This window comes from Gorilla gorilla, chromosome 9 (genome assembly GCF_029281585.2).
Source record: "Gorilla gorilla gorilla isolate KB3781 chromosome 9, NHGRI_mGorGor1-v2.1_pri, whole genome shotgun sequence".
NCBI classification, from domain to species: domain Eukaryota; kingdom Metazoa; phylum Chordata; class Mammalia; order Primates; family Hominidae; genus Gorilla; species Gorilla gorilla.
This window is the reverse complement of record NC_073233.2, coordinates 67637546-67706592: the sequence shown is the minus strand read 5'-3', so window position 1 is coordinate 67706592 and position 69047 is coordinate 67637546. Positions and strand designations below refer to the sequence as shown.

At 39.3% G+C, this 69047-nt stretch overlaps 1 protein-coding gene and 1 pseudogene across 1 annotated transcript; both read right to left on the bottom strand.

Annotated features, from left to right (window-relative positions):
* Positions 1-37729: 37729 nt before the first annotated feature.
* On the bottom strand, positions 37730-38682 carry LOC134756502 (polyprenol reductase-like; annotated as a pseudogene).
* Positions 38683-40586: 1904 nt separating this feature from the next.
* OOSP3 (oocyte secreted protein family member 3) lies at positions 40587-58275 on the bottom strand. The gene is made up of 5 exons (XM_063710797.1): positions 58203-58275; positions 56650-56828; positions 42987-43084; positions 41481-41661; positions 40587-40751 (listed from the first exon to the last, which is right to left on the bottom strand). The coding sequence occupies exons 1-5, from the start codon at positions 58273-58275 to the stop codon at positions 40671-40673; spliced, it is 612 nt and encodes a 203-aa protein (XP_063566867.1). The 3' UTR covers positions 40587-40670.
* Between the last annotated feature and the right edge of the window lie 10772 nt (positions 58276-69047).

Here is a 69047-nt window from a genome sequence, read left to right as displayed (position 1 = left end):
CCTGCCACCACGCTTGGCTAATTTTTTGTATTTTTAGTAGAGATGGGCTTTCACCATGTTAGACAGGATGGTCTTGATCTCCTAACCTCATGATCCACCCGCCTCAGCCTCCCAAAGTGCTGGGATTACAGGCGTGAGCCACCATGCCAGGACGCTAAGTAAGTTCTTGATCTTACGGGGGGGTGTTTATGTAAGATTGGTATATGTTATTATTATAGAGATAGATACAATATAATTCAGAGACTGTGAAAAATGGCTCTAGCAGTGGGTAGTGAAGTACAAGTACATCATCAGGTCAAAGTTTTGTTGCATCTCTAAATGAGCTTATATAGTATTAAAAATTGGCCAGCAAATGACATCTATTTAAGCATTTCAAAAGTGCTTAAATAACAGTTATATGGGCACTACATAACACTTTGTTGTGTCCCCTTATTATAACACTATGGTTTCCTATACCAAAGTGATCAAGAAAAGGCTAGGGGGTGGAGTTGACAATATGTGAAAGATTTTCTCTCTTGTCTCTGAAAATTAGATTAATTGAATACATCTGAGTGTGGCACTGGCTCTAAAAACACTTCAGGCTTCCTAGCACCTTCCAACTGCTGTTGCCTCAGGAGGTCTTAGTCCATGATCCAGCATAATGAAGACCCTGGAGGTATTAGGAGGACTGCTATTTCTACTTGTTTCCTTGACTTGGATGTGTTCTCGGCAGGGTATAAGAGTGGACCTTGACTTATGGTGCCTTGAAGGGGTAGTTTCTCAGTGACCATGAGTCATGGGGCTTGTAGTTGCTAGAACCTGATGGCTCCATCCTAAAGGTTTGGAACTCAATAATTCTTCTTAGTCCCATGCTTTTTTTCCCCTCGGGTCCAGCTAATACCATTGAGTGAAAGAGAGTGTTCCACTCAAGTTTCTCTTATTTTCTCTGAGGTTTCTCAGAATTAGTATTTCCTCTTCTTCTCCTCCTTTGTCCTACTTGTCAGCTACTAGAATTTCCTACCAAGTCATCCTTGGACTATCTGCTCTTCCACATGACACTCTCTTACCATTGCTGGTATCTCAACCACACATCCTTAACTGGCCTCCTTTATCCAATTGCCTCTCTTTCCCTCCAAAACATCATTGCATATTTTTTTAAGATACAACTCTGAGCAAATCGTATCTTGACACCAATTTCCATCACTGCTTAAGGATTATGCATCAGACGAGCTACTTAGTCGTTTTCAGGAAGTTGGGACTAATTATTGCATAGGCTGCCTTCCACTTGAGAAAATAATTTACTTTTAAATGAAATGGCCAGGTGCCGAGACCAGCTCAGTCAGGGAGACCCTAACCCAGTGGTTCTAGAGGAATTAAAGCCACACACACAGAAATATAGAGGTGTGAAGTGGGAAATCAGGGGTCTCACAGCCTTTAGAGCTGAGAGCCCTGGACAGAGATTTACACACATATTTATTAACAGCAAACCAGCCATTAGCATTGTTCCTATAGATATTAAATTAACCAAAAGTTCCCTTACAGGAAATGAAGGGATGGGCTGAATTACTTGCAGCAGGAACATGCCCTTAAGACACAGATCACTCATGATTTTGTTTGTGGCTTAAAAATGCCTTTAAGTGGTTTTCTGCCCTGGGCAGGCCAGGTGTTCCTTGCCCTCATTTCCGTAAACCCACAACCTTCCAGCTTGAGTGTTAGGGCCATTATGGACATGTTACAGTGCTGCAGAGATTTTATTTATGGTCAGCTTTGGGGCCAGTTTATGGCCAGATTTTGAGAGGCTTCCTCCCAACATGTCTCCCTTCTTTGATTTGCAAAGAGATAAAAGCAACGGCAGCTTTGTCACGGTGAGCTAATTCTCGCAGGAGTCGGGATCTGCATCTGCAGACCATATAAAGACAAACAACATAGATTAAAAGCACCATTATCATTGTAATCAGAGAGCTTTTAAGTGTTTTTATCCATTTTATTGGGTTAACTAGCTGCTAATTTGTCTGCAGCTCCTTTAAGCACTGCAGTTCCTGGCATTAAGGTCAGGTGTGCCTGGGATGCTTTAAATATTTGTGTTTTTTTAATTCTGTTATACCCAAAAACAAGTTTATAGAGTGTCCTTCTAGATGCTTTTTTATTCTTTCCCAAATTTTGATCTTATTAAGAGCATTTAATAGTTTCCACAAATCCTTATGTTTTGCTCCTAGAGCAGGCCATATCATTTGAGGTTGAGATGCCACTATATCGCCATGGTTCCAGATAATAGGAACTTTGGCTGTACTTTTTATTATAGCTATCATCTGACCATTTTGTTCAGATCATCTGAACATAGTGTGACCGTGGCATGCAGACTGAGAGGTGCAATTCAAGCTAAACATCCCCTTAGGGGACCAATTAATAATGATTCCATAGGAATCACTGTGCAGCACCTCTGCCTGTTCTGCAAAGCAATCTTCCTAAACGAGTACGTTCATTTTTTTTTAACTGGGTCCAATCCTGTTTACAAATAGGTTTTTGAGGGTGGTATGCCTCAATTATAGGAGCAGATTTATTATGGTAAATACTGAGATCAGAAAGCATGTGTAACTGTGTCATAGAGTGACTGCATCCAGGCATTATTGCCAGCCCTTAATGAAGGAATATTTAATGGCAGTGGTGATAACCGCTATCATAGCTACCATTAAATTATTCATCATGACTGGTTGTCCTGCTTTCCTCAGGTTTTCTTCTGTCATCTGTACAGCTTCTTGATCTGTGCCCAGGTGGGTGGCTATGTTTGACGGCGTTGCTCATGACAGCTGGGGTCCTCCTCAGCGTCAGTCTCAACATGGCTGCAACCGGGAGGTCCTCGGGAACCTCCTGGAATCTCTTCTTTGGCATCTGGCTCATGATAAGGTTTTAGGTGTCCTGATGGTATCAAAATCGGCTGTTGATTTTGGCCTGGAGAAATACAAGCATAACCTTTATTCCAAGTTATTATTTTACCTATTTCCCAACTTTTTGTTATTGGATCTTTTCACCAAATAATGCTGATTCAATTGTGTATGGGCTGTCCTGTAATCCCTGTTTTTCCTCCTTTTTTATTTTTGTCATTAGTTGTTTATCTGTATGAAATCGTAACTGAGCATTTTCAATTAACTGTGTGGAATGAACCACATATGAAGAATCAGAAATCACATTAATAGGCATATCAAAAGCAGTCAATATCTCAATTACAGCTACAAGCTCCACTTTTTGAGCTGAAGTATAGGATGTCTGAAAAACTTTACTTTTTGAGCCAGAATAAGAAGCTTTACCATTACTAGACCTATCTGTAAAAACATTCTCAGCTCCTTCAATTTGGTTAAATTTAGTTATTTTAGGGAGAATCCAATTAGTTAATTTCAAAAACAGAAATAGCTTCATTTTAGGAAAATGGTTATCAAGAATACCCACAAAGTCAGCTACTTTTTGCCAAGTAAGACTATTTATAAAAGTTTGCTGTATTTGTGCTTTCATGAGAGGGACAATAATTTTTCTAAGATCATATCCATGTAATTTAACAATCCGAGTTCTCCCAATCCCTATCATAGTAGTGATTTGATCTAAATAAGGAGTTAGAGTATATGAATTAGTATGTGGAAGAAAAAGCCACTCAGTATACTAAGTCCTGTTCTTGGACAGTAACACCAGTAGTCCAGTAGGTGAATGCTGAGTTGAAAAGATTAGCAAATCTAGAGTCTTCTCTGGATCTATTCTATTTATCTGAGCTTTATAGACTTGCTTCTCAATCAGTTGTTTAACTCTGCCTCCGCCTCCTCTGTTAATTGCCGAGGGCTAGTGAGACTAGGATTTCCTCTAAGGATAGAAAACAGATTACTCATGGCATAGGTACGAATGCCTAGAGCAGGTTGTATCCAATTAATATTCCCTAGTAATTTCTGAAAGTCATTTAATGTTTTTAGTTGATCTCTATGTATGGTACTTTATGTGGCACAATGGTAGTGTCATTTACTAAGGTCCTCAAGTAGGAGTAAGGAGTAGTAGTCTGAATTTTGTCAGGAGCTATAATTAAACCAGCATGAGAAATCAAATTTTGCAAGTGATCATAACATTGGAGTAATATTTCTCGAGTGGGGGTAGCACAAATTATATCATCCATATAGTGAATAATGTAACACTGTGAAAATTTTTTACAAGTAGGTTCAATTGCTTGCCCCATATATGTCTGGCAAATTGTTGGGCTGTTTGACATGCCCTGTGGCAACACTTTCCAATGATAACACTTAACAGGCTGCAGGTTGTTTACTGCAGGATTGTAAATGCAAACCATTCACAGTCTTGCTCAGCCAAGGGGATAGTAAAGAAACAGTCTTTTAAATCTATGACTATTAAAGGTCAATTTTTTGGAATTATAGCAGGAGAAGACAATCCTGGCTGTAATGCTCCCATAGGTTGTATAACTGAATTGATGGCTCTTAAGTCAGTTAACATTTTCCATTTACCTGATTTTTTTCTTAATTACAAAAACTGGAGAATTCCAAGGGGAAAATGTTGGAGCTCTGTGCCCATTTTCTAATTGTTCAGCAACTAATTTCTCTAAAGCCTCCAATTTCTCTTTACTTAGCAGCCATTATTCTATCCAAATTGGCTTATCTGTTAACCATTTTAAAGGTATAGGTTCTGGAGGCTTAACAATGGCCACCATCAAAAATTATTTCCTAATCTTTGGTGGGAACTTTGTTTTTCCACTTGAAGCGGTTCTTTCAAACCTTGCAAATTTTTTTCTAGTCCCGTAGCAGGGACATACCTCATTTCATGCATTGTATTTTGACTTTAAGGGCTATATAATTGTTCTGGAATTAGAACTTGTGCTCCCCATTGTTGTAATAAATCTCTTCCCCATAAATTTATAGGTACAGAAGTTATAATTGGTTGAATAGTTCCAGGTTGTCTGTTGGGCCCTACACAATGCAAAATATAACCACTTTGATATACTTAGCAGCTTTACCAACTCCAACTATGTTAAATTGAGTGGGCTGAATTGGCCACATGGACGGCCTGTGCTGTAGAGAAATGATTGAAATGTCCACTCCTGTATCTACCAAACCTTTAAATTTCTTTCCTTGAATAGTTATTTCCCAGGTAGGACATTTATCAGTAATTTGATTTACCCAATAAGCTGCTTTGCCTTGTTTATTTGTGCTTCCAAATCTTCCTGTTCATTTAATTTCACTTTTTCCCATTCCCACATACAGCACAATCAGGAGCTATGCTATGCACTCTCCTGGCTCTGCTTTCCAGGGAACAGAAGTAGATACAACAATTTGAATTTCCCCATTGCAATCTGAATCAATGACTCCTGTATGTATTCGTACACCTTTTAAACTTAAACTAGACCTTCCTAAAAGTAATCCTATAGTCCCTGCTGGCAAGGGTCCACAGACTCCTGTTGGGACCTTTTGCAGGGGTTCCCCAGGCAGAAGGCTCACAGCTTTTGTGCAGCATAAATCTATTGTGGCACTACTGGCTGTGGCAGGGGACAGACATTTTATGGGGTGAGGGAATGGCCTGAGCTGGAAATGCCCTGCTTTAGAATGGGGCCCGGGATGGGCCCCTCATGGCGTTTCCTGAAATTGGGTTCCTTCTTTATCAAACTTAGAGTGATACTGACTAGCCCAATGTTTTCCTTTTTTACATTTTGGACATATCTCAGGCTCAACAGTTTTCTTTTTTCACCTATCTGGCGGCCTGACTTGCTGATTTTTTCTACATTCTTTTTTAGTATGAACATGCTTCCCACAATTAAAACAAGCTCCAGGAAATGGAGTATTTCCTTTATCCACTCTCAGTCCTGCCATTGCCTGTGCCAACAAAGTAGCTTTATGCAGATTACCTCCGATACCATCACAGGCCTTGATATAATTAACTAAATGTGCTTTCCCTCTAATAGGTCACAGAGCAGCCTGGCAATCGGGATTAGCATTGTCAATAGCCAATAACTGCAACACTATATCCTGAGCAGCCAAATCTGCAATCATCTTTTCAAGAGACTCCTGTAACCAAGCTATAAAATCTACATGTGGTTCCCTAGGTCCCTGTTTTATAGCACTAAAGGAAGGGTATTGTTCCCCACCTGAAGTGATTTTTTCCCAAGCTCTAATGCACACTCCTCTAAGCTGTTCTATGGCATCATCCTGCATGATGAGTTGTGCATCTAGACCAGCCCAGCTGCCAACCCCCAAAAGTTGGTCTGCAGTTATATTAATTTGAGGTTGGTCCTGGGCATTGCAAGCAGCCTGAATGGAAGCTTCATCTGTCCTCCAAGTTTTAAATTGTAAGAATTGAGCAGGAGTTAGACAAGCTTGAGTAAGAGCATCCTAGTCAGTAGGAATCATCCGACTGGAAACAGTAACATTCTTTAACAGTCCCATTACAAAAGGAGAACCTGGTCCATACTCATTTATAGCTTGTTTTAATTCTTTGAGTAATTTAAAAGAAAAAGGCTCAAATGCAGCTGTAATATTTCCCTCTTGATCTGGGGGGGGGGGGGGTGTATTCTAACAGGGAACTGTGAAGCCTCTAAGTCACCCTCTTGTCTAGCTTGCTGAATTCCTGCCTGAATAGAACTAAGAGCTGTTGCTCGAGGCACTGCTGAAACCGTCACTGGGGCAACTACTTTTTGCCCAGTGTCCTCCAGAAAAGAAAGATCTCAGGGGTCATTTTCTTCAAAATAATAATGAGGGGGTGCAGAAGGGTAGGGATTAACCTCTCCTTCCTTTGCCACTTTAGCTTTAGCTGGCAAATAAACATGCTCTGTAACCTCTTCTGTTACTTCGCTATACTCTTGTTCTTTCTCCTCATCACTGTGAAAAAGTTCCAAGGTGGAACAAACCAGACCCCAAACCTGTCCCATTGTTACCCTGATACTTCCGAGCTCCCCTTCTTACTCACCATGGGGATTGCTTTAAGAGTACTTGGGTGCCTTCTGTTCCAACCACCACTCCAGCGACCCTTCGACCTGGATTTGAGCCCCATGTTAGGCGCCACTTGCTGAGACCAGCTTAGTCAGGGAGACCCTAACCCAGTGGTGCTAGAGGAATTAAAGACACTCACAAAGAAATATAGATGTGTGAAGTGGGAAATCAGGGGTCTCACAGCCTTCATAGCTGAGAGCCCTGAACAGAGATTTACCCACATATTTATTAACAGCAAACCAGTCATTAGCATTGTTTCTATAGCTTTAAATTAACTAAAAGTATCCCATATGGGAAATGAAGGGATGGGCTGAATTAATTGCAGCTGGAACATGCCCTTAAGACACAGATCACTCATGCTTTTGTTTGTGGCTTAAAAATGCCTTTAAGCAGTTTTCCACCCTGGGCAGGCCAGGTGTTCCTTGCCCTCATTCCCGTAAACCCACAACCTTCCAGCTTGTGCGTTAGGGTCACTATGGACATGTTACAGTGCTGCAGAAATTTTATTTATGGCCAGTTTTGGGGCCGGTTTATGGCCAGATTTTGGGGGTTTGCTCCCAATAGCCAGGTACCTTTTCACAATCCCTTTTTAGTAGGAACTGTCTTCATTTTTAACTTTATATAAGACAATGTTTATGAATAAAGTTTATTTTATCTCATTAGATGTCTATCATTACAGTCTATAATTTAGTAAAAGTTGGATTAAGTGTTAAAGGCTGAGCTCTGGGGCCTTCTAATGTTAGGGGTCAGGGAGATGAAGAGGAACCAGCAAACACTAAGAAGAAGTCCATGAGGTTATACTGGAGGAAATGAAGAAAGTGTGGCAGCCTGGAAGTCAAGATAGAATACTAGTAGTGAAAATAGACAAGTGCTACTGATAGATAAAGCAAGATGAGAACTGCAAAGCAATCCCTGGACTTAGCAAATGTGGAGAGTAATTGCTGAATCAATGTGGAGAGCAATTGGTGATTTTAATAAAAAGCAGTTTGTGTGCAGGGTGGGAGTGAAAGTCCAACTGAAATGAGTTTAAGAGAGAAGGGGAAGAAAGGAATTGGAAAGAGCATTGGCAACATTCAGAGTAGTGTAGCTATAACAGGAGGAAAGAAAGAGAGTGAGCCCAAGTAAAAGCTCACTCTCTCTCTCTACCCACTCTCCCTCCTCTTCCTCTGCCTCTCCAAACAAATCTGCCTGGTGGAAACTTTTAGGTTGGGATGTTGGTATGAAATAGAAATTTGCATGCTCATAAAAAACATTTGTCAGTTTAGTTACTGTCCCTGATTCTAATCGAGTGATACTTTGGTTACCCATTTTCTCAGTTCCCAGTGCTGAGGCAAGAACCAAACCTTTCTGGAGCCATAGCTCTAACACTCACAAGTTCCCACCTGAAACCTGCAGTCCTTCTTAAATGCTCTGTGCCAAGGGTAGTATTTCTGCTAGAGATGATACCCCAAACTCAAGGACATAGTATGCAGCTGCTGCCTGGATCTGGTCAATCAGAAACTGTTTGCATTTACTTGGAACAGACAACACTATACATGTATAGTGTTATCTCAAAGATATATTAACACTCCTACCCCCTCCCATAATATATTCCAAAGATTCCTGGGCCATGTGAACATATCAAGGAATATCACAGTGGCACACTATACTGACAACATTGTACTAACTGAGCTGGATAAGCAAGAAGTAGCTGGTACATTGGGAGAATTGGTAAGACACCTGAGTTCCAAAGAGAGGAGATAAACCCTATAAAATTTCAGAGGGCCAAACAGATTGAAATTTTTGTGTCCAGTGGTCTGGGACATCCTGGGACATTTCCTGTAAAGGACAAATAATTGTGTCTTGCATCTCCCACCATGAAGATGAAAGCATAACCCTTGTTAATATCCACCAAGGAGCATCCACCATGGAAGAATTTCTGTACAAATAGGTGGACAAAATGACTTGGCCAGTTGACATTGGCCAGTTTCTGTCATTAGCCATGCCACTGTTAGCACAAGAGAACTCAAACAGAATAGCTGTGGTGGCAAGGATGGAGAATATATCTGGCTTAATAGCATGGGTTCTGACTTAACAAAACTAATCGAGTTACTGCTGTTACCAAATGTCCAACCTGACAATAACCGTAAGTCCCTGAGATCACATATCACTGGAAGAGACCAATCAGCAACTTGGTGACAATCTGACCACATCATACGCCTACCAGGTATAGGTTTGCCTGCAGGGCCTTAGTCAACACTACTATCCAAGGGCTTAGAGTATTTAATTCACCACCAGCATGATACCAGATAACATCATGCCAGACCAATGGACTCATTTATAACAAGAAGTGCAGGGCAGGACACATGATCAAGAGTTCCACAGGTCATATCATAAACCAGACCATCCAGAAGCTGCCCACCTGATGGAGAAATGCAATGCCTACACAAGGTGCAACTAAAGTGCCAGTACAAAGACGATTTTCCTGCTGCAAACAAGAAATATAAAAAGATTCCCAAGCTTTTTTTAAAAAGACACTGATATGGCTTGGATTTGTGGCCCCTCCCAAACTCATGTCAAATTGTAATCCCCAGTGCTGGAGGAGGGGCCTGGTGGGGAGGTGATTCAATCATGGTAATGTATTTCCCCCTTGCTGCTTTCATGATAGTGAGTGAGTTCTCACAAGATCTGGTTGTTTAAAGGTATGTAGCACCTCCCCCTTCACTCTTTCTTTCTCCTGCTCCCACCACGTAAGGCATGCTTGCTTCCCCTTCGCCTTCTGCCATGATTGTAAATTTCCTGAGGCCTCCCAGCCATATTTCCTGTACTGCCTGCAGAACTTCTTTTCTTTATAAGTAACCAGTTTCAGATATGTATTTATAGTAGTGTGAGAACAGACTAATATAGACACATTACAACTGGAGAGTAATAAGAATGAAGGCTGATGTATCAGAAGGAAATAAGGAGAACAGTAGATAAAAATTCACGTTCAAAATGCTGACTTAAAAAATAACAATCTAGGCTTCAATATCCAGTGAAAATTACAATTTCTAGTGAATATAAACAGAATAAAAAAGAATAATCATAGGACCACCTCAGTAGATGCCTTTTCCCAAAGGCATCATAAGATACCCAGTCATTTTTGGAGAAGGTGTTCCTAGCTATCAATGTCCTGTTTCCATACTCAGGATGTATTAATCCTTTATTCCTTCATGAAGCTATTACCTTTTAGACAAACATTTTCTCCAAGATAGCACAGGCTTGTTAAGAAACTGCAGTTTCCCAGAGCACATATTTCTATGGAACTAAATTTTAAGTATGTGATATTTGTTACTGACATTTTACTATCTTAAAGGCCGTTCTGTGCATGAAAATTTTAATTTTATTTTGTTCTAATAAGTATTATTTTGATTAAACATATGTAAAACTTTTTAAAGTATCTCAACATATAAATCCTATTTTTTCAAGTATTAAAATCCTTACTTTTTTTACTTTTTCTTTGATTAATGTACAATTAATCCAAGTTTACAAATGATGTCTTCCCTACTCATTTGATGCAATTTAATGTCAATATCCTCAGATATTTTAAGTATAGTTACATATTTAATATATCTGATTCTCTCAAATGTTTCAAATTTCTAACAAAGCAGACTTACTAATTAGAATAAACTGTCCCAATGACTTAAATCACGCTCATAAATACAAACCGAAACTTAGATATTTAGTAGCTCAAATCCCCTTACGCATCTTAAGTCACAGCACCCATAAAGCAGCATAATGATTGGAAAATGTTTCACCACATCCCTATAAACACAACATGCACACTTTATACCTATTTTTTTCCACATGTTCCTGGGGTTACAAGTTTCCTCAACCAAACAAGGAAAGCAAAATCATCACCTAAGTTCCAGCCGAGGTTATATTGTCAGAAACCAGGACTGGCAGTCAAAGAAGGAAGAATGCAGCAGAGGGCACCGGGGGAAGGAAGAAAGTCCATGAGAGGCACAAAAGAGAGAGATGCAATTCCTTTATTGCATGTAGAGATTATTAAACAAAGCTCTTGAAAAGAGATGCACTGCAGGAATCTAGGCATCACTTTAATTGTAAAACTGATTTTATGGTCACAAAAGCACCTACATGGAAATGAAAAAAAAAATACCTTTTCAACACCCTCACCATCTAAAAGGTAAAGTACAGTATCTACAACCACTGCATGAGCATTCAGACAGCATGTAGGCCTGAGATTCCATCAGTAGTAAAATCAGCATCTCTGATGCCCAAATTCACTCTTGTTCCATTATGACGGGGGGCATATAAAATGCCATTAATATGGAACTAAAAATTAAAATTACAAATAAGCATTATATGGGTTTTAGGCTAGTTGAGATGCTAGTGACCTGGAACTGAAGCAGAGACCAAAATGTAATTATAGGGCTGGATTTAGCGGCAGCAGCCTTTTCCATTTATTAACCCCTAATACTCATATGGAGCTGTCATGCCATCCCCCATCTCCAACACCCACGTGCTAATTTAGGATAATGGATTGTGGCAGAGACCTTGTTCTCTGCTAAACTGCTGTGGTTAATGGAGAGTCCAGGCCTCAAAAATAGCTTTGCCATCATACCATATCATTATAATTTCTTACTAGATAGAAACAGTTCGTTTAAACAGGAGAGTCTTAGGCTTTGCCTAAAAGTTTAGTTACTAGAACACAAGAAAGTTAATGTAGGTCTTTCTCAATCCAGCTTTTCCTAGTGGCTGTTAGCCAGAAAAATATAGGCTGGACAAATATTTTAACTCTTTCTCTCTCTTTCCTTTATCTATGTGATGTGCCGACTCAGTCTTGCCTAAAGATAATAACTGCTCATCTTAGATCTGACTCATGGATGGGTCAGAATAAACTTCTAGTTTTAAGAGATACTCACAGAGAGCTGAATGGTGGCATTGCAAATTTTTTTACCTTGTTATTGTTCTTCTAATATTTAAACATGATGTCATGAGCTGCCTTCCCTGCAGATGGCACTGTTTAATGGGTTTAGAGGAAGGAAGCCACAGGGCCCTTTGGAAGGAAAAAAAAGTCTGGGGTGAATTTTTATTCACTCATCTAACAAATATTTGAGCATCTCCTCCCATTTTTCATTGAATCCAAGCTTTAACTATACCACTATTTTTCATACGAAGATTAAGGAAACTTTATATCTTTAGGATTAAAGAAACTACCAATGAATCAGGCACATTTTACTACTTAGTCTTTGAATTTTATAAAAATTGAAAGAGCTCTTATGGACATCTTTAATTATATCACTCGTGTGCTGTATACAAAAGCAAGTATAAACAAAATTAATTGGTTGAAGTAACCCTAAAATATTTTTACAGTGAGTCTCACTCTTCTAAATCACTTCTTGGATCGCAGTCATCAATGTTCCTGTTTCCCCACAAATATATCTCTCTTTGAGCCATCACCACCATTGGTGATGCAATATCTCTTAAAAGAATGCTTCATTCTTCTCTCCAGATTGTATGCCAATTGGTGGTACTTATTTCTCAAATTTTTATGCCAGCACTCTCTGACCTTACCAAGAGGTGCCAACAGAAAGTTTCAGACCAAGTTCTCCATGTGCAAATGATGACAGCTACAGCATTCCTGTCCACTGACCAATCATTATATATAGCTGATTATAAACTTTCTAGAATTCTGATTTTTTTTTACTGTGTAAAAAACTGTCCATGTCAGAATAAATGAAATATATCATGTGCCAGTTCTGTTCTACGCACTGCAAACCTCATGTAGGTGACATTATAAGGAAAGAATACAGAAAATAAAAAATAAGCAAATTATATACCACATTAGATGGTGATAAATACTATGAAAGAATAAGGCAGGTAAACAGTTTAATGTAGGACAGAGGATAGGATTTTAAGTAATTTTTTGAGTCAGGGAAGGCCTCATTTAAGCAGAGTTCTTTAGTTGTCAAAGGAACTGATCACAGAGGAAAAGGGGTGACATGGGTTGGCTGTGTGCCCACCCAAATCTCATCTTGAACTGTAATTCCCACAATTCCCACATGTTGTGGGAGGAACCTGGCGAGAGGTAAGTGAATCATGGGGGCAGGTCTTTCCTGTGCTGTTCTTGTGATAGTGAATAAGTCTTATGCGATTTGATGGTTTTAAAAATGGGTGTTTCCCCACACAAGATCTCTTCTCTTGCCTGCCACCATGTGAGACCTGCCTTTCACCTTCCACAATGATTGTGAGGCCTCCCCAGCCATGTGGAACTGTAAGTCTATTAAACTTCTTTCTTTTGTACATTGCCCAGTCTTGGGGCATGTCTTTATCAGCAGCATGAAATGGGCTAATACAGTTAATTGGTACCAGTAGAGTGGGGCACTGCTGAAAAGATACCCGAAAATGTGGAAGCAACTTTGGAACTGGGCAACAGGCAGAGGTTGGAACAGTTTGGAGGGCTCAGAAGAAGACAGGAAAATGTGGGAACGTTTGGAACTCCCTAGAGTCTTGCTGAATGGCTTTGACCAAAATACTGATAATGATATGGGCAAGGAATTCCAGGCTGAGGTGATCTTGATGGAGATGAGGAACTTGTTGAGAACTGGAGCAAAGGTGACTCTTAACATTTTAGCAAGAGACTGGCAGCATTTTGCCCCTGCTCTAGAGATTCGTGGAACTTTGAACTTGAAAGAGATGATTTAGGGTATCTGGCAGAAGAAATGTCTAGCAGCAAAACATTCAACAGATGACTTGCATACTGTTAAAGGCATTCAGTTTTATAACAGAAGCACAGCATAAAAGTTTGGAAAATTTGCAGCCTTACAATGTGATAGAAAAGAAAATCCCATTTTCTGAGGAGAAATTCAAGCCGGCTGCAGAAGTATGCATAATTAATGAGGAGCCAAACGTTAATCCCCAAGACAATGGGGGAAATGTCTCTAGTGTATATCAGAGGTTTTCACCACAGCCCCTGCCATAACAGGCCCAGTGGCCTAGGAGGAAAAAGTGGTTTTGTGGGCTGGGGGCCCAGGGTCTCCATGCTGTGTGCAGTGTAGGGACTTGGTGCCCTGCATCCCAGCCACTCCAGCCATGGCTGAATGCAGAGTTTGGGCATGGCTTCAGAGGATGCAAGCCCCAAGCCTTGGCAGCTTCCATGTGGTGTTGAGCCTGTGAGTGCACAGAAGTCAAGGACTGGGATTTGGAAACTTCCACCTACATTTCAGAAGATGTGTGGAAACATCTGGTTACCCAGGCAAAAATTTGCTGCAGAGGCAGGGTCTTCATAGAGAACATCTGCTAGGGCAGTGCAGAAGGGAAATGTGGGGTCAGAGCCCCCACACAGAGTCCCTACTGGGGCACCACCTAGTGGAGCTGTGAGAAGAAGGCCACCATCCTCCAGATCCCAGAATGTTAGATCCACCAACAGCTTGCACTGTGTACCTGGAAAAGCCACAGACACTCAACGCCAGCCCATGAAAGCAGCCAGGAGGGAGGCTGTACCCTGCAAAGCCACAGAGGCAGAGCTGCCCAACACTGTGGGAGCCCACCTCTTACATCAGTGTGACCTGGATTTGAGACATAGAGTCAAAGGAGATCATTTTGGAGCTTTAAGATTTGACTGCCCTGCTGGATTTGGGACTTGCGTGGGGCCTATATCTCCTTTGTCTTGGCCAATTTCTCCCATTTGGAATGACTGTATTTACCCAATGCCTGTACCCCCATTGTATCTAGGAAGTAACTAACTTGCTTTAGCTTTTACAGGATCATAGGCAGAAGGGGCTTGCCTTGTCTCAAATGAGACTTTGGACTGTGGACTTTTGAGTTAATACTGAAATGAGATAAGACTTTGGGGGACTGTAGGGAAGGCATGATTGGTTTTGAAATGTGAGGACATGAGATTTGGGAGGGCCCAGGGGTGGAATGATATGGTTTGGCTGTGTCCCCACCCAAATCTCATCTTGAATTGTAACTCCCAGAATTTCCAAGTGTCATGGGAGGAACCTGGTGGGAGGTAAGTGAATCATGGGGGAGGGTCTTTCTCATGCTGTTCTTATTATAGTAAATAAGACTCACGCGATCTGATGGTTTTAGAAACGGGAGTTTCCTGCACAAACTCTCTTGTCTGCTGCCATGTTAGATGTGCCTTTCACATTCTGCCATGATTGTGAGGCCTCCCCACACACATGGAACTGTAAGTCTATTAAACCTCTTTCTTTTGTAAATTGCCCAGTCTCAGGTATGTATTTATCAGCAGCATGAAAACAGACTAATACAGAGGGTCAAGGAGAATTCCAGGCAGAAGGAACATCAGATGCAAAGGTTCTAAGGCAGGAGCATGCATTCAATGAATGGCAAGGACATCGGGTAATTAAAGTTGAGTTAGGAGGATGGGGCAGCAAGGTAGATAAGGGATGGCACTTTCTAGCCCTCTTCTCTGGGAGACAATACAGAGTGCTAGGGCTTTGTGGGCCATAATAAAGACCATATGACTTTTACTGTGAGCTGGATAGATATAGAATGAGGGGTCTTCTGCAGAGGATGCCACGATCTAACTTGGTGTTATAGATTGAATTGTGTCTCCCAAAAAGATATATTGAAGTCCTAACCCCTAGTACTTTAGAATATGACCTTGTTTGGAAATAGGGTCATTGCCTATGTGATTAGTTAAGATGAGGTCATGCAGGAGTAGGGTGGGCACTTAATCCAATGTAACTGATGCCCTTATAAGAAGAAGGAGCACAGCCTCGTGAAGACACAGACACACAAAGGAAAGCACTATGTGATAAGTGGCAGAGATTGCAGTGATATGGCTGGAGGGTAAGGAAGCCAAGGATTGGAGGAACCATCAGAAATTAGGAAGAAGCAAGAAAGGACTCTACTAAGATTCTCAGGGGAATCATGGCCCTGCTGACACCTTTATTTTGGACTTCTAGCCTTCAGAACTGTGAAAGAATAAGCCCCCCAGTTTTTTTAAGCACCCTGTGTTGTTTTAAGCCCCCCAGTTTGTGGTGCTTTGTTACAGCAGTTTTGGAAAATAAATACACTGGGTATTAACAGAATGGCTCTGGCTGCTGTCTTGAGAATATTTAATAGATTCTCAAGGACCAAGGAAAAAATACCAGTTAGGCGACAGCTGCAATTATCTGAGAAATACAGCAGCCTGTCGCAAGTTAGTAGTGGTAGAAGTCACAGAACTTTCTGCCAGACTGAATATGGTGTAGAGATGAACACAGCTGCCGTGTACTGAGATACAGGAGGGGAGCCAGGAGGGGATCCAGGAGGGGAGCAGGCTGGGGCTGGGGACAAAATTATAAATTCAGTCAGTTCTGAACTTTTTTTTTTTTTTGAGACAGAGTCTTGCTCTGACGCCAGGCTGAAGTGCAGTGGCATGATCTCGGTTCACTGCAACCTCCGCCTCCTGGGTTCAAGCGATTCTGCTGCCTCAGCCTCCTGAGTAGCTGGGACTACAGGTGTGTGCCACCACATCCAGTTAATTTTTGCATTATTAGTAGAGACAGGGTTTCATCATGTTGGCCAGGATTGTCTCGATCTTTTGACCTTGAGTGATCTGACCGCCGTGGCCTCCCAAAGGCTGGGATTACAGGCATGAGCCACCATGCCCAGCCTCAGCTCTCAAATTCTTAAGATGCCTGCTACTTCTCAGTGGAGATGCCGATTAGGCAATTCTTTTAGATTTTACCCTGTTATTTCTCCTGGTTCTACAACCTGAGTTGTTTGTTTCTTTATTTGTTTTCTCCTTTTTATGGCCTGTAAGTATTCTCTGCCACCACTCAAACTAGATGCTCCACTGACCACACTTTGAGGAACACTAGCAATAGGACCACAAAATCACCATTAGTGGGCCAGGCACTAGGCAAATGTGTCATTGCTATTGACAAGGTGCACCATTGTCAAAAGCTAAAGGTGCCTGGCAAGGTGGCTCACGCTTGTAATCCCAGCATTTTGGGAGGCCGAGGCGGGCAGATCACCTGAGGCAGGAGTTCGAGACCAGCCTGGCCAACATGGTGAAACCCCGTCTCTAATAAAAGTACAAAAAATTTAGCCAGGTGTGGTGACAGGCACCTGTAATCCCAGCCACTCAGGAGGCTGAGATGGAAGAATCGCTTGAACCCAGGAGGCGGAGGTTGCAGTGAGCCGAGATCACACCACTGCACTCCAGCCTGGGCATGACAGAGCAAGACTCTATCTCAAAAAAAGGAAAAAAGAAAAGTAAGTTAAAGGAGAATGGCCTGTCTTTGTGCCACTGTCACGTCCAGCCCTCTCTGCACTGCCTACTAAGCCAGTCTCATCTCGTGGCAGCTCCCCTTTCTCTCCATGATCCCACCATACTCTTTATCTTGCACCACCTCACATACATCCCCACCTCAGGGCTCCTGTGCCTTCTGTTCCCACTGCCTAGCACTTGCCTCCCATCCACTCCCCTGCACATCATCCAACTCAACTCCCACTTTTGCCAAAGATCTTAACTCATCATTTCCCAAGAAGAATGGTCCTTCTAGAGTGGGTCAAGCCTCCTGTTGAAGTGTCCACATTTCCCTGTACTCTGATCCTTAGCAGTTTACATATGGAGGATTTAATTAATGTCTGTCTTCCCAACTAGACTACAAACTCCCCTAAGACAGGAGTCACACGCTTTTGAATTCCAAGCACTGAGCACGGTACCTGACATGTCATGAGTATTCAAGTATTTTCTGAATGAGTGTGAGAGTGAAAAAAGGAAGTAAGTAATGAATCCTCCAATTAGTCCATGGCAGCCTCCCAAAAAAATAATTCTCCAGGTTCAAAGGAAGGGTTGAAAACATGCTGATGGCACCTGAGTTCTCTCTTTAGCCAGAGTTTCTTTAGCTACCTGAGAGAGATCGCTCACACCTCACCAGATCACAAAATATTGTGATAGCCTTAGAGGAACAGTCAGACCTTTACTGTCAAAGGGAGGAAGATTTAAAGTAGAAGTTTGATCATAGCATTAAAATGGAAAACCAAGGAAAGGAGATGGGCTAAGAAGATAGTTCAAAAGAATTCAGGAAGGTGTTAAAAAGGAGGATGAGGCATAAACCAAATAGAGTGATGAACTTGAAAAAAACACCATTTTCCAAAGACATTAACCAGTTAACTGGTCAGAGTGAGACCCTCTGGTCTTGGATATTAGCAACAAATGATCCTGTCAATAACACCAGACTAGAAACCCCATCCCTTGGCAGTCATGCAATCAAACCACCATAAACCCAAGTTTCTCACCTACCTGACAATAGCCCAGAAGTAGTAAAAACCAAGGAAAGAAAAAGAATCCACCCTTTTAACCACATGGAGGTCTTCATCTTGCTAAAGCTCACAGCGAGGACTGTTCAGGAAACAGAAGGAAGTTAAGGTTTGGGACGCCTCAAGTTATTTTATGCCTGTCACATTGTTCAAGTATAAGAAATTACCTCCTACAGCAAGCACGCACCAAAAGAAAACTTTTACACCACTATCACTTAGCCTCTAGAAAAATAACATTTTATGACAACTTTGGTACTAAAAAGTAAATGTGCATCCCATACAATTAAATAGTTGCTTTCGGTGCCCATGAACCTCAAGCCTTCTTGGGGACTTTTGAAATACCTGAGAGGATGTCATGCACAGGTCAACTGACTCACAGGGCCCTTTGTGGGATCAGTTTAGGGATGCAATAGAGCTTTGTCTTCACTGATGGAGTTCTCTGATAATGCACTTGACGTCATTATTTCAAATTTAAGGTGAGCCCTCCAGAAAGGTCAGTATGCCAACTCATAGAAACAGAATAGTGGTTACCAGACTTGTGGGGAGGGACACAGGGAAAGGGGAGATATATTAGCCAAGCGGTACAAAATTCAGCTAGGAAGAGTAAGTTCAGGTGTTCTTTTGCACAGCATAGTGACTGTAGTTAATAATAATGTATTCTATATTTCTTTTTTTCCTTTTTTTAAATTTTTTTGTTTTTTATTTATTATTATTATACTTTAAGGTTTAGGGTACATGTGCACAATGTGCAGGTTAGTTACATATGTATACATGTGCCATGCTGGTGCGCTGCACCCACTAACTCGTCATCTAGCATTAGGTATATCTCCCAATGCTAACCCTCCCCTCTCCCCCCAACCCACGACAGTCCCCAGAGTGTGATGTTCCCCTTCCTGTGTCCATGTGTTCTCATTGTTCAACTCCCACCTATGAGTGAGAATATGTGGTGTTTGGTTTTTTGTTCTTGTGATAGTTTACTGAGAATGATGATTTCCAATTTCATCCATGTCCCTACAAAGGACATGAACTCATCATTTTTTATGGCTGCATAGTATTCCATGGTGTATATGTGCCACATTTTCTTAATCCAGTCTATCATTGTTGGACATTTGGGTTGGTTCCAAGTCTTTGCTATTGTGAATAATGCTGCAATAAACATATGTGTGCATGTGCCTTTATAGCAGCATGATTTATAGTCCTTTGGGTATATACCCAGTAATGGGATGGCTGGGTCAAATGGTATTTCTAGTTCTAGATCCCTGAGGAATCGCCACACTGACTTCCACAATGGTTGAACTAGTTTACAGTCCCACCAACAGTGTAAAAGTGTTCCTATTTCTCCACATCCTCTCCAGCACCTGTTATTTCCTAACTTTTTAATGATTGCCATTCTAACTGGTGTGAGATGGTATCTCATTGTGGTTTTGATTTGCATTTCTCTGATGGTCAGTGATGGTGAGCATTTTTTCATGTGTTTTTTGGCTGCATAAATGTCTTCTTTTGAGAAGTGTCTGTTCAAGTCCTTCGCCCACTTTTTGATGGGGTTGTTTTTTTCTTGTAAATTTGTTTGAGTTCATTGTAGATTCTGGATATTAGCCCTTTGTCAGATGAGTAGGTTGTGAAAATTTTCTCCCATTTTGTGGACTGCCTGTTCACTCTGATGGTAGTTTCTTTTGCTGTGCAGAAGCTCTTTAGTTTAATTAGATCCCATTTGTCAATTTTGGCTTTTGTTGCCATTGCTTTTGGTGTTTTAGACATGAAGTCCTTGCCCATGCCTATGTCCTGAATGGTAATGCCTAGGTTTTCTTCTAGGGTTTTTATGGTTTTAGGTCGAATGTTTCAGTCATTAATCCATCTTGAATTGATTTTTGTATAAGGTGTAAGGAAGGGATCCAGTTTCAGCTTTCTACATATGGCTAGCCAGTTTTCCCAGCACCATTTATTAAATAGGGAACCCTTCCCCATTGCTTGTTTTTCTCAGGTTTGTCAAAGATCAGATAGTTGTAGATACTGGTGTTATTTCTGAGGGCTCTATTCTGTTCCATTGATCTATATCTCTGTTTTGGTACCAGTACCATGCTGTTTTGGTTACTGTAGACTTGTAGTATAGTTTGAAGTCAGGTAGTGTGATGCCTCCAGCTTTGTTCTTTCGGCTTAGGATTGACTTGGTGATGAAGGCTCTTTTTTGGTTCCATATGAACTTTAAAGTAGTTTTTTCCAATTCTGTGAAGAAAGTCATTGGTAGCTTGATGGGGATGGCATTGAATCTGTAAATTACCTTGGGCAGTATGGCCATTTTCACGATGTTGATTCTTCCTACCCATGAGCATGGAATGTTCTTCCATTTGTTTGTATCCTCTTTTATTTCATTGAGCAGTGGTTTGTAGTTCTCCTTGAAGAGGTCCTTCACATCCCTTGTAAGTTGGATTCCTAGGTATTTTATTGTCTTTGAAGCAATTGTGAATGGGAGTTCACTCATGATTTGGCTCTCTGTTTGTCTGTTGTTGGTGTATAAGAATGCTTGTGATTTTTATACATGGATTTTGTATCCTGAGACTTTGCTGAAGTTGCTGATCAGCTTAAGGAGATTTTGGGCTGAGACAATGGGGTTTTCTAGACATACAAGCATGTTGTCTGCAAACAGGGACAATTTGACTTCCTCTTTTCCTAATTGAATACCCTTTATTTCCTTCTCCTGCCTAATTGCCCTGGCCAGAACTTCCAACACTATGTTGAATAGGAGTGGTGAGAGAGGGCATCACTGTCTTGTGCCAGTTTTCAAAGGGAATGCTTCCAGTTTTTGCCCATTCAGTATGATATTGGCTGTGGGTTTGTCATAGATAGCTCTTATTATTTTGAAATATGTCCCATCAATACCTAATTTATTGAGAGTTTTTAGCATGAAGGGTTGTTGAATTTTGTCAAAGGCCTTTTCTGCATCTATTGAGATAATCATGTGGTTTTTGTCTTTGGTTCTGTTTATATGCTGGATTACATTTATTGATTTGGGTATATTGAACCAGCCTTGCATCCCAGGGATGAAGCCCACTTGATCATGGTGGATAAGCTTTTTGATGTGCTGCTGGATTTGGTTTGCCAGTATTTTATTGAGGATTTTTGCATCAATGTTCATCAAGGATATTGGTCTAAAATTCTCTTTTTTGGTTGTGCCTCTGCCCGGCTTTGGTATCAGGATGATGCTGGCCTCATAAAATGAGTTAGGGAGGATTCCCTCTTTTTCTATTGATTGGAATAGTTTCAGAAGGAATGGTACCAGTTCCTCCTTGTACCTCTGGTAGAATTCGGCTGTGAATCCATCTGGTCCTGGACTCTTTTTGGTTGGTAAGATATTGATTATTGCCACAATTTCAGATCCTGTTATTGGTCTATTCAGAGATTCAACTTCTTCCTGGTTTAGTCTTGGGAGAGTGTATGTGTCGAGGAATTTATCCATTTCTTCTAGATTTTCTAGTTTCTTTTCGTAGAGGTGTTTGTAGTATTCTCTGATGGTAGTTTGTATTTCTGTGGGATCGGTGATGATATCCCCTTTATCATTTTTTATTGAGTCTATTTGATTCTTCTCTCTTTTTTTCTTTATTAGTCTTGCTAGCGGTCTATCAATTTTGTTGATCCTTTCAAAAAACCAGCTCCTGGATTCATTAATTTTTTGAAGAGTTTTTTGTGTCTCTATTTCCTTCAGTTCTGCTCTGATTTTAGTTATTTCTTGCCTTCTGCTAGCTTTTGAATGTGTTTGCTCTTGCTTTTCTAGTTCTTTGAATTGTGATGTTAGGGTGTCAATTTTGGATCTTTCCTGCTTTCTCTTGTGGGCATTTAGTGCTATAAATTTCCCTCTACACACTGCTTTGAATGCATCCCAGAGATTCTGGTATGTTGTGTCTTTGTTCTCGTTGGTTTCAAAGAACGTCTTTATTTCTGCCTTCATTTCGTTATGTACCCAGTAGTCATTCAGGAGCAGGTTGTTCAGTTTCCATGTAGTTGAGCAGTTTTGAGTGAGATTCTTAATCCTGAGTTCTAGTTCGATTGCACTGTGGTCTGAGAGATAGTTTGTTATAATTTCTGTTCTTTTACATTTGCTGAGGAGAGCTTTACTTCCAACTATGTGGTCAGTTTTGGAATAGGTGTGGTGTGGTGCTGAAAAAAATGTATATTCTGTTTATTTGGGGTGAAGAGTTCTGTAGATGTCTATTAGGTCCGCTTGGTGCAGAGCTGAGTTCAGTTCCTGGGTATCCTTGTTGACTTTCTGTCTCATTGATCTGTCTAATGTTGACAGTGGGGTATTAAAGTCTCCCATTATTAATGTGTGGGAGTCTAAGTCTCTTTGTAGGTCACTCAGGACTTGCTTTATGAATCTTGGTGCTCCTGTATTGGGTGCATATATATTTAGGGTAGTTAGCTCTTCTTGTTGAATTGATCCCTTTACTGTCATGTAATGGCCTTCTTTGTCTCTTTTGATCTTTGTTGATTTAAAGTCTGTTTTATCAGAGACTAGGATTGCAACCCCTGCCTTTTTATGTTTTCCATTGGCTTGGTAGATCTTCCTCCATCCTTTTATTTTGAGCCTATGTGTGTCTCTGCACGTGAGATGGGTTTCCTGAATACAGCACACTGATGGGTCTTGACTCTTTATCCAATTTGCCAGTCTGTGTCTTTTAATTGGATCATTTAGTCCATTTACATTTAAAGTTAATATTGTTATGTGTGAATTTGATCCTGTCATTATGATGTTAGCTGGTGATTTTGCTCATTAGTTGATGCAGTTTCTTACTAGTCTCGATGGTCTTTACATTTTGGCATGATTTTGCAGCAGCTGGTACTGGTTTTTCCTTTCCATGTTTAGCGCTTCCTTCAGGAGCTCTTTTAGGGCAGGCCTGGTGGTGACAAAATCTCTCAGCATTTGCTTGTCTGTAAAGTATTTTATTTCTCCTTCACTTATAAAGCTTAGTTTGGCTGGATATGAAATTCTGGGTTGAAAATTCTTTTCTTTAAGAATGTTGAATATTGGCCCCCACTCTCTTCTGGCTTGTTAGAGTTTCTGCCAAGAGATCAGCTGTTAGTCTGATGGGCTTCCCTTTGAGGGTAACCCAACCTTTATCTCTGGCTGCCCTTAACATTTTTTCCTTCATTTCAACTTTGGTGAATCTGACAATTATGTGTCTTGGAGTTGCTCTTCTCGAGGAGTATCTTTGTGGCATTCTCTGTATTTCCTGAATCTGAATGTTGGCCTGCCTTGCTAGATTGGGGAAGTTCTCCTGGATAATATCGTGCAGAGTGTTTTCCAACTTGGTTCCATTCTCCCGTCACTTTCAGGTACACCAATCAGACGTAGATTTGGTCTTTTCACATAGTCCCATATTTTTTGGAGGCTTTGCTCATTTCTTTTGATTCTTTTTTCTCTAAACTTTCCTTCTCACTTCATTTCATTCATTTCATCTTCCATCGCTGATACCCTTTCTTCCAGTTGATCACATCGGCTCCTGAGGCTTCTGCATTCTTCACGTAGTTCTTGAGCCTTGGTTTTCAGCTCCATCAGCTCCTTTAAGCACTTCTCTGTATTGGTTATTCTAGTTATACATTCTTCTAAATTTTTTTCAAAGTTTTCAACTTCTTTGCCTTTGGTTTGAATGTCCTCCCACAGCTCAGAGTAATTTGATCGTCTGAAGCCTTCTTCTCTCAGCTTGTCAAAGTCATTCTCCATCCAGCTTTGTTCCGTTGCCGGTGAGGAACTGCGTTTCTTTGGAGGAGGAGAGGCGCTCTGCTTTTTAGAGTTTCCAGTTTTTCTGCTCTGTTTTTTCCCCATCTTTGTGGTTTTATCTACTTTTGGTCTTTGATGATGGTGATGTACAGCTGGGTTTTTGGTGTGGATGTCCTTTCTGTTTGTTAGTTTTCCTTCTAACAGACAGGACCCTCAGCTGCAGGTCTGTTGGAGTACCCGGCCGTGTGAGGTGTCAGTCTGCCCCTGCTAGGGGGTACCTCCAGTTAGGCTGCTCGGGGCTCAGGGTTCAGGGACCCACTTGAGGAGGCAGTCTGCCCATTCTCAGATCTCCAGCTGCGTGCTGGGAGAACCACTGCTCTCTTCAAAGCTGTCAGACAGCGACACTTAAGTCTGCAGCGGTTACTGCTGTCTTTTTGTTTGTCTGTGCCCTGCCCCCCAGAGGTGGAGCCTACAGAGGCAGGCAGGCCTCCTTGAGCTATGGTGGGCTCCACCCAGTTCGAGCTTCCTGGCTGCTTTGTTTACCTAAGCAAGCCTGAGCAATGGTGGGTGCCCCTCCCCCAGCCTCGCTGCCACCTTGCAGTTTGATCTCAGACTGCTGTGCTAGCAATCAGAGAGACTCCGTGGGCGTAGGACCCTCCGAGCCAGGTGCGGGACACAATCTCCTGGTGTGCTGTTTTTTAAGCCTGTCGGAAAAGTGCAGTATTCGGGTGGGAGTGACCTGATCTTCCAGGTGCCGTCTGTCACCCCTTTCTTTGACTAGGAAAGGGAACTCCCTGACCCCGTGTGCTTCCGAGTGAGGCAATGCCTCGCCCTGCTTCGGCTGGTGCACGGTGCACGCACCCACTGACCTGCACCCACTGTCTGGCACTCCCTAGTGAGATGAACCCGGTACCTCAGATGGAAATGCAGAAATCACCCGTCTTCTGCGTCACTCACGCTGGGAGCTGTAGACCGGAGCTGTTCCTATTCGGCCATCTTGGCTCCTCTCCCTCTCTATATTTCAAAGTTACTAAAATATCAGATTTTAAATGTTCTCACCACAAAGAAATGATAAGTATGTGATAGATATGTTTATTAGCCTGATTATATCATTCCATAATGTATACAGGTATCAAAACATCACATTGTACCCCACAAATATATATAATTATTTACCAATTAAAAGTAAAATTAAAAAAGACAAAAACTGCATGATTTCATTTATATATAGAATCTTAAAAAGTCAAACTCATAGAAACAAAGTGTAGAGTAATGGTTTCCATGGGGCGAGGGTGAGAGGAAAGGGACTGGGGAGATGTTGGTCAAAGGATACAAAATTTCAGTTTGACAAGAGGAAAAAGTTCAGGAGATCTATTGTACAATGTGGTGACTATAACAATGTCACAATGTACTGTGTACTTGAAAATTGTATACAATTATATAATTATTAATAACAAGGTATTGTATACTTGAAAATTGCTGAGCATTTTACTATATTTTCTTTTTTGACAACTAAATATTGTACATGTTTACTATATACAACATGATGTTTTAAAACATATATGTAGTCTGTGGCCATACCACCCCAAACGTGCCTAAAATATGTATTAGTTTGGTGCAAAAGTAATTGCAGTGTTTTGCCATTACTTTCAATGGCAAAGAAAAAAAAACGCAATTACTTATGCATCAACCTAAAATACGGAATGACTAGATTGAGCTAATTAACATGCCTCATACACATTTCCTTATACACTTATGCTTTGCAGCAAAAACCATTTAAAATCTACTCTCAGTGATTTTCAAAATACAATACATTGTTCTTAACTGTAGTCACCATGTTGTACAATATATCTCTTGAAATTATTCCTCCTATCTACTTGAAATTTAAGAAAGAAGATTTTAAATTTTATGACTACAATAAAGGTTAGTATGTGGAACTAAGAATATGTTAATTAACTCAATTTAGCCATTCTACAATGTATACATATATCAAAACATCACTTTGTATACCACAAATATATACAATTTTTGTCCATTAAAAATAAATAGGAGGCAGGACTAGATTGCAGCTCCAGATAGAGCAGCGTGCGGAGGCTCACATTGTGAATTTAAGCTCCAGATCAACAGCAAGGACAAACCAGCAACCTTGAGAGGACCCACAGACCCTCTGAAAGAAGCAACTGCTCCTGCAGGACCCAGGAGACACTCCAAATACTGCACTGGTATCCACAGCTGAGAGCCCATAGATGGTTCACCTCACAGGACTCTGCGCAGACAACCCCCAGTACCAGCCCAGGGTAGATTTGCTGGGTGGCTAGACCCAGAAGAGAGACAACAATCATTCAGCGGTTCAGCTCACAGGAAGCCACATTCATAGGAAAAGGGGGAGAGTATACATCAAGGGAACACCCGGTGGGCAAAAGAATCTGAACAACAGCCTTCAGCCCTAGACCTTCCTTCTGACACAGCCTACACAAATGAGAAGGAACCACAACCCTGGTAATATGACAAAATAAGGCTCTTTAACGCCCCCCAAAAATCGTACCATTTTACTAGCAATGGATTCAAACCAAGAAATCCCTGATTCACTTGAAAAAGAATTCAGAAGGTTAGTTATTAAGCTATTCAGGGAGGCACCAGAGAACGGTGAAGCCCAGTGCAAGGAAACCAAAAAAAAATACACAAGTGAAGGGAGAAATATTCAAGGAAATAGATAGCTTAAAGAAAACACAATCAAATATTCAGGAAAGTTTGGACACACTTTTAGAAATGCAAAACACTCTGGAAAGTCTCAGCAATAGAATTGAACAAGTAGAAGAAAGCAATTCCGAGCTCAAAAACAATGTCTTCAAATTAATCCAATCCAACAAAGACAAAGAAAAAAGAGTAAGAAAATATGAACAAAGCCTCCAAGAAGTCTAGGACTACATTAAACGACCAAACCTAAGAATAATCAGCATTCCTAAGGAAGAAAAGAATTCTAAAAGCTTAGAAAACAGATTTGGGGGAATAATTGAGGAAAACTTCCCCAGCCTTGCTAGAGACCTAGATATCCAAATACAAGAAGCACAAAGAACACCGGGGAAATTCATCTCAAAAAGATAATTGCCTGGACACATTGTCATCAGGTTATCCAAAGTTGAGATAAAGAAAAGAATTTTAAGAGCTGTGAGACAGAAGCACCAGGTAACCTATAAAGGAAAACATATACGATTAAGAGCAGATTTGTGAGAGGAAACCCCACAGGCTAGAAGGGATTGAGGCCCTATCTTCAGCCTTCTCAAACAAAACAATCATCAGCCAAGAATTTTGTATCCACTGAAACTAAGCATCATATATGAAGGCAAGATATGGTTCTCAGACAAACAAATGCTGAGAGAATTTGCCACTACCAAGCCACCACTACAAGAATTGCTAAAAAGAGCTCTAAATCTTGAAACAAATCCTAGAAACACATCAAAACAGAATCTCTTTAAAGCATAAATCACACAGGACCTATAAAACAAAAATACAAGTTAAAAAACACAAACAAACAAAAACAAGGTACACAGGCAACGAATAGCATGATGAATGCAAGGGTACCTCACATTTCAATACTAACATTGAATGTAAATGGCCTAAATACTCCACATAAAAGAAACAGAACTGCAGAATGGATAAGAATTCACCAATAAACTATCTCCTGCCTTCAGGAGACTCACCTAACACATAAGGACTTGCAAAAACTTAAAGGGGTGGAAAAAGGCATTTCATGCAAATGGACACCAAAGGCGAAGCAGGAGTAGCTATTCTTATATCAGATAAAACAAAATTTAAAGCAACAGCTGTTAAAAGAGACAAACAGGGACATTATATAATGGTAAGAGGCCTTGTCCAACAGGAAAATACCACAATCCTAAACATATATGCACCTAACACTGGAGCTCCCAAATTTATAAAACAATTGCTAAAAGACCTAAAAAATGACACAGACAGTAACACAATAATAGTGGGGGAACTTCAATACTCCACTGACAGCATTAGACAGATCATCAAGATAGAAAGTGAACAAAGAAACAATGGATTTATACTATACCTTGGAACAAATAGACTTAACAGATATACACAGAACATTTCATTCAACAACTAAAGAATACACATTCTATCCAACAGTGCATGGACCTTTCTCCAAAATAGACCATGTGATAGTCCATAAAACAAGCCTCAATAAATTTAAAACAATTGAAATTATATCAAGCATTCTCTAAGACCAGAGTGGAATAAAACTGGAAATCAACTCCAAAAGGAATCTTCAAAACCATGCCAATACAAGGGAATTAAATAACTTGCTCCTGAATGAACATTGGGTCAAAAATGAAATCAAGATGGAAATTTAAAAATTCTTCGAACTGAATGACAATAATGACACAACCTACCGAAACCTCTGGGATACAGCAAAGGCAGTGCTAAGAGGAAAGTTCATAGCCTGAAAAACCTACATCAAAAAGACTGAAAGAACACAAACTGACATTCTAAGGTCACACCTCAAGGGACTAGAGAAACAAGAACAAACCAAACCCAAACCAGACTAATAACAGCAGAAGAAAGGAATTAACAAAGATCAGAGCAGAACTAAAAGTAATTGGAACAAAAAAAAGCAATACAGAAGAGAAATGAAACAAAAAGCTGCTTCTTTGAGAAGATAAATAAAACTGATAGACTATTAGCAAGATTAACCAAGAAAAGAAGAGAGAAAATCCAAATAACCTCACTAAGAAATTAAACAGGAGATATTATAACTGACACCACTGAAATACAAAAGATCATTCAAGGCTACTATGAACACCTTTACACATATAAACTAGAAAACCTAGAAGACATGAATAAATTCCTGGAAAACTACAACCCTTCTAGCTCATATCAGGAAGAATTACATACCCAGAACAGACCAATAATAAGCAGCAAGATTGAAATGGTAATTTAAAAATTACCAACAAAAAATGTCCAGGACCAGATGGATTCACAGCAGAATTCTACCAGACATTCGAAGAAGAATTGGTACCAATCCTTTTGACACTACTCCACAATATAGAGAAAGAAGAAACCCACCCTAACTCATTCTATGAAGCCAGCAACACCCTAATCCCAAAACCAGGGAAGGACATAACAAAAATATAAAGCTACAGACTGATATCCTTGATGAACATAGATGCTAAAATCCTTAACAAAATACTAGCTAACTGAATTCAACAACATATCAAAAAAATAATTCACAATGATCAAGTCAGTTTCATACCACGGTTGCAGGGATGGTTTAACATAAACAAGTCAATAAATGTCATATACCACATAAACAGAATTAAAAACAAAAATCACATGATCATCTCAATAGATGTAGAAAAAGCATTTGACAAAATCCAGCATCGCTTTATGATTAAAACTCTCAGCAAAATTGGCATACAAGGGACATATCTTAATGTAATAAAAGACAAACCCACAGCCAACATAATACTGAATGGGGAAAAGTCGAAAGCATTCCCTCTGAGAACTGGAACAAGACAAGGATGTCCACACTCACCACTCTTCTTCAACATAGTACTGGAAGTCCTAGCCAGAGCAGTCAGACAAGAGAAAGAAATAAAGGGCATCCAAATTGGTAAAGAGGAAGTCAAACTGTCACTGTTTGCTGACAACATGGTCGTTTACCTTGAAAACCCTAAAGACTTCTCCAGAAAGCTTCTAGAACTGATAAAAGAATTCAGCAATGTTTCTGGATACAAGATTAATGTACACAAATCAGTAGCTCTTCTATACACCAACAGCGACCAAGTGGAGAATCAAATCAAGAACTCAACCCCTTTTACAATAGCTGCAAAAAAAATTAAAATACTTATGAATATACCTAACCAAGGTGCTGAAAGACCTTCAAAAGGAAAACTATAAAACACTGCTGAAAGAAATCATAGACAACACAAACAAATGAAAACACATCCCATGCTCATGGATGGGTAGAATCAATACTGTGAAAATGACCATACTGCCAAAAGCAATATAAAAATTGAATGCAATTCCCATCAAAATACCACCATCATTCTTCACAGAATTAGAAAAAACAATTCTAAAATTAATATGAAACCAAAAAAGACCCTGCATAGCCCAGGCAAGACTAACCAAAAAGAACAAATCTGGAGACATCACATTACCTGATTTCAAACTATACTATTAGGCCATAGTCACCAAAACAGTGTGTTACTGGTATGAAAATAGGCACATAGACCAATGGGACAGAACAGAGAACCCAGAAATAAACCCAAATACTTACAGCCAACTGATCTTCAACAAAGCAAACAAAAACATAAAGTGGTGAAAGGACAGCCTTTGCAACAAATGCCACATGTAGAAGAATGAAACTGCATCCTCATATCTCACCTTATACAAAAATCAACTCAAGGTGGATTAAAGGCTTAAACCTAAGCCCTGAAACTAAAAATTCTAGAAGATAACATTTGAAAAATCCTTCTAGACATGAGCTTAGGCAAGGATTTCATGACCAAGAACCAAAAAGCAAATACAATAAAAACATAGATAAATAGCTGGGACCTAATTAAACTAAAGAGCTTTTGCATAGCAAAAGGAACAGTCAGCAGAGTAAACAGACAACCTACAGATTGGGAGAAAATCTTCACAATCTATACATCTGAAAAAGGATTAATATCCAGAATCTACAACGAACTCAAACAAATCAATAAGAAAAACAAACAAACAATCCCATCAAAAAGTGGGCTAAGGACATAAATAGACAATTCTCAAAAGAAGATATACAAATGGCCAACAAACATATGAAAAAATGTTCAACATCACTAATGATCATGGAAATGCAAATCAAAACCACAGTGCAATACCACCCTACTCCTGCAAGAACGGCCATAATCAAAAAGTCAAAAAACAGATGTTGGCATGGTGATCAGGGAACACTTCTACACTGCTAGGGGGAATATAAACTTGTACAGCCATTATAGAAAATGGTCTGGAGAGTCCTTAAAGAACTAAAAGTAGAACTACTCTTTGATCCAGCAATCCCACTACTGGGTATCTACCCAAGGGAAAAGAAGTGATTATTTAAAAAAGATTCTTACACACGCATGTTTATAGCAGCACAATCACAATTGCAAAATCATAGAACCAACCCAAACATCTGTCAATCAACAAGTGGATAAAGATGTGATGGAATGCTACTTTGCCATAAAAAGGAATGAGTTAACAGTATTTGCAGAGACCTGGATGAGACTGGAGACTATTATTCTAAGTACCTCAGGAATGGAAAACCAAACATCATTACGTTCTTGCTAATACGTGGGAGCTAAGCTATGAGGACACAAAGGCATAAGAATGATACAATGGGCCGGGCACCGTGGCTCATGCCTGTCATCCCAGCACTTTGGGAGGCCAAGGCGGGCAGATCACGAGGTCAGGAGATGGAGACCATCCTGGCTAACACAGTGAAACACGGTCTCTACTAAAAATACAAAAAAATTAGCCAAGAGTGGTGGTGGGCGCCTGTGTTCCCAGCTACCTGGGAGGCTGAAGCAGGAGAATGGCATGAACCAGGGAGGTGGAGCTGGCAGTGAGCCGAGACCGCGCCACTGCACTCTAGCCTGGGTTACAGAGCAAGACTCCATCTCAAAAAAAAAAAAAAAAAAAAAAAAAAAGAATGATACAATGGACTTTGGGGACTTGGGGGGAAGAGTGGGGAGGGAGGCAAGGGATAAAAGACTACAAATATGGTGCAGTACATACTGCTCAGGTGATGGATGCACCAAAATTTCACAAATCCCTACTAATACCTTCTGTACCCCAATAACTTATGGATAAATAAATAAGCCAGGTAAGGTGGCACACACCTGTAGTCTCAGCTACTTGGGAAGCTGAGGTGGGAGGATCACTTGAGCCCACAAGTTCAAAGCTGCAGTGAGCTATGATGGCCCCGCTGTACTCCAGCCTGGGCAACAGAATGAGACCCTGTCTCTTGTAAAACAAAATTAAAAATATATAAAGGTAAATAAATAAGAAATTCTGTAGTCTCACCTGCCCTCAGAGGTAATCACTATTATCAGCTTGATATATGGCCTTTTATATACATAGCTGTCTTCATAAAAACATGATGCCATACTATTCTGCCATCTGCAATTACTACTTTGTTGACATCACTCTGAACCAGTAGCTAAGTATCCACCACTTTTTAAAAGTCATATAAAAATATATGGTAGAGATATTTGACTAACCCATGATCTCTTGGTGAATATTTCAGCAATTTTCAAATTTTCATTATACATTAATATCCTAAAATATATTTTGTTGGACATCTATATAACTGTTTCCACAGAACAAAGTCCATTGCACCTGGCTCATCCATTGATTCTAATTAGCCAATAATTACATAGTATTTCATTACATATTTAGTTCTGTTCCTGAAGTTTCTTTGCTCTTTTGAGTATCTATTCTTGCATCACTATTAAAGTGTGTAAACACTCTAGTTTTATAATATATTTTAATATAGAAAAAAGCCTCGCTTCTTTTTAAAAAAATTTATTGGAACTTCTGCCATGTTTATTCTTTTGAATCAACTTTACAACCATTGTATTAGTTTCCCCCAAAAGTTCCCATTATTATTTTTATTGGAATTCCATAAAATTTTTAGATTTATTAAAGAAAATTTGGTGTATTTATATGGTATTTCCTATCCAGGAGCAATGTATTATCTCTCTTTATTCAATCTTGTTATATTCCAGATTTTTAAATATTTTTTTAATTATACTTTAAGTTTCAGGGTACATGTGCACAACTTGCAGGTTAGTTACATATGTATACATGTGCCATGTTGGTGTGCTGTACCCATTAACTCATCATTTACATTAGGTATATCTCCTAATGCTACCCCTCCCCCCTCCCCCTCCCCCACAACAGGACCCTGTGTGTGATGTTCCCCTTCCTGTGTCCAAGTGTTCTCATTGTTCAATTCCCACCTATGAGTGAGAACACACGGTGTTTGGTTTTTTGTCCTTGCAATAGTTTGCTGAGAATGATGGTTTCCAGCTTCATCCATGTCCCTACAAAGGACATGAACTCATCATTTTTTATGGCTGCATAGTATTCCATGCTGTATATGTGCCACATTTTCTTAATCTAGTCTATCGTTGATGGACATTTGGGTTGGTTCCAAGTATTCGCTATTGTGAACTAGAAATACCCTTTGACCCAGCCATCCCATATTCCAGATTTTTTAAAGACTTCCTCTTAAAATGTGCTACATGTGTCTTATATTTCTTTTCTAAATGTTGTATATTTGTTTGCCGCTGTGACCAAAATTTCATTTCTGCAATATTTGTAACCTATAACAAACATGAAACGTACTTATTATGCTTGTGATCATTGTACGTAGTTTCTATATATAGTACATATCATACATATCATGCATTTTCTATATTTTATGTTTAATATGCATGTATATTAAGTACATTAATTCTATTGAGTGTCATTACTTTTAAAATGATAATTTACTGATTTCTCTTACTATTTTAAATTTACTTAAAGCCAGTCCCTTTGGCTGTTCCAGATATGTATATTACTATAAAAAAATTATTTTGCCTCATTCTTTTAAATGTAAGACAGACATTGAATTACCTCAACTATCATAAGCTGATGGCTTTCTGTGACTAAACTCTGTCACCCAGTGATTGGAGGGATTAGATACTGAAATCAGATGACTCTGGAGACCTGTTACATGTTTTCCTACTCATTGCAAATGATGCAGCACCTTATATGAGGAAGCTTCAAGCCAGAATGGCACAGGGGGAGCATCTTCTCCTGGAAGGTTCCATAGGTAAACTCCCTGGAGTGTCTGGAGCTACTGACATGAATATATCAGGCAATAGTAGGGCAAAGCAAGCAAAGCATGTTCCACTTCTACACATGGCCAGTTTCTTAAAAGAGTAAAGGGTCAAAAAGTAGAAAGATACAACATGAATAGTTGGCAAAGAATGTGATGTTTTGTGTTACATGTTCTCTGAAGGGCCATCATAGACTCACAGAGCTCCTTAGAGAAATGGAAACTTCAAGGCAGACAATAAAGCGAATACTCCCAGAGTCCGCCTGAGTGTGAAGAGAAGTTCAGGGCTTAGCAACTAAAACAGCTGTCCTGCAGTCAGCAAGTATTTTGGAACTAGTGTGCAAAAGAGAAGTAACATGTATTGAGCAGCTACCATATGACAGTCATTTTTCTTCATTTATTCTATTATCAAAGATCAAATATTGATGACTCTTTCCTATTACTACTGCTTTTTAAATGTTTTATAACTAACATTAAAAAGTAGGAAATTTTATACTAAACTTCTGAATTCTTTTGAAAATTAGAAGATGTACATTTGTGCTTTGGCTAAATATGGACTATACCCTCAAAAAATGGTTTAAGCTTTCCAAACTACCTCAGTTTTCATCATTTTTCTTTTTTTATGTTACCTACCTACACACTATTTATTTCTGAAATTTTTATTATTTTATAATCCTATCTTTCAAAAATGGAAGATATGTACATAAATGTATAAGATATAGATAACTTCCCATGGATGGGACTAATCCAGGGGGGTGGGGGATTAATGGAAGTGCTTTTTTTCTCTCTTTAGAACTTTTTTAATATATATTTACTTTTTTCTGTTTTAAGGTCCTCTTTAATGTATCAGCTCATTTTGAGAGATCTCACTTATCAATGGTTCTTGAGTTTTCAGGTACTTTATGCAAGCGTTGCAGCCTCCTTAAACCAAATATCTATTAAACTACATACAAAAATATCTGCAAAGGCATTTTTGTAGGAATTCTAGCAATAACCACACATTGAAGTAAAAATATAATACAGAACACAGCTTGGCAGAGACAAAATAATCCATGCTTACTGTAAGCAAATGTTAGTGTGTAGGATGAGCTTCAACAAAAACAAAGGCTATTTCCAGCACACTTTTTCAATCAGTAGTTAATCCAGGCAAGGCTGCTAATGAGGTAGCTCAATGTCATTCCCCCTAACTTAGTGGTAGTAGAAAATGAAAGATTATGGCTATTCAATTAAGCCAACAGGAAAATCATGACTCTCCACCTCTAAGCTATTTCTGGATCCTTGTGAAGAATTTGCAAACTCCCTGATGCTCTCCCTTTAGGTACATGGAATATTTTCACCAAAACACAAAAAAAACAGTACTGATTCTGACATTGCAAGCACAGCACAATTCTCAATTATTTCCCATAGATGAAGCTTTCACCAAAGGCCATGCTACTTTGTTCTGAATCCCTTTCAGGACATCACTATTTCCTCTTTTATCTTTGCCTAGAAATGTAATGTTTGGGCAAAGAAAGAAAAGGGAAAGTAAGAAGCAGGAATGAGTCAGAGAGAGACAGCAGGAAAAGGAAACGGGTGGGAAACTGAACACTGCAGCTTTCTCACAACCCCTGACAGGGTGTGTCATGGAGCATGCTCACTACTTAACAGTACAATGAGATTCCAGAACATCAGCCAAATCCCTAGTCTAACCTGGGCATAAAATTGCATGCTAAAAATAAAATACATTTTTCCCCAAAAATTTATTTAAAATTAAGCGTGACATTCACGTGGAAATTAAGACCAAACTGCGATATGCTTTTCATTTCCAATGTACAAAGAGTTTTTTTTCTGAGAATGGCAAATTCTAAATAAGTAAAATAAATATGGCATTTATTTAAATAGACTGGCCCACAGATTAATCTTAATTAAGTGGTGTTAATTGTTGGGAGAGAAAATGTTCTATCAAAATTGCTGTAAGAACTTTTGAATGTTCTTGACATGCATGTATTTAAAGATATTAAAAAGATTTTTAGTTTAACAGTTTTGGGTTACAGCTCCAGGCATGGGGCGGGGATGATTGACTACGCATTTGATATGTGTCTTATTAATCATAAGGTTCTTTCCCCCATAGCAAAGTACACATAAATGCAAAGCTTTAGTGCTTGGCTGACTGTAATAGGACATCTGCATAAAAGGAATAAACTTAACACCTCAACCAATAAGCCGGAAGATATTATGCTGCACAAACGTGCAGTTTTTACTGTGTTGCCCAGGCTACAGTATTATTTTTCAAGTTTTGGGTTTTCTTTTACACCATGCATTTATTTCCATCTGAATTAATCACGGGTATTTTCTTTAACATAAGCTATTTTAAATATAAACTTCATTCCTGAATATCTTCAGATACATTCTGTTAGTTTAAATAAACTCAGGCAGACATTAATCCAATTTAAATAACTACATATGAATGAGGCTACAGTATTATTCAATCCAGAGTGTGTCATTTCCATTCAAGAAGGCTTGCTATGCATAAATATATTTCATGTTCTGATGAACATATATATCATGTTCTGATGAGCACTTTTGAAGTGCTCCCTTCAAAGGACGTAAAAGAAATATTAAATAAAGGAGCTTTCAAAACGTTCCATTAGGCTATGATTCGAGGGGGAGATGAGTGGAAATGGCTATTGATAGTTATGTAACTGGAGATCTTTGTGGTAATGCATGAAAGTATAAATTGACTCCAGCAAACTCATTTTTCCCTGAAACTTTTGGTGTAAAAGTATATATTATTATTATTTTCAGACAGGGTCTTGCCCTGTTGCCCAGGCTGGAGTGCAGTGGTGTGATCTTGACTCACTGCACACTTAACCTCCCAGGCTCAAGCGATCCTTCCACCTCAGCCCACCTCCAAGTAGCTGGGACTACAGGTGCATGCCACCACTCTTGGCAAATTTTTATATTTTTTGATGGAGACAGGGTTTCGCCATCTTGCCCAGGCTAGTCTCCAACTCCTGGGCCCAAGCGATATGCCCACCTCGGCCTCCCAAAATGCTGGGATTACAGGTGTGAGTCACTGCACTCAGCCTTTTATTATTTTCAAAGTTTATTCTGCTTTTACTGAAATGCAACAAATATTTATTGAGCACCTGCTGTATTATTATATAGTCCATTCCTACCAGGCTGTTACAGCCATTGATGATTTTATTGAAAGATTCTCCCCAGGGCCTGAAAGCTTAGGGGGATGAGTAACTCCTCCCTCCTCAGGCCCAGTCCCAAGGCGCAAGGCCACTTGCACCAGCACTGTGCCTCAGCAAGATAGCAGAAGCAGGAAGTGAGCTGGCCAGAAGACATGTGCCCCCTGCAGATCGAGAGAGAGGCCATCCGGGTACCACGTAGCAGTTACGTCAGACTGGGACACTTCCTGTTTATAGGAAACTGTAAAACCCTGCCCCGTCTTCATTAAGGCTGACACCATTTTAGGCCTCAGCCCGTCTGCTCCCAGGTGCTCATTAAAACAGCCTGTTGCTCCACACCGCCTTGTGGTGTTTGTTGGCACGTTCTCGGGTTTCGAACCAATACAAGAGCCTTGCACTTATCTCTTCCTTTGTGTATGTGTGTGTGTGTGCATGTGTGACACTGTTTATATATTTTTGGTTAGTTTGCTTGCAAAGCAGCTTGGAGAAGTCTCATCTACTTTTTATCGGTTGGTTTTTATAGAGTATCTCAGAAAGTGGACACAGAAATCGCAGATCTGCCATTAGTATTTCTTCTTTGAAGACACTGGAGATTCATTTTCTTGAGTGGCACTGCCATGCTCATTCAGTGAAAACTTGTGGGGCATAGAAATGGAACAGAGAGTTCCAAGCAGTTCTGCAGAAACTGTACTTTGGACTCCAGACTTCACTGTCCTTAGGCATGGAAACCATCACCTAGTTTGCATTCTTCATGACTGAGGTTGACTTAAAACAAAAATGATAGGAAAGGTTTCCTATGCTTCGGGTAGGAGACAAATTTACTTTTGTAGAATTTGTGGCTGAGAAAGGCAGGCAAGGCCGGATTGAAGAAGACATATGTCACCACTATTCACCAAGTTGTGGAACCCAAAGGTGACAGCCATGGAAATGTAGATCATCAGATATGCTAAGTAGTTAGGGGAAGAAAACATTCAAACCAGTCTCCAAATGGGATTCTGTGGTTACAGTGAATGACCACTCCTGCTTTATTTACCCTGAGATTGCCGAGAATGACATGGCACTTATACTGATGGGCAGACGGCCAGATGAATATCATCATCCCGAGAATATGGAACCACCGCACTTGCATCAGTAGCTTTTTCCCTATTACATAGGCATTCCTGCTATCCATTGGCACTTGGCTCAGCACAGATAGGCCGACAAGGACATAGTAGGCAAGTCCAAAACAGTATTGCACGACGTGAGTCGTGCCATTGGAGAAGACACTGACTTAGAAGCACTCCTCGTAAGCTGCGCAGCCACGGAAATACCAGCACTAAGAAGGCAGACAGCGCCAGCTTCCCTCCCTGGAACTATGCTGCCCTGAGAATTCTGAGCAAACCATAAAGCCAGCTTGGAAAAGATGCTGCCAGGAACAGAGATGGAATAAGGCACCAAAGCAGGAAGCCATTCCACAGCACTGAGATGATATAGAAGTGGGAAAAGTAGGAAAAAATATCTCTTGGGGACATCAAAGGTGCGGCAGGCGGCGGGGCGCGGAGGCCCCCCAACACTTGTTTTCCAAAAGCGGATCAGGTCCTGGAAGAATGCGCAGCCCAGGAGCAGGCCGAGCGGCAGAAGCTGCAGCAGCAGGGTCAGCAGGAAGGCGGCGGCCAGCGTGAGCCACAGCAAGCGCAGCGGGTTCAGCGCCCAGAGCTCAGCTCTCCCTGAGGAAGCCATGGCTTAGGCGCCCGCGTTCCGCGCTGCCAGCGCCGCCACCGTCAGCCCGCGGAGTAGTGGCCACTGGCGCGTCGTGCGCCCATCTTAGCCTCTGTCTTTAGAACTTTAAATCTTTTTTTTTTTTTTTTTTTAGAAGGAGTTTCACTCTTGTTGCCCAGGCTGGAGTGCAATGGCGCTATCTCGGCTCACCGCAACCACCGCCTCCCGGGTTCAAGCGATTCTCCTGCCTCAGACTCCCAAGTAGCTGAGATTACAGGCATGCACCGCCACTCCCGGCTAATTTTGTATTTTTAGTAGAGGCGGGGTCTCTCCATGTTGATGGGACTGGTCTCTAATTCCCGACCTCAGGTGATCTGCCCGCCTTGGCCTCCCAAAGTGCTGGGATTACAAGCGTGAGCCATCACGCCTGGCAATCCTCCTTTCAAGAATGAAGCATCACAGCTTTGGGACAGTGATTAGGGTTATCACTCTCTGTCTGCCTTTACCACCTCTGGCTCCCATTCTGGACTTGGTGGGCTTTTGACTTTAAGGGACAATGGAAAAACAGAAATATTTTATGAATGAAAGTAATAAGTTCATTCCAAATGAATGCTATGTATAAAAGAGAGAGATTAAATACGCAAACTCTATCCACTCTTGGTCCTAATTAATACAAAAATTCTTGCATGTCTTCATTGCTGAAATGGAAACTACCCACTTTTATCACCATTTTCTGAGTTTTCCAGCTTGTTTTCATTCTTAAATTACTGAGGTTTTTTGAAGAAGGACAGGAGGAGTCTGAATATACTGTTTATATTTAAAGGATGATGAAAATGTCAAGTAATGTTTTCTACGAAAGTAACAGGGATTCGCTCATTTCAAATGAATACTAGATATGAAAGAGAGAGAGGCAGGGAGGAAGAAAGGGAGAATGAATAAGTGAACTGTAACCAACTTTAGTCCTAATTAACACATAAATCCTTACTGGTCCCCTTACTAAAATAGAAAGCAGTAGCTCTGTTGGTGCAGCAAGCCTATGTGTGTTGCTTACCTATTGTCTCACTACCACGTGTGCCTTTCTCTGCCCTACAAGGTTGGAGCCAAGAGTTCAAAAATTAGATTTTCAAGCCTCACCTTTAGGTTCTGCCAGCAGGAAACACTGATGGAGATTAAAAGATGTCTATCTTCACCCAGTTATTTTCAAATAACAAATATCTAGTCAATAAACCCTATTGCCTAAGGTTTCCCAATATGAAGAATAGGATCACACAGGCAGGACTTGAGCTAAAGATTTTGTTAGAAACATCTCAAGATCCTCATGAGCATGTTTCAGAATGATGTTCTTACTAACTGGAGAGTGGTCATTGAAATAAAGAAGGATGGTCCTAAGGGATCACTAAAGGTTTAGTTCCTAGAGTGCCAAGAGTAAAAACTAGTCTCACCCTATTGATCTCGAAGAAAGATACAGAAATATTCTGCTATCGCTGTTTCCCAAGGCCATGGGCCTACAGGAGGTCAAACTTTCTACTCTATTTCCTGGTTGATCCAATGGTGCTCATTTCTATCATGGATACTAAATCTTTCTTAAAGGAATTAAGCAACTATGTAGGATTATTCTCAGTCTACTGTATTTAAAACATGACTTGTACACTAACAGCAGGTGGAGGACAGAGACCCTTCCATGCCTACATCCCAGCCTAGATTCTGTTTTGAGATTATAACCCAGTCATCAAGAAGTATAGCCAAAGGGACAGCACATTTTATTTGTAAGATCAACTCCACATAAAAATTATACATAGACATTGTATTATAAGAGACTATGCAAGGGTATAATGGCCTATGTTTAAAAGGAGCACTTTTTAAAAACATATGAAGCACTGGGCACTATCCCAACCCAATGTCCTCTCAGGAAGTGGCACCAAAAAGTGATAAATCTGTAGTGAGTGGTTCAAAAATTAAATTTTAAGTAAGCTGTAGCAACAGAGTTTTCAGGATTGCCATGGAAGAACCTAGAATATAGCTACATTTGCACTATCATGGACTAATGGATGAGACATATTAAGTAGAAGTGACTGATGAGATGCCTCTACCTACAGAGAAAAAAGAAAGGTAGTTAATAAAAAGTTTCCAATGTAACCCCTTGATAAACTTGGCACAGTAAACACATTGACTAATATATTGACCAGTGAACATGGAGAACCTACTATGTGCCAGGGATTAGAGGGAAGGGTTGAAAGAGTTGAAAATTTTTATTCAAGTGTCTGAGCACTATTTAAAGTAAGTGGTTTATCAACTCAGATTATGTTTAAACTATACTAGAGATTTTCTTTTATTTGTCATAACTAGGGTAAAGGGAGACTTACTGACAAGACCAGGATATATGTAGACACATGGAAGTAGCATTTTTTCTAAACAGGATTGAAATGTAATGTGAGACCCATCATGTAGTTAAACACTATTTAAACAACAAATACCCTCCTTAGTAGAGATTTGAGCTTTTACTTCCTTATGTCAATACGATCATTTCTACGTGGACACTGCCATGTTTTGTCTCTTCTAAGGATCCTCACCGAGGAGTTTTGAAAATATGGAATCCGGCTAATTTTTTGTATTTTTTAGTAGAGACGGGGTTTCACTGTGTTAGCCAGGATGGTCTCGATCTCCTGACCTCGTGATCCGCCCGCCTCGGCCTCCCAAAGTGCTGGGATTACAGGCGTGAGCCAGCTACGCGGGAGGCTGAGGCAGGAGAATGGCGTGAACCCGGGAGGCGGTGCTTGCAGTGAGCCGAGATCGCGCCACTGCACTCCAGCCTGGGCGACAGAGCGAGACTCCGTCTCAAAAAAAAAAAAAAAAAAAAAAAGAAAATATGGAATCCGAGTCAATCCAAATAAGCTAGCGTTGGTTAAGTTCCAGGGAGAATGAGAATTGGTAGAGGGAGGGTCATTTTGGAATTCTGTAAGATTGTTATGGATAGTGCTTGAAGTGGTATCCAAAGATGAGCTGAAAGTTTTAAAGAAGACAAGATTTGCACATCAGATTACATTTAAAAATAAACAAGCCAGTAAGTCTCATTTTGTCTGAATTCATTTTTTTTCCTTCTACTTTAGCAGTAGTAGACTTACTACCACTGCTACCTCTCTGCCTTCTACTTGACTTTTTTTTTTTAAGGATTAACAAACCTCCATTTAGGGGTGTTAGTCCAAAAAAAAAAAAAAGTCCTACCATAGGAAAATGTATTCTAAACAGAAAACGTCAGCTCTGATAAGCTAAATAAAATTCCCAAGACAATCTCTTACAAGTATAAACTGAGAATCCTGGCTCTTTTTAAAGTTGTCATTCATAAACTACTAAAAGGTTAACAGCGTTCATCCGTTGATCCTGAAGATATAGCAAAGTTTCAGGGATTTCCCCAAAAGTCATAGGGCCATAGTATATTAAGAAAACATCTAAATTACTGCTTTTTAAAAAATATTTTAATACAATTATGCCCATTCAAGCCCTTCGATTTATATAAGCTATCAAAATTGGGGGGGGGGGGAAGTTAGGTATTATGTAGAATAAAGAACAACTTAGGCTAAGATTTTTTTAATTTGATCTTAAAGAGTTGAAAACTGAGTAATTTGGCTACTATTCCTGTTTCTGCAAGCATTCCCTGATCTGCGGGGTGGCAGTTAGGTGAGAAGGTGTGTTCAAGTCCTGACTTGCCATTCCCTAGCTACATGATCATGGGGACAATCACCTCTGAGCTCTGTTTAACTCATTTTACCATCTTACTTGGATTTGTCAAAAGCAGGACTTGGCAAGGATATTTATGTCCAGGTGATTTATTATAGAAGTGTTCCCAATAAGGGAATGGGAGAAAAGCAGGACATAGAAGGTAAAGACAACAACAAGCAGGAATGCTATTTAAGGCAGAGTCCTAGCCTCAGTAGGACCCTCAAGTGAGCTCCAAAGTTAAATCCTGCCTCCAAGTTTATCCCTGACTCAAGAAACAGAGCTGGCTTTACATGCCCCCAAATCACTGAATCATGAGAGTGGGAAGTATTTGTTAAATTTCCAAGCCCAATTGGTATCACTGAAAGCCAGATCACACAGAAGCAGGGAGAGGGGCAAACAGAAATAGTAAGGGGGGGTCTCAGGGCATTTGGGCAGAGCATCTGTAATGGCCAAATGGCATTGATAAATACCTCATCATTGCACAGAGAAACTATGCAAACCAACCTCGCTCCAGGGTTCTAATGATGTAAAGCTTCATATTCCAAATGTTTTCCTTTTCATTAGTTCTTAGAGGGTAAACTGTGAACCATCTGGTTCATTATACTCACCCATATACAATACACATCAAAGGAATTTTGCCAGTGACTCCTTTGTGCATTATATTACAGTGGAGTGCTGAATAAAAAACTGTTACATATGAGAAAACCTAATGGGACAAAAAGACTTTATAAGTTGATGTCATGTCACACAGGAGTTTTAAAGACATTTGAACAATGAACAGATCAAGATAAGATGTAAGCTCTTTATACTGCACCAAGGTCTCTCTGCAGAGAGCTGGAAAAAGAAAACTGATTCACCAGAAAAATTTAAAAAAAACACCATCCAAGGCTTTTGATCATCAGTGCAATCAGTTAATATGTGTGGAAATAAAATAACAAGATTGTAATCTTGAATTGCCAGACTAGGAACAAGGGCTACAGCTTCTACTTAACAAGTTTTTTTTCTCATATTTGGCTCTTAAACATTATCACAGTGCTGTATCCCAGATGTCTGAAAATATTGAACCAATTGGAGATTTGCCTTTTCTGAACACATGCTCATTGTGGAGATGTCAAAAACACTATGTTGGTCCAGCATGGTGGCTCACACCTGTAATCCCACCACTTTGGGAAGGTGAGGCAGAAGCAGGAGGATCGCTTGAGCTCAGGAGACCAGCCTGGGCAATATAGCAAGATCTCATCTCTACTAAAAATCAAAAAACAATCAACCGGGTTGAGTGGTTCCAAGCCACTCAGGAGGCTGAGATGGGAGGATTACTTGAGTCCAGGAGGTGGAGGCTGCAGTGAGCTGTGATCATGCTGTAATCATGCCACTGCACTTCAGCCTTGATGACAGAACAAGACTCTGTCAAAAAAGAAAAAAAAGCCACTACGGTTATGGTCAAAGATTCATAATCTTAATACAGGAATAACTTCTGTAAATACATTTAGGTATGTTTTTCTATTGATAATTTTTACAAAAATGTCTTATTGAATTACTATTTTTCAACCTGTTAAATAATGCAACAAATATTCTCATAGAAATAAAATATTTCCAAAAAGAATGAATAGAAATATAGAATTCAATAACATGATTATTTTCCCATTGTGTTGCTATTGAAGGTTATTTTAGTTGAGAATATAAATTGTATGTAAAGTGTGGAAAATAGATATTATATGCTCCTTACTTCTCTTGGTAATTATGTATTCAATAGTGATTTCTAGTATGCAAACTAAAGACCACCAAAAAATCCACTTCTTCATAAAACAATAAGAAAATGGCAGAAATTATCAAATTCAACTTTTTTAAGACTCTGAATATTATCCTCAGTCTTGCAACAATTCAAGGAGCATTTATTCAAGAAAAAAATGATAGAATCTCAGTAAGAATGATAGCTTTTTGGCATTTTTAACTTGTTCTATTTCAAGTTCCCTCTTCCCAGTACACAGTATCTATGAAAGCCAACAGCCTAGCAGGATCCAGAGGAAATAGATGGTTTGGAGCTCCTCAAACGCCCCATCTTCAGAGAATTGTCATTTTTTTTTTTTTACTTTTCCTGAAATCCTGGTTATTTGACTTGACTCTGAATGTGCTCAAGAGGAATAGACCTATATATAACAAGTAAAGAGATTGGATCAGTAGCCAAAAACTACCCACAAAGAAAGTCCAGGCATCACCAGGCTCCACTACTCAATTCTATCAAACATGTAAAAAAAGAATTAGAACCAGTGCTTCACAAAATCTCCCAACAAATAGAAGTGGAGCAGAGGAGAGGCCAAGATGGCCAAGTAGAAACAGCTCCAGTCTGCAGCTCCCGCCGAGATGGAAATAAATGGTGAGTGAATTCTGCATTTCCAACTGAGGTACCCAGATTCTCTTATTGGGACTGACTAGGCGGTTGGTACAACCCACAGAGAGCAAGAAAAAGCAGGGTCGGGTGATGGTTCACCCAGGAGCTGCACAACGAAAATGGCCTTCCCTCCCCAGTCAAGGGAGGTGGTGAGAGATTGTGCTACCCATCCGGAGAGCTACACTTTTCCCATGGATTTTTACAACCCACAGAACAGGAGATTACTTCATGAGCCCACACCACCAGGGCCTTGGGTCCCAAGCACAAAGCTTTGCAGACTCATGACAGCTGCTCAGGTCAGCAGCCGCTCAGGCAGGCACTGAGCTGCAGGAGTTTTTGCATACTCCAGCAGCTCCTGGAACTCCAGTGAGGCAAGAGATTCGTCCACTACTGTGGGAAGGAAACTGAAGCCAGGGGGCCAACTAGCCTTGCTCAGCGGATCACACTCCCACGGAACCCTGCAAGCTATGACCTACTGGCTTGGAATCCCCACTGGCCAGCACAGCAGCCTGCAGTCTGCCTAAGATGACCGAGTTCCTGGGGGGAGGGGCCACCACAATTACTGTGGCTCTAGTCAGCCATTGGGGGATTCACCCCAGTGCAGTGCACTTGCTCTGCTAAGGGACAGCCAGACTGCTTCCTTAAGCAGGTCCCTGATTCCATGCCTCCTGACTGCATAAGACCTCCCAACAGGGGTTGCCAGACACCTCACGCAGGAGAGTAATAGCTGGCATCTGGTCGGTCCTCCCCTGGGACAAAGCTCCCAGAGGAAGGCACAGGCAGCAATCTTTGCTGTTCTGCGGCCTCAACAGGCGATACCCAGGCAAACAGGGTCTGAAGTGAACCCCCAGAAACTGCAGCAGGCTTGCAGAAGCGAGTTCTGAATGTTAAAAGAAAAACAAACAGAAAGCAACAACATCAACAAAAAAAGACCCCACAAAAACCCCATCCAAAGGTCAACAGCCTCAAAGGTCAAAGGTAGATACATCCAAGAAGATGAGGAAAAATCAACACAAAAATGCTGAAAATTCCAAAAGCCAGAATGCCTCTTCTCCTCCAAATGATTACAACACCTCTTCAGCAAGGGCACAGAACTGGGCTCAATCTGAGATGGATGAACTGACAGAAGTAGGCTTCAGAAAGTGGGTAATAATGAACTTCGCTGAGCCAAAGGATTATGTTCTAACCCAATGTAAAGAAGCTAAGAATCATGATAAAAGATTACAAGAGCTGTTAACTAGAATAACCAATTTAGAGAGAAACATAATGACCCGATGGAGCTGAAAAACACAGCACAAGAACTTTATGATGCAAACACAAGTATCAATAGCTGAATTGGCCAAAGTGGAAGAAAGAATATCAGAGCTTGAAGAATATATTGTGAAATAAGGCAAGCAGACAAGATTAGAGAAAAAAGAATGAAAAGAAATAAACAAAACTTCTGAGAACTATGGGACTATGGAAAAAGACCAAACCTATGAGTGATTGGAGTACCTGAGACAGAGAAGATGGAACCAAGTTTGGAAAACACACTTCAGGATATCATCCAGGAGAACTTCCTAACCTAGCAAGACAGGCTAACCTTCAAATTCAGGAAATCCAGAGAACCCCAATAAGATACTCCACGAGAAGATCAATTCCAAGACACATAATCATCCAATTTTCCAACGTCGAAATGAAGGAAAAAAATGTTAAGGGCAGTCAGAGAGAAAGGCCAGGTAACCTACAAAGGTAAGCCCATCAGACTAATAGCAGGCCTCTCAGTGGAAACCCTACAAGCCAAAAGAGATTGGGAGCCAATGTTCAACATTTTTAAGGAAAAGAATTTCCATCCCAGAATTTCATATCCAGCCAAACAAAGCTTCATAAGAGAAGGAAAAATAAAATCCTTTTCGGACAAGCAAATGCTAAAGGATCTCATCACCAGAAGGCCTTCCTTGCAAGAGTTCCTGAAGGAAGCATTAAACATGGAAAGGAAAAACCATTATCGGCCACTACAAAAACACACTAAAGTACACAGACCAATGACACTATGAAGCAACTACATTAACAAGTCTGCAAAATTAACCAGCCAGCATCATGATGACAGGACCAGATTCACACATAGCAATATCAACCTTAAATGTAAATGTGCTAAATGCCCCAATTGAAAGACACAGAATAGCAAGCTGGATAAAAAGACAAGATTCATTGGTGTGCTGTATTCAAGAGACACATCTCATATGCAAAGACACAAATAGGATAAAAATAAAGGGATGGAGGAAAATTTACCAAGCAAATGGAAAGCAGAAAAAAGCAGGAGTTGCAATCCTAGTTTCTGACAAAATAGAATTTAAACCAACAAAGGTCAGAAAAGACAAAGAAGGTCATTACATGGTAAAGGGTTCAATTCAACAAGAAAAGCTAACTATCCTAAATATATATGAACCCAACACAGGAGCACCCAGATTCATAAAATAAGTTCTTAAAGACCTACAAAGAGACTTAGACCCCCACACAATAGTGGGAGACTTTAATACCCCACTGTCAATATTAGATTGAGACAGAAAATTAACAAAGATATTCAGGACTTGAACTCAGCTCTGGATCAAGTGGACCTGATAGATATCTACAGAACTCTATACCCCAAAACAACAGAATATACATTCTTCTCAGCGCCACATAACACTTACTCTAAAATTCATCACATAATTGGAAGTAAAACACTCCTCAGCAAATGCAAAAGAACTGAAATATAACAGTCTCTCAGACCACAGCATAATCAAATTAGAACTCAAGATTAAGAAACCCACTCAAAACCACACAATTACATGGAAATTGAACAACCTGCTCCTGAATGAATTCTGGGTAAATAATGAAGTTAAGGCAGAAATCAAGTTCTTTGAAACTAATGAGAACAAGGAGACAATGTATCAGAATCCCTGGGATGCAGCTAATGCAGTGTTAAGAGGGAAATTTATAGCACTAAAATGCTGACATCAAAAAGCTAAAAAGATTTCAAATTAACACCCTAACATCAAAACTAAAAAGAACTAGAGAAACAAGAGAAACTCCAGAGCTAGCAGAAGACAAGAAATAGCCAAGCTCAGAGAAGAACTGAAGGAAATAGAGACATGAAAAACCCTTCAAAAAAATCAATGAATCTAGGAGCTGCCTTTTTGGAAAAAAAAAAAAATCAACAAAATAGGTAGACCACTAGCTAGACTAATAAAGAAGAAAATAGAGAAGATTCATATAAACACATTCAGAAATGATAAGGGGGATACCACCACTGACCCTACAGAAATACAACCAACCATCAGAGAATACTATAAACACCTCAAACTAGAAAATCTAGAAAAAATGGATAAACTCCAGGACACGTATACTCTCCCAAGACTGAACCAGGAAGTTGAATCCCTGAATAGACCAATAACAAGTTCTGAAATTGAGGCAGTAATAAATAGCCTACCAACCAAACAAACAAAAAAGCCCAGGACCCGTTGGATTTACAGCTGAATTCTACCAGAGATACAAAGAGGAGCTGGTACCATTCCTTCTGAAACTATTCCAAACCATTGAAAATAAGGAACTTCTCTCTAACTCATGTTATGAGGCCAGCATCATTCTGATACCAAACCCTGACAGAGATACAACAAAGAAAGAAAACTTCAGGCCAATACCCCTGATGAATATCAATGCAAAAATCCTCAATAAAATACTGGCAAACTGAATCTAGCAACACATCAAAAAGCTTATACACCACAATCAAGTTGGCTTCATCCCCAGGATGCAAGGCTGGTTCAACATATGCAAATCAATAAACATAATTTGTCACATAAACAGAACTAAAGACAAAAACCACAGGATAATCTCAATAGATACAGAAAAGGCCTTTGAGAAAATTCAACATCCCTTCATGTTAAAAACTCTCAATAAACTAGGTTTGAAAGAACATACCTCAAAACAATAAGAGCCATTTATGACAAACCCACAGCCAATATCAGAACGAAAGGGCAAAACCTGTAAACATTCCCCTTGAAAAATGGCACAGGACAAAGATGCCCTCTCTCAGTACTCTTATTCAACATAGCTAGAAGTTCTGGCCAGAGCAATCAGGCAAAAGAAAAAAGAAATGGTATTCATATAAGAAGAGAGAAAGTCAAATTGTCTTTGTTTGCAGATGATGTGATCCTATATCTAGAAAACCACATGGACTCAGCCAAAAGCTTCTTAAGCTGATAAACAACTTCAGGAAAACCTCAGGATATAAAATTAATGTGCAAAAATCACAAGCATTCCTATACACCAACAACAGACAAGCAGAGAGCCAAATTATAAATGAACTCCCATTCACAATTGCCACAAAGAGAATAAAATGCCTAGGAATACAGCTAACAAGGGAAGTGAAGGACTTCTTCAAGGAGAACTACAAATCACTGCTCAAGGAAACCAGAGAGGACACAAACAGATGAAAAAAACATTCCATGCTATTGGATAGGAAGAATCAACATCGTAAAAATGCCCAAACTGCCCAAAGCAATTTCTAGATTCAGTGCCATTCCCATTAAACTACCATTGACATTCTTGACAGAATTAGAAAAAAAAACTATTTTAAAAATCGTATGGAACTGAAAAAGAGCTTGTACAGCCAGGACAATCCTAAACAAAAAGAACAAAGCTGGAGGCATCACGCTATGCAACCTCAAACTATACTGCAAGGCTATAGTAATCAAAACAGCATGGTACTGGTGCAAAAACAGACACATAAACCAATAAAACAAAATACAGAACTCAGAAATAAAACTGCACATCTACAACCATCTGATCTTTGACAAACCTAACAAAAACAAGTAATGGGGAAAGGATTTCCTATTTAATAAATGGTGCTGGGAGAACTGGCTAGTCATATGCAGAAAATTGAAACTGGATCCCTTCCTTACACCTTACACAAAAACTAACTCAAGATGGATTAAAGACTTAAGTGTAAAACCCAAAACTATAGAAACCCTAGAAGAAAATCTAGGCAATACCATTCAGGTCATACACATGGGCAAAGATTTTATGATGACATTGCCAAAAGCAATTGCAACAAAAGCAAAAATTGACAAATGGGATCTAATTAAACTAAAGAGCTTCTGCACTGCAAAAGAAACTATCATCAGAGCAAACAGACAACCTACAGAATGGGAGAAAACTTTTGCAATCTATCCATCTGACAAAGGTCTAATATCCAGAATCTACAAGGAACTTAAGCAAGTTTACAAAAAAAAAACAAAAAAACATTAAAAAGTGGGCAAAGGGGTGTGGTGGCTCATGCCTGTAATCCCAGCACTTTGGGAGGCCAAGGCACATGAATCACTTGAGGGCAGGAGTTCAAGACCAGCCTGGCCAACATTGTGAAACCCAGTCTCTACTAAAAATACAAAAAAAAATTAGCCGGGCATGGTGGCACATGCCTATACTCCCAGCTATTCGGGAGGCTGAGGCAGCAGAATCGCTTGAATCTGGGAGGCGGAGGTTGCAGTGAGCCAAGATCACACCACTGCATCCCAGCCTGGGTGACAGAGCAAGACTCCGTATCAAAAAAAAAAAAAAAGTGGGCAAATGACATGAACAGACACTTCTCAAAATGAGACATACACGTGGCCAAAAAACATAAAAGCTCAACATCACTGATCATTAGAGAAATGAAAATTAAAACCACAATGAGATACCTTCTCACACCAGTCAGAATGGCGATTATTAAAAAGTCAAGAAATAACAGATACTGGAGAGGTTGCAGAGAAATAGGAACTCTTTTACACTGTTGGTGGGAATGTAAATTAGTTCCACCATTGTGGAAGACAGTGTGGTGATTCCTCAAAGATTTACAACTGGAAATACCACTTGACCAAACAACCCCATTACTGGGTATATACTCAAAAGAATGCAAATCATTCTGTTACAAGGATACATGCATTTGATCAAACAATCCCTTTACTGAGTATATACCCAAAAGAATATAAATTCTATTACAAGGATTCACGCACTTGTATGTTCATTGCAGCACTATTCACAATAGCAAAGACATGGAATCAACCCAAATGCCCATCAATGATAGATTGGATAAAGAAAATGTGGTACATACATACCATGGAATACTATGCAGCCATAAAAAGGAATCAGATCATGTCCTTTGCAGGGACTTAGGTGAAGCTGGAAGCCATTATCCTCAGCAAGCTAACACAGGAACTGAAAACCAAACACTGCATGTTCTCACTTAAAGGTGGGAGCTGAACAATGAAAACACGTGGACACAGAGAGGGGAATAACACACATAGGGGCTTGTCAGGGGAGGGTGGGGGAGTAGAGCATTAGGAAAAATAGCTAATGCATGCTGGGCTGGATACCTAGGTGATGGATTGATAGTTGCAGCAAACCACCATGGCACACATTTACCTATGTAACAAATCTGCACATCCAGCACATGTACCCCAGAACATAAAATAAAATTTTTAAAAATTAAAATAAATATTTAAAAAAAAAAGAAATAGAAGATGGCACATTATTCAACTCATTCTATGATGTATTGCCCTGATATTAAAACCAAAGACATCACAAAAAGAAACTATAGATCAATGTACCTTATGAATGTATGTAAAAAGACTTCCAACCCAAATGCCCGTCAATGATAGATTGGATAAAGAAGATGTGGTACATATGCACCATGGAATAGTATGCAGCCATAAAAAGGAAGAAGATCATATACTTTGCTGGGACATGGATGGAGTTGGAAGCCATTATCCTCCACAAACTAATGCAGGAACAGAAAATCAAATACTGCATGTTTTCACTTATAAGTGGGAGCTGAATGATGAGAACACATGGACACATGGGGGACAACAACACACACTGGGGACTGTTAGGGGGATGGGGAGGGAGAATAGCTAATGCATGCTGGGCTTCATACCTAGGTGATGGGATGATCTGTGTAGCAAACCACCATGGCACATGTTTACCTATGTAACAAACCTGCACATCCTGCACGTGTACCACTGAACTTAAAATTAAAATTGAAGAAAAAAGAAGAAATCATTGTCTAACCACGCCCCTCCCCACAAAAAATAAAAACTTCAGCATACCATATCCAGCAACATCTAAAAAGGATTAAGCAGTATGACTAAATGGGATTTATCGCAGGAAAAGGATATGTTGGCTCCACATACAAAAATCAATGTAATACACCATATTAATAGAAGAAAGGGCAAAACCCATATGATCATCTCAATAGTTTCAGGGGAAAAAACTATAAAATTAAATACCATTTATGATAAAAACTCTCCACAACCAAAGATAAAAGAGCACGTCCTCAACCTGATTAAGAGCACCTGTGAAAATCCCACAGCCAACATCATATTTAACAATGAAAGACTGAAAGTTTTCCCTTATAATCAGAAATAATACAAAGATGTTCACTCTCACAACTTGTATCCAATATTGTACTGGAGGTTCTAGCTAGGAAAATTAGGCAAGAAGATAAAACAAAAATTATCCAGATTGGAAAGGAAGATTAAAACTATCTCTATTTAAAGATGACATGAGGCCTGGCACAGTGGCTCACGCCTGTAACCCCATCACTTCAGGAGGCCAAGGTGGGCAGATCACTTGAGGTCAGGTGTTCGAGACCAGCCTGCCCAACATGATGAAATCTGATATCTACTAAAAATAAAAAAATAAATAGCTGGACGCGGTGGCACACACCTGTAGTCCCAGCTACTTGGGAGCCTTGAGGCAGCAGAATTGCTTGAACCTGGGAGGTGGAGGTTGCAGTGAGCTGAGTTCATGCCACTGCACTCCAGCCTGGGCAACAGATTAAGACTGCATAGAGAGAGAGAGAGAGACAGACAGACAGACAGACAGACAGACAGACATGATCTTGTATATAGAAAATCATAAGAGATCCACCCAAAAAAAAACTATTACAACTAATAAGCACGCTCACTAATGTTGTAGGAGACAAGATCAATCGACAGAAATCAATTCTATTTCTGTACACTAGCAATGAACAATTTGGAAATAAAATTAATAAAACAGTTTGAAGTTCAGTTGGATCCTGACAGCAGCTGCAGCAGTTCTCTTTTGTGTCTCTCTTTGCCACCTCCTTTTCACTTCCGGAACATGTGTGCACATATATTTGTTTAAATAACTGTTATTAATTCTTTTGCATATATAACCAGGAATTAAATTGCTGTCTGTTATTTAAGCCACTGCAAGATTCTTCCCTTCTTCCCAATAGTAAACCAGGAATATTAGAAATGTTTTATATTTGAAAAAGACCTGTATATGAATCCAGAATCCTTAACCTTGGTTTTCCTAACCTTTCTAGAAAACCCATTATCTATGAAATATTTTGTCATTAATCACATTAATGTTTTCATTTAGTGCATAACAATTAGTACTCAATTTAAAATTATCTCCCTTTAAAAGTAGCTAAGTTTGCAGTGTCCAGCAAGAGACTGACAGTCATGGCTGTGTGACCTTTTGTAGGTTACTTAATCTTTTTGAACTTCATTATCCTCTTCTGTATAATGGGGATAATAGGAGGACCTACCTCACAGGATTATTGCGCAGTCCCCTGTCCTTCTTAAGACAGAAAAAGTTTCGCATTGAAGCTAACCCATCATTTAACCACTCTTCTAAGCACCATATATTTTGTTTCACAAATTTGCTATTCATCCAGAAAAATAATTTGAAAAGTGAGTAAATTCTACACAATTATAGTTCTCAAATGACTTGTACATTATGGTTCCTGTTCACATGTTTCTACATGTAATCTTCTAAGGTTTTTAGATTTCTTCGGAGGTTGGAGGTGGCAATATCGCTAAGGCAGCTAACTTTTCAACGTTCTTGGATCAAGCTGATATTGTGGTGAAAAGAATTCCTGCATTTCTCAAAGAACTAGGGCTGAAGCAAAAATCAGTTCCAATGAACAGGTGTCCAAATGGGCTGTTTAATAAAATCTAATCATTTTAAACAACTCTGGTGTTTCAGTGTTTTGTTTCGATCCTGTGAGTTTTAAAACTAGTATTTTAGGTGAGTGGTAAAGAAAGAAACCAAACAATAGAATAAAGAGTTGTTCCCAGGAAAGAATTGAAGTTGGGACAAATAAATTATTAACTTTGATTGCTAGACCTTTCATTGAAGACATTCAGCCAAAGACTCATCATCTTTAGAAAAATAAAAGACTATGCAACTCCAAAAAATTAAATATAGAGTTACCATTTGAGCCAGAAATTTCAGTCCTAGGTATTTACCCAACACAATGGAAAACAAATGTTTACACATAAACATGTACACAAAGGTATAGCAGTAATAAAAAATGAAAACAATTATTCAGCCATAAAAAAGAATGCAGTATTGAGACATGCTATGATATAGATAAACTTTGAAAACATGCTAAGCAAAAGTCACAAAAGGCCACATATTGTATGATTGAATTTATATGACATATCCAGAGTATGCAAATCTATAGAAAGAGAAATTAGACTTGTGGTTGCCTATAACTAGGGGACAGGAGGCAGTGGAGTGACCGCTGATAGGTATGGGTGCATTTTTGAGAAGTGATTAAAATATCCTGGAATTAGAGAGCAGTGATGGTTGTACAACTTTGTCAATGTACTAAAAACCACTGTATTGTACACTTAAATGTTTAATTATTCTTTCCTAATCCATATCTGCTACTTAAACTGATTGCTACAGTCCTTCATTTTGTTTTTAATACTGTTGAAATTCTAGATCCTGCCCTTTAAATGGAAAATCTTTATAATAAATTATAAACCTAAGAAAGAAATGAAGGCACCAAGGTAGAGATTCTTTGACTCATAAAACTCAAAGAATCTGATTTGATAAGGTATTAAATCAAAATACTCATGTGAATATGTGAATATTAACATTGCTTTTGTATACTATGGAAATTTGAAAACATTTTAAACATTAACCAAATTGTTCCATATACAATCTGTCCTTGAAAGGTAATTTCGAAGACTTTAGAAATGGTTTTCATGCCACAGGGGGAAAAAAAAAAAAAATCTTCAAAAGAAACCTACAGCTCTGATTGGTTATTCTACTTCATAGTTTGTGCCTCCTGTAATAACATTGTGGCTGATGTCTCTGCCTCTCTTAGTGTCTCATATTTAGTTGTATAAACTTTGAAAAGTTGGCTTATTAATTCTTTGGCCTTTGTAATGATTTCCCTATATCCATAATAAGTCATACTTTGAAATATGGGAAAAACCACAAAGGCCAAAGAAATTAAAAATCTGCAAACTTTCATGTAGTAAGTTTTGTAGATGTGAAACAGCATATTGAAGGAAATCAGAATTGTTTGTATAGGACACACATACCTCTAAATGGAGAGTGTGGTTATTCACCACTTATTTTTCCTATAAATACACTACCTTTTATTTGTTTATTTATTTTTTTGAGACGGAGTCTTGCTCTGTTGCCCAGACTGGAGTGCAGTAGCATGATCTCAGCTCACTGCAACCTCTGCCTCCCAGGTTCAAGCAATTCTCCCTGTCTCAGCCTCCTGAGTTACTGAGATTACAGGTAATCTACTAAACATACAGCTAATTTTTGTATGTTTAGTAGAGACAGGGTTTTGCCATGTTGGCCAGGCTGGTCTCAAACTCTTGACCTCAGGTGATCTGCCTGCCTCGGCCTCCCAAAATATACTATTTTTGTCATATTATAAAACCACTGCAAACTGAATGCAGAGTCCACTTTTCTTCCTCCACCAAAGGTTAATGTTGAGTAGTCTGTATGTTGCTGTCAGAAAACCCTCGCTCTCCTCCTCCCTAGTTCTATTGCCTTAATCACCTGGATTCAACTTCATTCCAGTGATAAAACCAGAGAAAAACAAAAGATACAGGAGATTTTATCATTAACTTCTATTGAGCATTCAAGGATCAAAAAATTCCAATCTTTTTTTTTTTTTTGAGACAGTCTCGCTCTGTCACCCAGGCTGGGGTGCAGTGGTGCGATCTTGGCTCACTGCAACCTCCACCTCTCGGGTTCAACCAATTCTCCTGCCTCAGCCTCCTGAGCAGCTGGGACTGGACAGGCACATGCCACCACGCCTGGCTAATTTTTTATATTTTTTTTAGTAGAGACAGCATTTCACCATGTTAGCCAGGATGGTCTCGATCTCCTGACCTCATGACGTGTCCGCCTTGGCCTCCCAAAGTGCTGGGATTATAGGGTAAGCCACCATGCCTGGCCAAAACTTCCAATCTTAACTAAACTGTTTCAAAACTTGACAAGGAGCATATGAGAAAGAACGAATTATAGACCAATCTCATTCATGGACATAGATGTCAAAATTAGAAACAACATACTAGCAAATCCACCTCCACCTCAAACCTCCTCAGATGTTTTTTTCCTCTGACTTCCCCTAGTGAATTCTACCTCTGGTGTCATCCATTTTTTCATCGCCTTCTTCTTCAAAGGAAGAATGTAAATCCCAATTTACCAACATGCAAGTTTCAGTTACATACCTGTTGAACAGATGCATGATCTATGGTAAATTGTTACTCATTTTAGCCTCAGTTACTATGAAAACTAGGAACAATGCCTGCTTTAAGTGCTTCTAGACTTTAGGGGATGTAAGAACTAAAAAAAGACTTAAGAGTGCTTGGATAGTTATACTACTATGTATGTTGAAGTATCCTCCTCCACAATGGGCTATGTGCCATGATATTTTATGGCCAAGTCAAGGTTCCCACTGGTCTTCCTATCCTGAAAGTACCAAATTAAAGTAATTCAAGAGCCATAAAAAAATCTCGCACTGACAGTACACACAGTACCACTGCAAGGTACAACCTAGGGGTTAGTTTATTATTTGAACTGCTTGCAGCTCTTACCTCTTTCTGAATCCCACACTCAGTGGCAGGGTAATTAAACTCATATCCCTTCGCAGTTACATTGGTTACAGGACAGCCAGTTTCCAGAGATGCTTCATCAGAATGCAAAATATGATCTTGACCAAGTAAAGTTGGTTCAGCCACAACCCAGAACATAGAGGAAGTACATCCTACTGACACTGTTGAAAAAAAATTTTTTTTAAAGATTTAGATAGCAACTTTATGCTAAACGACACCCAGAGAAAGTCTGAACATAGCACATTTAAACATATATATATACACCACTGTAAAACAGCCTTGAGAGATACAATATGATCACTCAGATGAAATGGTAAAATTGTAAATGAAGGATCAGTCCCATTCAAGCCTGTCTGGAAACAACCTCTGTCTCCTTCCCTGTGAGTACTGTTTCCTTAAAAGTTCAACATTAAGCTAAATATGGGATGCTGTCTCTGCTTCTTTTGCTGTATGGGGCTGCCCATGGATTGGGGGAGCCTCAAGCTGGTGTGCTGGCCTTGAGTTTACATAATTAGGCCAGTGTAAATGACTGATAGGGCACTGAAGCTGCAGCTTCTATGGCCTCTGACTCTCATCCCTGGCAGACATCTACATCCCGTGTGGGTGAAAAGACAAGGGAAACTGTACCCTGGGGCATTTGCTAGACCTGCCAATAAGATGAAGATCTGCACCTGCTCTGTCTCCACCCTGTATCCTTCTATGATGCAAAAGGAAGATAGTCTCAGATTAAAACCTTGTGTGGTGAGTCTGTCAACTCAAAACATTCACAGCTGTGGTGCTACAACAGCATTTCTTCATTTTGTGTCTATTAATTCTACTACCAGAAGCATATCCAAAAAACATTTTTAGACAAAAACATGTCCTATAGATAAAGCAATTCATCACTGTATTTTCATGGTTTAAAAAAAAACTAGAAATAACAAAATTACATGTATTTTGTATGTATTATTTCTACCCAATAACTTTGTACATAAAGAAAAATATATAGTTAAGAAAAGATTACTGTAAAATATGGAAAAAGTAAGTGGAATGCAAATAAAACCATTAATATTAATGATAACAACTTTATGACTTAGGGAGAATAAGAAGTGAAAGGAGAAAAAATGAAGAACTTTATTTTCTCAACCTGATTTATGATCACTAACTCATGACCACTTAGGAGGCAACAGGGCAGGACAGGAGGCAGGTGGCAGGATTATGAGTGGGAGATCAGGGTGGGAGGTGGAAGAGCAAGTTGAAACCTTAAATAGAGAAATATTTTTCCACAGGTAGGGTGAATAGGGTGACAAAACACAACAGAAAACACCTAAATCCAGAGGAAGAATAAAACTAGCTCTTTCTCAAGTATTAGGATAAACTAGATAAATCACTTGCTTTGCGGGGTGGTAGAGAGCAAACAAGAGAAAGCAATACCACTACAGAAGTCAGAAAACTATACTGGAAAGTCACTTCCACTCAAAACAGCAAACAGTAAAATGCCCACAACCGCTAAGAAACTATGACTTCAAACAACAAAATATAAAGGTCACTTGTACCTGACTCTTGCTCAGAAAGAGTCAAAATCATGCACAAAAGGAAAGAGGACTGTAACCTCACAAAATCTTTCATGACGTCAGCTGCCAACTAATGACCCCTGAAAAATTCAGGAAATGGAAGTGGCTGCCCTGCTTTTGATACTTTTATACCTGCTGCCACACCCAGCTGACTACATTTACAAATCACTTTTTGCCAATGGCTCATATTTTCCAGGAATGTATTGTTTTTGCCAATTTAAATTGCTTAATGTTTGGAAAATACAGAAAGTATAAAGAACAAAATTAAAACTCTTTATAAAAACCACTATTTTTATATTCACAGAAATAATTTTTTCTCCCTGCTGAAACTTGACATTCTCTTGATCACTCCAGAACCAAAATCAGGCTGCAAATAAAGTACCATTGACAAATCTTTGAGAACAGTGACTTCTTCAGGCCCTCCAAAGTTCCTAGAACAGAATGTTCACAGAAGGTCAATGCATGTTTATTGAATTATTGGGAAATGATTTTCAAACTTTAGCAGCATCAAAAACACCTGCAGCACTTGTTAATACACCGATAGCTGAACTGTGTTCAGAAGATTCTTATTCAGGGCTGGGAATGGAAGGGCCAAGAATTTACATTTCTGAAAGTTTCCAGGTGCTGCTGATGCTGCTGACCCCAGGATCATACTCTGAGATTGTGCCTCAGGCATGGTCACTTTAGAAAGTATTTATTTCAATGGCTCCCAAATTTTAGATTAATTTTCAAAATTATCTGGAATGCCATTTAAAAATATGTGTATTCTAACCCCAATCTAGTCCATTGAGATCTGTTGTAGCTGGAAATGTAAGAATGCATATGAGTCACTGCAGGGTCTTGTCAAACATGCAAATTCTCACAGTCTAACTCAGTGGGGCAAGACCCAGGAATCTGCATTTTTAAACAACTGCCCCCAGGTGACTCCTGGAGGCTCACACTTTGAGAAACTCTAAGCAGAAGTCCTCAGGGCTGCTGATGAAGGAGGAGGGAGGCAGATCTCCAATTCTTTTTCAGTTATTTTCATTTTATTTATATCTGTTTTATATTAGATCCTTTTGGGTTTTTTTTTAAAACATCAACATTATAAATTCTCAGCATCCTTTGACCTGAAATGTAACATCATAATTTTAAATAAAAAATCAACTGTGCCTGGGGCTACTCATTAAATGACATCTTTGATGGATCAATAAGGAATAAAACAATGAATCCAAATCCTATTTCTCATCATATAGTCTCCTGAGACTTCCAACATCTATAATATAAACTTTGCAAAATATGTATGTTATCTGTGCCACTAGTCATTATCTTTTGAGAATCTGGAATGACCTAAAAGAAAACAGAGACCAGTCCAACTAGCATGACATTGGGCCAAGTTCCAGAATCAGTAGTCTAAACAAAGCCTTCCCATAAGAGATATAAAAAATAAAATACAAATTCCTTCACCCAACGAAACATGTCACATCTACCTCCCAAATTAACTTCTTCTACACACCCACATATTATAACAGAAAAAGAGATGGAATAATTCAGTTTGCTACCATACCACTTTGAATCACCCTCAGATCTGGGAAGGAAGAGCCTCTGCTCAGGGACCCATGCATTAGAGGGTATCACTCTGAACTTCTCCATCATGTTCTTCTCTGGGCACAAGAAATGTGTTGAAACAAAGGAACATGCCATCCAATTCCCAAGCCTTCATAATTTCCTGTGCAAATGGCCTTGAACTTAACATCTAAGGGCTGCTTGAGCCCCTTCCCTGAGTCAGTTCTCTCAGGTGTATATAGCCCTGGGCCTAATGGTGGCCAAGAGGCAGTTGTCTGCTGGAAATATGGACGGAGCTTGGACACAACACCTGGAGTGTCCATACACGTGCACTTGAGGCCCCCTACAATGCAGGTCAGAGTGGGGTTAGCGAGAGGAAGGATTTGGCCATGGGCCATGGGCAGGGGATGGTAGTACAGTGGAAACAGATGGTGGCTCTCACCACATTGCAGTGTTCCAGTGTGAAATTCTAGAGATTCTAGACTCTGAGAATTGTAGACTAAAGTCTACCTTTCTATCTCATTATGAAAGTCAGTTTGTCAAAATAGGAGACATAACATATCTTGTTTAACAGTTTCTTCATTTAAAGCTTTTATATAAATATACATGATATGTGCCTCCACTTGTACCCTTGCTCCAGTCCCCATGCATGTGAGGTGGGAGCAGACTTGGGGCCATTTGTCCTCCACACAAAGTATTAGTTTTGTGCAAAAGTAATCTCAGTTTTTGCCATTACTTTTAATTTGCAATGACTTTTAATGGCAAAAATCGCGATCAGTTTTGCACTACCCTAATAACTTGTCTTGGGAGAGATCTGCTGATTTCCTTGGGAACCCTCTTAGGCACTTGTCTTGCTTTGCCAATAAGCCTGAAAGGACCTGAGTTTCACTAAACATCTTTGTGCTTAGGTCACTTGTCAATGTTCGCCTTCAGTAAGTCAAGCAAATAATCAGAATTATGTAACTCTTACTTAGCATGGAGAGAAGTGAAACAAAAGATATTGATTATTTCAAAGTGGATCTGCTTGATGAGATAAAGGAATTCTGGGTAAATGTCAACAACATACTTAATGCTTGGGTCACTTTGACTTTAACCCCGGATGTTTACATCCCCACGGCACTCCTGATTTCCATGGAAGGCCCCTCTATCATTTACTTTTTTCCTAGTTTGCTCCTGTAAAAACTTCTAATATTTATCCAATAAGATTATCTACCGGTATGTGTTATTAATTTGTCATTTGGCTTAAGGATCTGAGGTTCCTTTCGGCAAACATTTTGATAACCTCTTACATCATAGGCATTTTGCATGGTACCGTGGAGGACACAATAGTGAACGAGAAAGATGTATCGCTGCCTTTGAGGAATTCACAGTCAGGCAGAGAAACAAACATTAAATACACACAGTTAAGAAATAATTCTGCAAAAATTAATTGCTATTTTCATAAGTGCTGCAAACGAAAGTACAGAATGTCAAGAAAGTGGCTAACAAACGGCCAGAAAGTACTTGTTCTTAGAGATCACATTTCAAGTCTGGAGTTTTATTTGAAATACAGTGGAAGGCTTCAAGGATTTAACCAGGAATGAGGATTTTAAAATATTTTTTAAAAACATCAGCACAATAACAACATATCTCTGTTGCAAAAGAAAATTCAAAACTTCCATTTTCTTGGATTAAAAGTCTTAAGACAGTTTATTTCAAACTGTGTTCCTCAAGAATTCCTTCTCTAAATATGACTCAAGTTGGAGAAGTGCTGCTGTAGGAGTTGGGGGGAGAATGGCTTGGAGAGGGGTACAAGTGAATAGTAATACACAAATGTGGAAGCTATTTCGGAGAGGGCAAGAAACTGGAAATGCTGATCAGATTATTGGCAGGAAAGGCAGGGTGAAACAGACTGGTCCCAGAAGGTAGAATGTGTCACTCTGGTTGGTTGGTTAAGTGATCAAAGGAGACAGAAGTATCAGGCATAACAACCAGACTTTGGGCAGGTATAACTGAGTTGATGGTTATTAGTGAGACAATAATACATCAATTACGTACTGCTTATTACGCACCAGGTACTACTCTAAGCACCCTCCATATATTAACTCATTGACTCCTCATGAAAACCTAGGAGATAAGAACTATTTTCTACATTTTGGAGACCTAGAGAAATTAAAGATTTACTGAAGGTCACAGAGCTATTAAAATGGCAAAGACGGCTATACTGATAAAGAAGTAAGTTTGCAATGGAAAACTAAGAATTCAATTTTGGATATGCTGGTTTTTAAATTGCAATAAGACATCCAAGTAGAATTACAGAGAAGGCATTTGGCTATAAGTTGAGACTCAAAAGAATCTAACATAAAAGTGAAAATTGGGAAAATATTAGTCTATTTGAAGGTTTGAATGTGGGTGAGAACACCTAGAGAGAGTGTGTAGCATAAGAAATAATATAGGTACGAAGCTCTGAGGTCATACAGCATTTAAAGTTTCAAAAAAGATTGGCAATGAGTACAAAGAAGGAGTCAAAAAAAAACTGGGAGAAAAATTATGGGGCTGAGAGTTGATGATATTGCAACAGAAAACATGGGGAAAATGTATCTAGAATTTGAAGGAAGAATCAACTATATTCAGTGATTTTTAAGAATTCAGGTAGAAAATACAACCCACAGAATGGGATAATATTCGCAAATTAGGTATCTAGAATATACATAAAGAACTCTTACAGCTCACTAATAAAAAGATATATGGAAACCCAATTAAAACAATTAGTTCTGAATAGTTTTCTCTTTAAAAAAGATGCCAGGTGTGGTGGCTCATGCCTGTAATTCCAGTACTTTGGGAGGATGAGGAATGCAGATCACTTGAGGCCAGGAGTTCAAGACCAGCCTGGCCAACATGGCGAAACCCTGTCTCTACTAAAAACAAAATACAAAAATTAGCTGGATGCAGTAGCACACGCCTGTAATCTCAGCTACTTGGGAGGCTGAATTATGAGAGTTGCTTGAACTCAGGAGGTGGAGGTTATAGCTAGCTGAGATCGTGCCACTCACTCCAGCCTGGGCAACAGAGCAAGACTGTCTCAAAAAAAAAAAAACGTGTGTGTGTGTGTGTGTGTGTGTGTGTGTGTATTTGTATATATATTAGATATATACAAATATCCAATAATTTCATGAAAAGATGTTCAACATCGTTAGTCATTAGAGAAGGTAGAGACAATGTTACCAAAAGACCCAGCAATTCCACTCCTAAATATACATGGAGAGAATTGAAAATGTCCATAGAAAACTTGTAAACAAATGTTTATAGCAGCATTGGCCAAAAAAAAATAGAAACAACATAAATGTCCGTCAACTACTGAAAAGAGTCAGGTATGGTGCTCACACACCTCTAGTCCCCAGCACTTTGGGAGGCCAAGGTGGGCAGATTGCTTAAGCCCAGGGGTTCAAGACCGGCCTGAACAACATGGTGAAACTCCATCTCCGCAAAAAATTCAAAAATTAGCTGGGCATTGTGGTGCATGCCTGTAGTCCCAGCTACTCAGAGGCTAAGGTGAGAGGATCACCTAAGCCTGGGAGGTCGAGGCTGCAGTGAGTGGTGTTTATGCTGCTCTCTAGTCTGGGTGACAGAGGGAGCCCCTGTCTCAAAAAAAAAAAAGACTACTACCAAATAGATAAATAAATGTTATATAACCACATAATAGAATATTATTTGGCCATTAAAATTGAAGTTCTGGGCCGGGTGTGGTGGCTCACACCTGTAATCCCAGCACTTTGGGAGGCTGAGGCAGGTGGATCACCTGAGGTCAGGAGTTCAAGACCAGCCTGGCCAACATGGCTAAACCCCATCTCTACTAAAAATATAAAAATTAGCCGGATGTGGTAGCGGACACCGGTAATCCCAGCTACTCAGGAGGCTGAGGCAGGGGAATCACTTGAACCCGGGAGGTGCAGGTTGCAGTGAGCCAAGATCTCACCCTTGCACTCAAGCCTAGGCAACAAGAGTGAAACTCCGTCTCAAAAAAAAAAAAAAAAAAATGAAGTTCTGATGCATGCTACAACATAGATGAAACTTGAAAACATTATGCTAAATGGAAAAACTAGTTACAAAAGACCATATATTGTATGATTCCATTTATATGAATATCCAGAAAAGGCAAAGTATAGAGACAGAAAGTAGATAAGTGGTTTCCTAAGACTGGCAGGACTGATTAGTTACTGCTGATGGGTATGAGGTTTCTTTTGAGGTGATGAAAATGCTTTATCATTGATTATGGGGTGATAGTTTGCACATATTTGTGAATACACTAAAAACCATTAAACTATATACTTCAGTTCAGTGAGATGCCAGAAATTTGTGGCCAAAGGCTAAGAGAGATAAGAATTTAGAAGGAGATTTACTATGTACAATATTAAATTGCCTCTAGAACCATCATTAGGATTGGATCCCATTATGCCCCAGGGAGACAAGTACAAAATCTGTTCCAACTCACCTGGCCTCTTTCTTTCCTGGAAAGCCCAGAGAATACGACCTTAACTAGACATTAACGTATGAATTAGTAAAGGGAAGTTGTTGGGATTGACAGTGAAAGATTTAGCCATTGAAATTATCTCAGTCACTATAATGTGATTCCAGATTAGCCAAAATTAGATGGCAGTACCTAATCATCAAAGACAAGTTGTAGAAATTACCATAGCTGGCTACAGAATCAGAGTGACAATAGAAGTGCTTTGATCCACAGTGATTTATGACATCATCCAACAAAACATGAGGTAACTGGGAATGAAATAGATGGTCAGCTGATTAAAATATTGCTTGAATTATATAACTGGAAAAAATTCTAAGTATAGTGTATTATTTTTCTACTGCCACATAAATAACTACCCCAAGACTTAGTGGCTTAAAACAATCTTTTTCTCGCAAATCCATGTGTAGCAGCTTGGGCTAGCTTTAGCTAGGCACTTCTACTGGTCTTGGCCAGTGTTATTCATGTGACTTTAGTCATCTGGTAGCTCAACTAAAGCTAAATAATCTAAAGGCATTTCATTCAATGTCAAGTAGTTGGCAGCCTACAGCTGGCATGTTTCAGTTCTCCTCTATATGACCTCTCTAGAAGGTCACAGCTATAACAACTAGAACATGAGCTCAGTTTTATACACATTGTGGATCACAGAATTCAAAACACAAAACCCAAAGCAGAAGGAATTTTTAAATTTCCACCTATTTCATATTTGCTAACTACCTCTTTCATATTTGCTAACTACGTCTTGACCCAAGACAGTCACATGACCAGGCCTCAATTTAAATCTAAATTTAGAAAGATGTTCTATATAAAGATATAAATTTTAGAAACACTAGCATATAGGTGTCATTTAAAGCCTTGGGATTAAATGAGAGCAACATAGGAGAATGAAGAGTTTTAGACACTGAACCCTAGAAGACTGCAACATTTAGAAGTCAAATATATTAGGAGAAAGTAGCAAGAAAAGACCAAAAAGGAAGAGTCAGAAAGGTAGAAAAACTCCAGAAAAGGATGGTGTTCCAGCCAAATGAAGTAAGAAAAAGAGAGTAATCAACTATCAGTTCAAGTAAAATGAGAATTTAGAATCACTGTTGGAAGCAGCAAAGTAGAAATGACTTGTTAAAAACAAGTTTTAGAAAAATATGTAATAGATACACAAAACATTAAGAGAAAGGAATTGAAGCATACAACTACAAAGTCATCAAATCACAAAGAAAGCAATAGAAGAAGAAAAGGAAAAAAAGAACTATAAAACAGTTAGAAAACAATTCACAAAATGGCAATGGTAAGTCCTTACTTATCAAAATTACTTGAAACTTAAATGGATTAAATTCTCCAATCAAAAGACAGAGTGGCTGCATGAATAAAACACAAGATTCTTGGCCAGGCATGGTGCCTCATGCTTGTAATCCCTACACTTTGGGAGGCCGATGTTACAAGAGACAAATAAATTGTTACAAGAGACAAAGAAAATCATTATATAATGATAAAGGAGCCAATTCATCAAAAAGATATAAAAATTATAAATATTTATGTACCCAACATTGGGTGCTTAAAGCAAATATTAACAGAACTAATGTGAAAAATAAACAGCAAAACAGTAACAGAGGTGACTTTAATACCCTACACTCAACAATGGATAGATAATCCAGACAGAAAATCAATAAGGAACTACCATATTTGAACAATACTTAGACCAAATGGACCTAACAGACATATACAGAACATTCCATCCAACAGCAGGGGAGTACACATTCTTCTCAAGCACATATAAAACATTCTCCAGGATAGATCACATTAAGTCATAAAATAAGTGTTAACAAATTTAAGAATATTGAAATTATATCAAGTATCTTTTCTGACCCCAATGGTATGAAACTGGAAATCAATAATGTGAGAAAAATTGGAACATTTACAAATACATGGAAATTAGATAATTCACTCCGGAACAATCAAGGAGCCAAAGAGGAAATTAATGAGGAAGTAAAAAGTATCTTGAGACAAATGAAAAGGTAAACTCAATATCTGAAAACGTATAGGATACAGCAAAAGCAGTACTGAGAGGAAAATTCATAGTTATAAATGTCTACATTAAGGAAAAATAAAGATTTCAAATGAACAAACTAAGTTTAAACACTAAGGAACTAGAAAAAGAATAATCCAAACCCAAAGTTATCAGAAAGAAGGAAACAACAAAGATCAAAGCAGAAACAAATAAAATAGAGAATAGAAAAACAATGGAAAAGATCAACAAAACTAAAAGTTGGTTTTCGGAAAAGATAAAAAAAAATCGACAAACCTTTAGCTAGACTAACCAAGAAAAAAGAGAGAAAACTCAAATAAGTAAAATTATAAATGGAAGAAGTGAAGACATTACAACTGCTATCACAGAAATACAAAGAATCATAAGAGACTACTGCGAACAATTATATGCCAGCAAATGGGATAACCTAGAAGAAATGCATAAATTCCTAGAAACACAATGTGCCAACAATGAATCATGAATACATAGAAAATCTGAACAGACCAAAAATATAAGGGGACTGAATCAGCAATCAAAAACCTCCCTACAAAGAAAAGCCTAGGACCAGATGTTTCACTGGTGAATTCAACCAAATACCTAACGAAGAATTAATGGCAATTCCTCACAAACTGTCCCTTGTAGAAAGAATATTTCCAAACTCATTTTACAAGATGAGTATTACCCTAATACCAAAGCCAGATAAGGACACTACCAAAAAAAAAAATCACAGGCCAATACCCATAATAAACATAGATGCAAAAATCCTCAACAAAATACTAGCAAACTAAATTCAACAGCACATTAAAAAAAAAAGAAAAAAAAATCAATCAAAAAAATTTAGCATCCTTTCGTGATAAAAAAAAAACTCTCAACAAATTGGGTATAGAAGAATTCTACTACTGAGCCATTAAAAGGAATGAAATAATGTTAATAATAAGTGAGAAAATTTTTTTTTGGTTTTCTACTCCTGTGTTGCTTAGAATAATTGCCTCCAGCTCCATCCAAGTTGCTGTGGAATATTTGAGAAAATATTTGCGAACCTATATCTGAAAATAGATTAATATCCAAAATATGTAAGCACCATGCAATTCAATAGCAAAACGAAAACAAAAACAAAACAAATAACCTGATTTTAAAATGGGCTAAGGACCTCAACATTTTCCAAAGAAGACATAAAAATGGCAAACAGGCATGAGAAAACATGCACAATATCACTAATCATCAGAGAAATTCAAATCAGAATAATCATATCACCTCATACCTGTTAGGGTGACTATTATCAAAAAGACAAAAGATAACAAAGTATGGATGATGATGTAGAGAAAAGAGAATCCTTTGTGTTTGCAGAATGTAAATTTGCACAACCATTATGGAAGACAGTGTGGTGGTTCCTCAAAAAATTATAAATAGAACTGCAATATGATCCAACAATCTTACTTCTGGGTACATATCAAAAGGAAGCAAAAGCAGTGTTTCAAAGAAATATATGTACTCCCGAATGGGCACGGTGGCTCACGCCTGTAATCGCAGCACTTTGGGAGGCCGAGGTGGGTGGATCACCTGAGGTCAGGAGTTTAAGACCAGCCTGATCAACATGTTGGAACCCTGTCTCTACTAAAAAAAAATAGAAAAGTTAGCCGGTGTGGTGGCAGACACCTGTAATCCCAGCTACTCTGGAGGCTGAGGCAGGAAAATCGCTTGGACCCGGGAGGTGGAGTTTCCAGTGAGCCGAGATTGCACCATTGCACTCCAGCCTGGGCGACAAGAGAGAAACTCTGTCCCAAAAACAAATAAACAAACAAACAAACAAAAATATATATTATATAAAATATGTACTCCCATGTTCATTGCAGCATTATTCACAATATCAAAGACATAGAAACAACCTACATATCTGTTGATGGATGAAGGGATAAAAATTGTGATTTATACACACACATATATATGTGTGTGTGTGTATATATATATATTTATATTTATATAATAGAATAGTATTCAGCCATAAAAAAGAAGGAAATAGTGCCCTTTGAGACAGCATGGATGAACCTGAAGAATATCATGCTAAATGAAATAAGTCACAGACAAATACTATGATCTCATTTATATGTAGATTCTAAAAATTATCAAATACATGGAAACAGAGAGTAGAATGGTGGTTTCCACATATGTTTTATATAAATATATGAGAGAGAAAGATTTATTACAAGGAGTTGATTCATGCCCTTATGGAGGCTAAGAAGTCCCACAGTCTACTGTCTGCATGCAGTAAAAGTCAGCGGAGTGATTCAGGCCAAACTGAAAGCCCAAGAACCAGGGGAGCCGATGGTGTAAATCTCAGTTTGAGGGCTGGAGAAGATAAGATGTCCTAGTTCAAACAGGCTGGCAGGAAGCAAAAAAAGGGTGAATTCCCCCTTCCTTCACCATTTTATTCTATTCAGGGTCTCAATAGATTGATTGATGCCCACCTACATTGGAGACGGCATTCTACTTTCCAGAGTCCACCAATTAAAATGCTAATCCTATCTGGAAACACCCTCACAGATACATCGAGAAATAGTGTTTAATCTGGGCACTCAGGTGCCAGTCAAGTTGACACAGAAAATTAACCATCACAGAGGTACAATGCAAATAGTGGCTCATTAAGTCACGACGTCCTTAGCTAGGCTGACAGTATTCTCTAATAGTTCTCAGAAGAACTGTGATAGGCAACACTTCTCACATGTAGCAACTGCCCTGGCAGGGCAGAAATTCACATTTG

Bases quoted from the DNA above. Each gene is read 5' to 3' on its own strand.
- OOSP3 (XM_063710797.1), bottom strand. From the start codon at position 58,275: ATGAAAGATTTTGTGAGGTTACAGTCCTCTTTCCTTTTGTGCATGATT. The intron at 43,085-56,649 runs GTAAGAGCTGCA...TTGTCCCATTAG, and splicing joins AGTGTGGGATTCAGAAAGAG to GTTTTCTCATATGTAACAGT. The intron at 41,662-42,986 runs GTGAGTATAATG...TAAAACTTTCAG, and splicing joins TTGATGTGTATTGTATATGG to CTCATCTTTGGATACCACTT.